This window comes from Tubulanus polymorphus, chromosome 6 (assembly GCF_964204645.1).
Source record: "Tubulanus polymorphus chromosome 6, tnTubPoly1.2, whole genome shotgun sequence".
In the NCBI taxonomy this organism is placed as follows: Eukaryota; Metazoa; Nemertea; class Palaeonemertea; order Tubulaniformes; family Tubulanidae; genus Tubulanus; species Tubulanus polymorphus.
The window spans coordinates 5,853,986-5,922,115 of NC_134030.1; the positions used below are offsets into that span (position 1 = coordinate 5,853,986).

General features: G+C 38.7%; 8 protein-coding genes across 12 annotated transcripts in view; 5 read left to right on the plus strand and 3 right to left on the minus strand.

Annotated features, from left to right (window-relative positions):
• Nucleotides 1–979: 979 nt before the first annotated feature.
• LOC141907395 (beta-1,3-galactosyltransferase 5-like) lies at nt 980–4,131 on the plus strand. Of its 2 annotated transcripts, none has more exons than XM_074797017.1 (2): nt 980–1,162; nt 2,430–4,131. In XM_074797017.1, the coding sequence occupies exon 2, from the start codon at nt 2,431–2,433 to the stop codon at nt 3,532–3,534; it is 1,104 nt and encodes a 367-aa protein (XP_074653118.1). In that variant the 5' UTR covers nt 980–1,162; nt 2,430; the 3' UTR covers nt 3,535–4,131. The 2 variants fall into 2 exon arrangements, with proteins under 2 accessions (XP_074653118.1, XP_074653119.1); XM_074797018.1 differs by lacking the exon at nt 980–1,162 and adding an exon at nt 1,507–1,629.
• Nucleotides 4,132–5,361: 1,230 nt separating this feature from the next.
• On the plus strand, nt 5,362–12,888 carry LOC141907076 (TLC domain-containing protein 5-like). Its single transcript, XM_074796647.1, has 4 exons — nt 5,362–5,391; nt 5,588–5,809; nt 6,264–6,359; nt 10,848–12,888. The coding sequence occupies exons 2-4, from the start codon at nt 5,596–5,598 to the stop codon at nt 11,375–11,377; spliced, it is 840 nt and encodes a 279-aa protein (XP_074652748.1). The 5' UTR covers nt 5,362–5,391; nt 5,588–5,595; the 3' UTR covers nt 11,378–12,888.
• A 721-nt stretch (nt 12,889–13,609) lies between these two features.
• Nucleotides 13,610–17,483, minus strand: LOC141906975 (eukaryotic translation initiation factor 3 subunit F-like). The gene is made up of 8 exons (XM_074796490.1): nt 17,334–17,483; nt 16,901–16,971; nt 15,990–16,069; nt 15,389–15,526; nt 14,963–15,054; nt 14,617–14,753; nt 14,274–14,387; nt 13,610–13,904 (listed from the first exon to the last, which is right to left on the minus strand). The coding sequence occupies exons 1-8, from the start codon at nt 17,440–17,442 to the stop codon at nt 13,827–13,829; spliced, it is 819 nt and encodes a 272-aa protein (XP_074652591.1). The 5' UTR covers nt 17,443–17,483; the 3' UTR covers nt 13,610–13,826.
• A 319-nt stretch (nt 17,484–17,802) lies between these two features.
• Nucleotides 17,803–27,296, plus strand: LOC141907134 (uncharacterized). Of its 2 annotated transcripts, XM_074796706.1 has the most exons (9): nt 17,803–18,050; nt 19,992–20,062; nt 20,159–20,284; nt 21,017–21,073; nt 21,768–22,076; nt 22,411–22,629; nt 22,746–22,895; nt 22,978–23,047; nt 23,559–27,296. In XM_074796706.1, the coding sequence occupies exons 1-9, from the start codon at nt 18,008–18,010 to the stop codon at nt 24,491–24,493; spliced, it is 1,980 nt and encodes a 659-aa protein (XP_074652807.1). In that variant the 5' UTR covers nt 17,803–18,007; the 3' UTR covers nt 24,494–27,296. The 2 variants fall into 2 exon arrangements, with proteins under 2 accessions (XP_074652807.1, XP_074652808.1); XM_074796707.1 differs by lacking the exon at nt 21,017–21,073.
• Nucleotides 27,297–32,583: 5,287 nt separating this feature from the next.
• LOC141907053 (sorbitol dehydrogenase-like) lies at nt 32,584–35,432 on the plus strand. The gene is made up of 9 exons (XM_074796604.1): nt 32,584–32,646; nt 32,760–32,793; nt 32,879–33,043; nt 33,166–33,325; nt 33,762–33,880; nt 33,966–34,031; nt 34,125–34,300; nt 34,387–34,508; nt 34,699–35,432. The coding sequence occupies exons 1-9, from the start codon at nt 32,584–32,586 to the stop codon at nt 34,856–34,858; spliced, it is 1,065 nt and encodes a 354-aa protein (XP_074652705.1). The 3' UTR covers nt 34,859–35,432.
• A 513-nt stretch (nt 35,433–35,945) lies between these two features.
• Nucleotides 35,946–43,267, plus strand: LOC141906950 (acid phosphatase type 7-like). Its single transcript, XM_074796450.1, has 9 exons — nt 35,946–36,506; nt 37,542–37,753; nt 38,078–38,155; nt 38,269–38,409; nt 38,608–38,683; nt 38,817–38,928; nt 39,034–39,234; nt 39,677–39,885; nt 40,323–43,267. Exons 1-9 carry the CDS (start codon nt 36,392–36,394, stop codon nt 40,676–40,678), a joined length of 1,500 nt encoding a protein of 499 aa, XP_074652551.1. The 5' UTR covers nt 35,946–36,391; the 3' UTR covers nt 40,679–43,267.
• Nucleotides 43,268–43,959: 692 nt separating this feature from the next.
• On the minus strand, nt 43,960–52,270 carry LOC141907371 (acid-sensing ion channel 2-like). Of its 2 annotated transcripts, none has more exons than XM_074796990.1 (9): nt 52,092–52,270; nt 46,698–46,956; nt 46,040–46,605; nt 45,492–45,651; nt 45,178–45,234; nt 44,945–45,095; nt 44,769–44,860; nt 44,254–44,436; nt 43,960–44,140 (listed from the first exon to the last, which is right to left on the minus strand). In XM_074796990.1, exons 1-9 carry the CDS (start codon nt 52,149–52,151, stop codon nt 44,106–44,108), a joined length of 1,563 nt encoding a protein of 520 aa, XP_074653091.1. In that variant the 5' UTR covers nt 52,152–52,270; the 3' UTR covers nt 43,960–44,105. The 2 variants fall into 2 exon arrangements, with proteins under 2 accessions (XP_074653091.1, XP_074653092.1); XM_074796991.1 differs by lacking the exon at nt 52,092–52,270 and adding an exon at nt 50,079–50,264.
• Nucleotides 52,271–53,971: 1,701 nt separating this feature from the next.
• LOC141906827 (macrophage mannose receptor 1-like) overlaps nt 53,972–68,130 on the minus strand; it is a 15,096-nt gene continuing 937 nt past the window's right edge. The window contains exons 2-42 of one of the 2 annotated variants that reach the window (XM_074796241.1): nt 66,855–67,009; nt 66,543–66,700; nt 66,200–66,327; nt 66,020–66,119; nt 65,609–65,741; nt 65,417–65,478; nt 65,169–65,284; nt 64,795–64,930; nt 64,638–64,726; nt 63,880–63,993; nt 63,665–63,766; nt 63,394–63,558; nt 63,012–63,103; nt 62,611–62,758; nt 62,452–62,493; nt 62,082–62,243; nt 61,866–61,991; nt 61,611–61,778; nt 61,351–61,533; nt 61,116–61,261; nt 60,910–61,035; nt 60,568–60,686; nt 60,278–60,438; nt 59,987–60,183; nt 59,706–59,839; nt 58,709–58,761; nt 58,362–58,529; nt 58,228–58,272; nt 57,908–58,098; nt 57,764–57,831; nt 57,576–57,673; nt 56,814–56,948; nt 56,607–56,723; nt 56,227–56,387; nt 56,049–56,148; nt 55,661–55,911; nt 55,408–55,579; nt 55,025–55,279; nt 54,731–54,910; nt 54,520–54,636; nt 53,972–54,427 (exon numbers count right to left, since the gene is read on the minus strand). In XM_074796241.1, the coding sequence (XP_074652342.1) occupies nt 54,171–54,427; nt 54,520–54,636; nt 54,731–54,910; nt 55,025–55,279; nt 55,408–55,579; nt 55,661–55,911; nt 56,049–56,148; nt 56,227–56,387; nt 56,607–56,723; nt 56,814–56,948; nt 57,576–57,673; nt 57,764–57,831; nt 57,908–58,098; nt 58,228–58,272; nt 58,362–58,529; nt 58,709–58,761; nt 59,706–59,839; nt 59,987–60,183; nt 60,278–60,438; nt 60,568–60,686; nt 60,910–61,035; nt 61,116–61,261; nt 61,351–61,533; nt 61,611–61,778; nt 61,866–61,991; nt 62,082–62,243; nt 62,452–62,493; nt 62,611–62,758; nt 63,012–63,103; nt 63,394–63,558; nt 63,665–63,766; nt 63,880–63,993; nt 64,638–64,726; nt 64,795–64,930; nt 65,169–65,284; nt 65,417–65,478; nt 65,609–65,741; nt 66,020–66,119; nt 66,200–66,327; nt 66,543–66,700; nt 66,855–67,009 (5,630 nt within the window). In that variant the 3' untranslated portion in view covers nt 53,972–54,170. Of the gene's footprint in view, nt 54,428–54,519; nt 54,637–54,730; nt 54,911–55,024; nt 55,280–55,407; nt 55,580–55,660; nt 55,912–56,048; nt 56,149–56,226; nt 56,388–56,606; nt 56,724–56,813; nt 56,949–57,575; nt 57,674–57,763; nt 57,832–57,907; nt 58,099–58,227; nt 58,273–58,361; nt 58,530–58,708; nt 58,762–59,705; nt 59,840–59,986; nt 60,184–60,277; nt 60,439–60,567; nt 60,687–60,909; nt 61,036–61,115; nt 61,262–61,350; nt 61,534–61,610; nt 61,779–61,865; nt 61,992–62,081; nt 62,253–62,451; nt 62,494–62,610; nt 62,759–63,011; nt 63,104–63,393; nt 63,559–63,664; nt 63,767–63,879; nt 63,994–64,637; nt 64,727–64,794; nt 64,931–65,168; nt 65,285–65,416; nt 65,479–65,608; nt 65,742–66,019; nt 66,120–66,199; nt 66,328–66,542; nt 66,701–66,854; nt 67,010–68,130 lie in introns of both variants that reach the window. The other variant, XM_074796240.1, reaches the window with a different exon arrangement.

Below are 68,130 nucleotides of genomic sequence, written 5' to 3' on the forward strand. Positions count from 1 at the left end.
CGGGTTTTTTACCAGTTCTCCGCCTGTTCCTAAGACACGGTAGTTATGTTAGAAATCATTTGGACTTCTCAAACAATGAAGTTTAAAGGTATCGCTCAATGAGGGGGTATCTTCAAATTTCACATAACGATCAAACGAACCCAATCAAACAGCTGACGCAGCTTGATGAGCGCATATAATGCAGGACTCACCAGGACTGAATCCACAGATTGCGATCATTATCACAGGGAAGCATATTAGGACAGGCATCGGTTGGTATAAGTTATAATAACATACATACGCTCTGAAATTTTTTGAGGCGGAAATAATCATCGTTTACAGATACTGCTTGGCCGGCGGTACCGGGGCGGCAGGGGCGCCTTGTCCCGATCATCCTCCCTCTGCAGGGACTCGAACCTGATGGCATCGCTACACTCAGCCACGGCACGAACCCCTGCATCAGTAGACCGGGTGCGCAGGTACATGCGCAGCTTTCCGAACGAAAACTGGCGGCACCAATCAGATTGCTCGTTGTATAATCGTTGAGGCAAATTTCAACGAAGAACTATAAATGGAATAACCCCGGCTAAAATAAAACGGGATTTCTGATTGGCTTAAAATCACATCATCTGAGCGCACACGGTCGATTACGGCAGGGTTTCGTGCCGTGGCAATCTCGATGCCATCAGGTTCGAATCCCTGCCGGGGGAGGATGTGTCCCGATATGAGGGGATTTGTTATCGCATGCCAGGATGTCATCAAAACGCATATCCTGGTTTTAAACATTTCAGATGCTTTTTCAAAAAGAGGACCCCACGATCCCCGCAAGATCTCACTGCGATCTGGGCGCTCGCAAATACATCCTCACTGCAGTAGTTGCCGGGCCAATGTGTTTCTCCTTCCGACGGCCCTGCGTACAGACACAGATATAGGTCTACGTCCTTATCTAACCACTCTTATCTATTCTAACACGGACCTACTAAAGATAACGCATGATTGCGAAGGATACGAAGTCTACACTGTATGCGTAGTACATTTCGTAGTTGTTGGTATGTAGAGCCGCTTTGTTTTAGTATGACCTGGTTTCCTCTGACGCGCACACACAGCACTGCTGATGAAAATACTTTCTGTACATAACAAGGACGATTAGATAATGATAATTGCTCTATTTCTGAATTCATAGGTATGTTAGATTTCTATATATATTTCTTATTACTTGTGTTTGTTTTTGATGCTCTCCTCAATTTGAATGTCTACGTCTATGAAACCCTTGTTACGCAATACGTGATTGAGTTGGTGTAGATCTTTCGAATGTACGTGTTCTGATGACTGAAATATCAGCGAGGGAAGGCGGTGCGAGAGCAGACGTGTTGAATTTTAACTCGGTGTATATGTACGGAGTAACAGCTTGCTAAAACAACGTCCGAGTTATCCCTTGAATTCCTGTCAGGATATAATTACTGGTACTCTGGTGTCTCAAATACGAAAATCGGCTTATCCGCACTTAGATTTCGTTAGGTTTATTTACTTAGAACCGGTAGAGAAGTGACTGTATTAACCGGACCGATCGTTATGTTTAGGGACTGTGATACGTATATACATTATTGTACATGTATATAGCAAGGAGTACAGACATATCGGAAAGAAAAGGTACGAGATTTATTGACTACAAGAAACTGGGAAACTAAAAAACTTGCATGGCGTTGCGGGAGCTCCTCATTTTCACTGCTCAATTAATTCAAACCACACGCTACACCACTAGGCCTATACAACCCGTATCGTTTATTTATGTATACGTACATGTATAACGTTTCGAATTGAATTTCCATACATTTGTCAGACACTGAAATAGCGACTTGTGCGTTACGTTTTATCCGGTATGTAAATTGGTTCACATGGGTAGTGTCTTTTTTATGTTGAATATGTGTCCACAATGAGATTTATTGTGGTTTATAAGCCGTGATGACAAGGAGATCCGGCGCGGACCTGACCGGAGGCGAAATATGGCCCTGCTCGATTATTAGAGAGCGCGTTTGCACACTCGTATGATTACGGACGGTTTGAAAATTCATCGTTTTCTATCAACTATTTACCTAAATAACAAATGCACTACGATATTTATGATAAATATCGTAGTGCATTTGTATTTTAGTTTAATAGTTGACTTCTATAGACATTCCTTCGCCGCTGATATATATTTCATTTACCAAAATGTCCGCAGTACCAACCATCATAACATCACGTTAAAGCACATCCTCCCCTAGTTACATGTTAGTAACCTAATCGTTCGTGGTAAGCTTTTATAATCGGATGTGCTTAATCCGATCGTGAAACTAAACCACAGACAGGTTACTGACTAGATGCCATCAGGTTCGAATCCCTGCTGGGGTAGGATGGATAAAGCAATTAGAGTTTTAACTTCGGCTACTACTTATTTTGTGTTTTTGCAGGATGTCGTGTGTAGCTGCCTGTTCGTCACGACGGATATTTGTGAAATGTTTTGCAGTTTTAATCGCCGTGCACGTAGCTGCGTACATTATCTACGTAAACTATCCAAACATAGCCAACACCGGAGCGATATACAGCGGCAAAATTTACAAACACTTTTTCGTGAATGTGGCACATAATTCTACATTTAGTGTGACGAATCAGAGTAGGCCTACAGAGAGTGACGCTCGTATTAAACATGTCATACCATATCTTCGACAAGTAAACGCTTCTCGTCGAATCAAGCGACGTTTTGAGTTTTCTTCACGTTGCGGTGGTGTTTGCGACGATAAAGTCGGTTTAGTTGTTATTGTTACAACTTCGGTAACGAACGTCGAGCGAAGGGAAGCGATACGGAATACTTGGGCTTCCACTGCCGTACTTAACAGCAATTCCGTCCCGGTGCGTTTCTGCTTTATCGTCGGCACGGTATCCGACGAAAAACCGATGAAAGCGCTTCGAACTGAAAGCCAGTCGCATGGAGACATAATCCAAGCTAATTTCGTCGATACATATCGCAATCTGACTATGAAATCGTTAGCTCTTCTTGAATGGGTCGACCGATTTTGTCCGGCCGTGAAATTCGTCTTGAAATCGGACGACGATACGCTCGTCAATGTTTCGCTTTTGCTACGTGAAATCAACAAGGTTCGGGCTAGTTCGTTCTTCTTTTGTCGTGTGCATTCAGGTGCTCCCGTTGTTCGCAACAAAAACGACAAATGGTTCGTATCCCTTGCTGAATATCGCGGCATCCACTACCCAACGTATTGCTCTGGAAGTGCCTATTCGCTCACAGGAGATATCGTCCGTGATTTACTCGAGAAATCGCTGGAAAGTCCGCTGTTTTGGTTAGAGGATGTATACATATCTGGCATCTTGCCACGAAAGATCAACGTCAACCATGTGTCTACCAGTTTGATGCATTTTTGGCGCGAGGACCCTGAGCCATGTTCGTTGCGTCACCAAATCGTCTCTCATCGGATTACTGCGCAAGAACTCATCAAAGTATGGAAGCAAATACATGATCCCCAACTAAGTTGCCCCATACAAAAAACACAACCTGCATAGAGAATCGAGCGTTCTTAATCCGTGGGAACATTTGCTATGTTAGTTATCCAAGTTAAACTCGAGAGCAGTTTAACTTCAATTCTGGAGTCAAATAACGATCATTTGAGTTAAATGGCTTTTTAATTCCTGGGATTCCGTCATGCGACATTCCGCCAAAAATGCACAGTCCTAAGTATGGCCATGGATGATGGACTCGAGAACGCGAGCGAGTTTTAAAAAGACTCCATTGTATGGCGCAACGGTGGACTGTATCCGTACTCTGAACATGTTTTCTTGTTATTGAGAACCCTTATCTGATCTGAGAATTGAAGAGATTTCCATTGTCATGCCTCTCGAGATGAAGAGGGCATTTTAATTGACTTGGTGGATTTACGATCAGTATGCTGAAAAATCTCTCCAAAAATGGATTTATACTTCATTTGTTTATACTTCTGTATCAGCTTGTATTAGAAACACACGTAATGTATTGTTATTAAATGAATGCGCCATTTATTTCCAGTGTTTATAATGATGATATAATGGGAATTATATAACCATATTATGTATATATTTGCTATAAAATGAGTATAGTTTCAATTCTATACACGAGCAAGCGAAACGAAAATAAAAAATAAACCGTCATCGTTATTTCTGAACTAAAAGTGGGAATCGACGCTCATCATCTTTGGGTCAAAAAAGCTGTAATCCTCTTTCAATGTAAATGACAACAGACTGAATCTTCTATGGCGCCATGGCGTCAGAGACGCGTAATCCATTATGGTTAAGTTCATCCATCCAAGCCATCCAACTAGACCCGTAACGGACTACGCGACAGGGGAGAGAGGGAATACTTCAATGCTGATTGGAAGTATTACCGCTCCCTCGTACTACGATTGAAATTTAGTTTTTGGCAATAACTTCTGACAGAGGACGTTCGAAATGCCATAGATCACCACCGTGGCCTGGTGAAAAAATCCGTTGACCCCAATACCATTTGTACTACCCCTTAGTCCAGCGGGCTCATCACTTTCCATCCATTCATCCGTCCGTTATTCTGTCTGTAGACGGAATCCAGTTATTTCGGGAAGCTTTGACGCTTGGGTTGTCTTGGTGGGTTTATGCAGGAGTTTCACGCTATTGATTACCGGTACATTAATTCGCCAGGGGTAAGGAATATTGAATTGTCAAGGATCTCTTCACCAAGTGAGTATGGCCTAATAGGCCCTAAATATGTTTGCGCCAGACTTCGTCCGCAGAGAGAGTCTCACGAAGGGAGCACACAGAAATTTGTCACTGCGATAAACATTTCATTCACACTCGAAAAACATAATGTACAAAGTAATCTTAAAATATAACAAAAGAAAATCTGTCTGCAATGATTGATGCGCTTATTGTACAATATATTAAATTGAATTTAGTATGCGCTATAGTGTTGAATTGAATTGTTCTGGATCGGGGCTGTGTTCTGATGACATGGTATTAATTGGAAGAAAAATTCAATTATATTGTATTCAAATAGCTAAATTCCTTCATCAAATATATACTAGTAATTTTTCTTTTATAAGCGAGACAAATACGAATGAAACTGACTAAAAAGAGAAAATAAAGTACAAAAAATTCATTTATCAGCTAAACCTATTATCTTCTTATCTTCCCAACCCAGTACCGTACAGTGCTGCCATCTCGGACTAGAAATGGCTTCCTCATCCTCGACTTCGGTACTATTAAAATATTGTTAAAAATCGACTCTCTCTAGGGACTTCGGACCCAAATTAGATAAAGAATTAAGATGTAAGTAAACCACAAAACAAGCACTGGTATTTGGCAGGAGGCACACGGCGTAGTTTATCGATGTCAACCCCCAAGAAATTGCTATCAGTATCAATATTATTCTGTCTGCTCTGCCCTGGTTCTACTTTCTTCTATCTATCATTATCAATCATTCGAATCAATGCATGCAACGAACGTTGACGGAGTCGGGATTTATCCCCCCTCCCTCCAAGAGCCCAAACAACATGCCGACGCCAATGGCAATTAATCTTTCTAAACTAAGAATATCTATTCTCGTTTTCAGTCAGTAAAATGCGGGTGAATGCCACCAGTACGGAAGCTGTGTGCGGAGTTGGTTGTTATTTGTTCGTATGGAGCGTATTTTACAAGATTCTGCGTTACGTCAGTCCGCAGCGTTCACGAGAATGGCACTGTCGAACTATCACGATGATTCATGCTATTGTCGTTGTCTGTTTGTCAGCGTGGTGCGCTTTTGTACAAGGTCCCTGGCCATTTACCGATCCTGGTAGGTTCAATGGAATACATATATATATATAAAAAAGATCGATGAAAGTATGACAATTTTCCTTGAAAACCTGCAGCCATTTTGGTTTCAACAGCGCCAGTTTTTAGGGCTGCAGATGTTAAGAGTAATACCATGACTTAAGGACTAATGCTACTGTATTAGAGTGTATGTCTATTTCAACTTGTTTCAACAGACATATTATCTGTGGTATTGCTCAATAGTCAGTGTTGTTAGCCCCTTTGGGACTTCAGGCATCACAGCTGGATGTTGCATTCACCTTTCCCCCTCTGTCCATCCAAATATTTTAGGAAGTTTTGAAGAGGCTTCAATGTCTTAATATTTTAGTTTAAATGTATGTCTCTACCCTAGACAGCCCAACAACTGGCCCGATCAGAATCAATTGATCATTTTTGTTCGCCGCAATCAGCACCTGTTTTTTGTTGCTCTATTACAGGTGGCCCAAACACTCCGCTACAAGAACTGACAATTATGATTTGTCTCGGTTACTTTTTGTTTGATTTTGCCTGGTGTTTGCTCAATGGTACTGAAGGTAGGTAGAGAGGGTATATATACCACGCTCCCATGAAGTGGTATATATCATATATATATCATAGATCGCACTCAATCAAATAGATGACCTCTGCACCAAAATTTTCTGTAGACAGGATTCATTTAAACTGCAGGGGTTGCTCAAAATAATATGTCCCTCTCAAGCTTCACATTAAAAAAATTAAGGCTATGAACATTCTAGCAATTTCAGGAATTAAAAAATGCCTTCGACGCTTGGTGGATGCAGTGCAAAGTATTTCCGCTTTTATTAATTCTGACCCCCCCTTTAAAAAATTCTAGTGAAGCCACTGATGATATCTCCTTTTACTTCCTTCCATTTGATTTTCAAATCTTCAATGGGGAAGTTCATTAAAAATGAACTAATTTAGAAAAATGAAGACCTACCAGTACTGTTCATTGCCATTTGGTGGGATTGCTGGTTTCGCGGGTTCCCCATTTAAAATGTGCTTATTAGGACTCCAGAGTCGGTAGTTAACTCACAACTTAAGAACTCGTACGTTCCACTGACTGATGGGTTTCGTGAAAAAGTAAGTTTAGAATGGTTCTTGTTGTTCTCATTCAACTCAAATAAGCTAATATCAAGCAAAAATAACCCAAACATGAGTTCGAAGCTTTTTTGTGGAACTCGTTTCTGAGCTCTATCAAAAAATGATTATCTGCATTTGATGAATCCTGACCTGTCGGTAGAATATCGATCTTTACCTTCTTCTACACAACCCTTTTCTCCATTGTGTGTGTGTGTCATCGTGTCAATGTGAAAAATTTGCTCATATCATATCTGTTTGTAGGTATAGTGATGCTGTGTCACCATATTGTTAGCATAATCGGCCTGGTCAGTGGTGTATCACTGGGCATCGGAGCCACAGAGCTAACAGCCGCCATTATGGCGTTGGAATGCACGAATCCTTTGCTTCAAATCCGGTGGTTTCTACGGGAAAGCGGGTGCAAAGCGAGCTTTAGCGCTAAAATCGTAGACGTTTTTTTCGTCATATCATTCGGCCTGATGCGCATCGTTTTCGGTACATATTTCATGTACTGTTACCTGCGACACCCGCGTCCCATCCTGGTCGGGCGCGTCGGGCTCAGCGTGTTGTACGTAATCAGCTGGATTTTCTGGTTGCAGATATTGCGATTTAGCTTTCGACGGGTAACCGTAGGTTACGGAGGCCGCAACGTCGACGACACTAAAACCAACGGAATGGCTTCACAGCGCAACAATAATAGTTCAACTTCGGGCCGCGTGGTGGCGGATGATTCGAAAAGTTTATAATCGATACAGCGAAGCGAACTTAATCCCGTTCACTTCTGGATTATACTCGCGCGGATTAAGCTGGTTTGGCTGTATTATTTTCCCTTCACAGTGTTCTCCACACCAGGTTTTAGAGGGGCGCCTAGATCCCTTACAGCCTCCCCTTATAAAATATCCGATGCTCGTACCAGAAGATCGCACCAAAATCAAGCTTAAGTTTCTGTATTTTTTTGGGGGGGACCGAATAAAGTCTTGCTACTTCAGCAGTTACGATGTCATACCCTTTAAAATTCCAGCGTATGGGGAACACTGCTTCGGATTATTTCTAATCGTTGTAGTTCTGGAACCGGTTCCATTATTGTCGATTTCGAATTTTACTCAAATTTCAATAAGTCTTCAATTGAATACTGACTTTTAACTCCTTTTTGGAGAGACAACGATGGAATTTGGTCCGGTCTTTCTTTCTCTGATGAGTTACAATTGATTTTATTTTTACATTCCCTGTATCACTTTTATGTTCAATACTTATAATTTCTCATACAATCGATCCCTATGAAATCTTGATGTCTAATGATTGCTTGCGAATGACCTTGATTTGGTATTCCATTACTTTCTGGTGTAGATGAATCATTTAAGTGTTAATGCCGTATGCTACACCTTACTCGGTGGTAGAAAACAATCTCGTGAACCAGAGTTCAATAGCAGTTTTTTGAGTTGACGACTTGGCACCGAGCGTAGATCAGTATACTGTATAAACTAGATTGTTGCACTATGGCCTAGTGCGTGTTGTACTTAACATATTTTAGAAATTGCTTTTTACCTAATATTGGTTTTTTGTACACATGTATGGAGTACTTTATTTTGAACTTATTAAGTTATTTGATTAAATGGAAGATAAATTATTTGCAGAGTATTCAAAATATTCTGGAACACCGCAGAGTAAAACTAATCATTTCTTAGCATTTGATTGACAACTCCAAGAGACATTTTATACGCTATTCCATCACTAATTGGTCATCCATTTTTGTCATATATAAAGTAATTGTACACAGTAAATCAACGAAATGTACACCGCATCAATGATCATATTTTTGGTCAAGCTCACAACCTTTTTCCGTCCTATCAACAAACATATGTATAAACATTTTTCTATTTTGTTACTAAACACTATTTTCTCGGTAATGAATTCTTTTTGATGAAGTTCGAATCTATACCAAAAAATGTGATGAATATGTGCTAAACTTAAAATGTGCTGAGAAGATGTAGAAGTGTAGGTCGATACAGTTGAACCTCCTTATGATGAACCTCAGTGGACTAAAAGCTACGTTTGTTAGGTTGAAAAAAGAAAAGATACTAGCTTCTGGTCACATGATGAGGTTCCGCTTCTATTCTCTATGAATTATTGAAACAAAATTTTAATTTATACACCAATGATTATGATGTGGTTGGGGGTTATTGATTATTGTAACACTTATGATTATTCTCAATAATTTTTCAAGATTTTAATTATGTACTGGTATCAACAGATAACATGTGCTTGTAGTTTTGTTAATATGGTGGAACTTGCTTAACTCGGATCATTCAGGCCAATGAAAGTTCATCAACTGTGATCTTTAGGTTATCCATACATCAATTAATTGACGAATTGATACCCGAAAGTGCTAGAGATGATTTCAAAATCTTAAAGAATTCCATCTCAGTGTGTTGAATAACAGGCATACCTGCTATAGTTACTTGTTAATATTTCACTATGTTTGACAGGCGCTTCCATCTTTCAATAGAAACGAATTTCTTCTTCAATACACCGCGATGCAGTGTACTAGCAAAGTCCATCGCCGATGTATACACTGCACTGCGGTGTAGACGCACTGAAAGGGTTAAACTGATCCGAATTAAGCAGGTTTGACAATATCCATAGACGTAGCCAACTCACTCGCTTTTTAACTTACAATTCATCACGCTTTTGTATTGTATATCTGTTTCTAGGCACTCTGATGTTATTTCACCACGTGATGAGCATTATTGGGCTGTCGACCATACTATCGATCGGTACAAGCGCCGCCGAAGTGACCATCTGCATTCTAGCATCAGAAATAACTAATCCGTTCCTTCAAATTCGCTGGTTTTTACGCGAATGCGGACTGAAAGCTTCACTCGGCGCAAAAATCAACGACGTCGTTTTCGTGCTGTTGTTCGGCCAGTTTCGAATCGCGTTCGGCTCGTATTTCATGTATTACTATCTGAAAGACCCTCGTCCGATTCAATTCGTGCGTTTCGGGCTCGGTATGCTCTACGTCGTTAGCTGGCTGTTCTGGATTCAAATCGTGAATTTTTCGTATCGAAAAATTACTCGCGGTTACAACGACGACTATTCGTCTAGATCTCGCGACGATGTGAACTCTAAAACCCTTTGATCTCGGTGAATGGGGTACCGGCGATGCTACTGATTCCCAACAGAATCCGCTGGATTTTTTCTTGAACTCGAATCAAAATCTAATGATATTTTCTCAAATTCTATGTACATGTATTATGTACAGAATCATGCCTCTGTGATCTCTAAAAGAACTCATGAGATCTAAGGTAATCTGCATAGATGCGTGATTTGACGGATTTTTTTTTTGAAAGAATGGAAATTGGGATCAACGTTTGTCGTTAGTTTAAAATGAACCGATCTTGATTGAGTACCTCTGATATCTTTGAGGTACCATGCGACTAGATAACTAGCGTGCCAGTGTACCCCGTTTTCTGTAAACCCCGGTGTCTACCTGTACTAATGCAATGCAATCGCGTGCTAATTTATTTTGAGGTGCTGACCAATGTAATTTCACTAATCGAACGGAATATCAAATAGATGACTGCCTCATAAATCTCCATATCATCCAACAACTCCTGGATGTCATGAAGAGATTTGTGATGGAAGGTCTATATTTTTATTTTCTGATCAGGATTTAAGTCATCAGTTATGGTTTCGTTCTTTTAGTATGCGTGGTAGGAAGCAAGGGCATATTTTTCAGTAGTAATCCATTTATCCCTGTCGTCAGTCTTCACGGATTCCTTAATGAATTTATTTGCTTTATTAACAAACTCTCTTTTAAAGTTTAGATTTTTACTTGCACTAGTGAAATAACCAGGCAGCAATGGTTTCACCACAAATTTTGGTGTATTCGGTCAAAGTTGAACATTAAGTGATGCACTGTTTTTGTTTTATGTTTGTTTTAGGTGCGTTGATGTTGGTTCATCACGTCATGAGCATCGTCGGTCTGTCTGTGATCCTCGGTCGCGGTTATTCCGGTACGGAGCTGACCGCTTCGATTTTCGGCTCGGAATTTACGAATCCGTTGTTACAGACGCGCTGGTTTCTACGGCAGTCCGGCCGCCGGGACTCGTTAACGGCGCGCGTCGTCGATGTCGCGTTCATGACGTTGTTCGGCTTCCTGCGCATCGGAATCGGATCAAATTTGCTATACTGCTATTTAACACACCCGCGTCCGGACTGGATCGGTCGCTCGGGCGGTATCAGTTTATACGTTGTTAGTTGGAAGTTTTGGTTGCACATCTTACGTTACGCGTTTCGGAAACATTTCACCAAAAACATGAAACTACCCCCGACGAGGGTGGCGGCGGCTGACACGTGCTCCTATTCGGAGAACGGATGTGCCAATAATTCTTTGCATCAAAAACCTTTCGAATCACCTGTCCATGACACTCGAAAGCGTAACATCGCATCTGGAGATGCTGATCGAAATTAAATCCAAAAGTGCACAGTACAAGTGTATATATATTATACATATATTATATTTCTATTTTTGGTACCTCTGTATATGGATATACTCTGTAACTCAAAGATACAGTTTATGTTCAGACCAAAAAATCAAAATGTATGACCGATATCTGCTTCATGGTTGTGCAATATTAACTTAATCGTTTTATTTACTGCGTTTAGAATCCGCCTCGTTGCCCGCCGAGATTATATATATGCCTTTGCTTCTGTGGCCATACTGCTAGTGATGAAAGGGCTTCAGTCGCCGCCTAGGCCTCATCCTACTATACAAGTGCTTTCAATCGGGTTGTATGTGTCGTTTATTGCAAGCACAATTTATTGTAATGCACAGTCAAACCCACTTAATCTGGATCAGTTAAATCTGGATTTTGATCCATTCCGGACATTATTTATGGTCCACCTGTAGATGGGATTCCTCATAAGCCACACTCTGACTTAACCTGTTCCAAATGTTGACCCATTTAGAATGGTCTAACTTGTGAATGCGCCTATAGACTGGATTGATTTCATCGGTTCCAACAGATTAAAAGGGTTTGTACATCGATTCATAAAAACCTGGCCCCTCAGTCTTGATTTTCTTTCAATTGCACAAGTCCTAGTAACACATTTTGTATAAAATCATGAGTTTATACGAAGATGTTACCCCAAATGATTTTATTTTGGTCGCTTTTCAGCTTTTTTATCCTTTTCTAACATTATAACATTTTGCACGACAGTACATGCACTCTCTGCACTAACCAGATCTCATTGAGTTTTCCTGACTTGTGTTATAACCCAATTGCATTGGGCATTCCTTCATTGGTAAATATAAGGTCAGATGATAGTTTTCAAGGTAACGTAGTCAAATATTACTTGGGCAAAGTGGAGTTTACTATTTCTGTTTACACCTCTACTGTACTGTTTGCTTCATCTGCTTTTTAAACAGTTTTCGACGTATTTTAGTTTATACTCTATTATTGAATTTAATTTGTGTAAGGTTTTTTTTGAGTTGTTTATGAGATGTTGATTGTTAACTGTATTCCTATGCATCGAGGGAGTGAATGACACATTCGAAAACTGAACGACGATGAATGCTCTGAATCGGCCAACAGAGCTGTAAAATTCCTCCCTAAATTAGCAACCAGTAACCTGATGTGCGGGTACTTTTCTCCCAACGGAGTCACAGTATTTGTCTTAAATCTGCTGTGTAAATAAGATAGATTCATCTAAGCTTTGTTATAGATCTCAACTGAAGATTAAATTATTATCAATTATCTGCACTGTATGTAGAGGATGGTTTTCACGCTTTTAAATAGTTGACAGATTTGAGTTGCAAACTCTGGCAAACCAACAACTGTAAAATTGGTCTTGTTGATTGAGCTTTATTATACATTTTATAATTAGGAATATGTGGAACCACAAATTTCCAAATGTTTGTCAACTTTTCTATACAAATATATAGTAGAAACTTGTGTCCTTTTGTAAAGAAAAATCTAATCAAGGTGAAAAGTAATGATAAGATTTGTTATTTGAATCAAAAGAATTTGTTGTTGTTTTGTTGAATTTCACTATCGAGGAAATTGACTAAACAAACATGCTACAAAGTATTCCCTACGATGACCATTAATGAGGATATACAGTGAACCCTGATATACCGCCCCCAGGTTTTCTCAATGTACATCTCTATACAAATACATACATAGTAAAACACCCCCCGATATACCGCCAAAATCGTTCTGCGCCGATGTGGGCAGTCTTTCGGGGCTGACTAGGTGTTAGTCAGTAACCTGACTGTGGTTTAGTTTCACGATCGGATATTTTCACAAACCACATAAGTTGGTATAAGCCCATCCGATTATAAAAAGCTTACCACCAACGATTAGGTAACTAACTAGGTGTAAGGTCAAACAGCCTCATGGAAAGATTTCATTTTCATTGTGAGATTTACTGTATTCACATAAGAGTTTTCATCAAATGGTTAAAACATGCTACTCCGTAGTGTCGCTGGTCCCCTGAACTACGGTTTTGTTTGGCGTTTCTTGGATTGCAAGTGTACAGCCACGACATCCATCTTCTTTATGAATCTGACATGTAATTCTACTGAAAGCTGGGAAAATGTGGTAGAACACTGTGCATCACGAGATAGCAACTCAAAATAGTGAATCACGCGATAAAAGCGAATATGTTAAAATTCTGACGACAACAAAAACTGACAGCTATGTACATTTTAATAACCATTTATTTTTCCGATCTATAAAACGATAATTTTTCATAACACTAGACACCTTGTAGTAGGTATTTATCAATTGGTCCATGATGCGCGTTATTCCAGAACTATGTAATATAACTGTATATATATAAGATGGCTGCTCCCCGGTGGTCGTATTGGTGATCTGTATACGATACAGATTAATGTTCACACGGTTCAGTTTTGAAGATTAGACAATTCCCAATTTCTCGTTCAACGCGAGTTGAGTTTTCGTTAAATTCGATAAATACACGACCATTAGTAAATCCTGTAAATAAAAAGAATTAAGAGAAATAAATAGATCATACTACAATATTTTACAGTCCTCTTCAATTCAGGGCCGTTTACAGATCAGGAATTACAGATCTATATTTCCCTGCTGAGAAAATCTGGGAATTCTAAACTTTTCTTGAAAATCAGAGAAGTCGAGAAAATTGAATTTCTGGAGCTAAGTTGTTCCTGCTATGGTGAATTGGAATGGCACAAGGAACTTCTTGATAATAAACAATCAACACTGAGGATGTCGTATCATATCTAATCCGGGATTTTGGTCAACTCAATAGTCAGGGAAATACTAGGGATCGTTGCATTCCCTGATCTTTAAAAACCCGTTCAATTATCGTCTCCACATACAAACCTTCAAATTAGCGTTTAACATTTCCTCCATTTCTTCCGGTTTCAGTTGTGGTATACTCGTTACCATATCCATCATAGTTCGACCGACTGTGTTATCAGCGGGGATTTTACCAGACTGAAATACAAGTGATACAACCACGTTAATTAATCGGATTTGACAAACTACGGTTTCAATCTTCACAACCTTCACGCTGGATGTAAAGACTATTGAGGACTTTTTGCTGCTCTGTCTGTATGCAGTCCAATGCAAACAATTTCAAAAAGGGTAATCATTCAACACATGGGCACCTACGAAAGTTTTTTTTGAAGACCTATCAATTAGCAAGTCAGCATTGTAAACGTACCAGCACATCATCAATATACGCCAATGCGGCGTCTAACATTGCCTGTAGTCTATTACACGAAGCGGCCACCTGCTGCAGATCTGAATAAAGCGTAACCATCCTTTTCGGATTGTGTTTTCCTTGTTGAATCCAATCAACTGAAAACGAAGAATACTCAAATGAAAGCCAAAAAATAACCGACTATCACCAGTCGACCTACAATTTGTTTCCAATTCGTCGTGATAACAACCTATCCCACCTGCCCCAGAACTCATGTATCTAGGTAGACTAAATATCTGGATCAAATCAAAACGCGGATTAAGCAGGGTCTACTGTGTAACATACGACACAGTTATGTAATACATACCACCGACACGCTCTGGTTCATAGCACACAACTTTGAAAGGTATCGGGGTGAACATCGTACCACACGTTTTACCAGGAACGCCCATATTCGAACTGCAAAGATCGAAATGTTTTTTTTTCAAAAATTGTAATGATTGATGTGTAAAAAATGTCCATAGTAAACGATACTGTTACTTAGTGTCACTCAATATATATATATATCAATCTCGCAAGTGGCACCGGTCGAACATTTTATCAGATTATACAAAATCAGTCACTCAGTCTATACTGTTGTTTCTACGTAGATAGACTTATCTCATTCACCTGATAAAGCTACTATTCATCAGTAGTGAAAGCATGCGCGTCTAATACACAAGCTTGTAGCGAATCTATAAAAAATCTAGCGAATTTCAGAGAGAATCTATCCTGCTGATATTTGACAACGTACCTCACGAATGATTTGATGTTCATGTGGCCACCTTTCAACGCCGTATCGATCGTCATATGAATCGGCGTTTTACATTCTCTTGAATAGTACTCGTGTATGAGTACAGAATGCTCGGTCACTTCAGTACCAGTCGAGTACCTGTAAAATAAATACCGTTCATCGTTCAAAGACAAGTCTTCAATTCGTACATTAAACTCACCCAGCAAATTCAAAGAGAGAAAGGAAGAGGAAAGAGAGAAAGACACGGTTCCCACAGTTATACGAATTCAGAAATTTTTCATGGGTGATTTTTCAATTTTCCCAAATAGAAATGAACACATATCGTCATGCTACAGTCAACATTTTAGTGGTGACTGGCTGATTAAGGTGATTTTCAAGGGAAGTCGCTGAAGAAATTTGCCCTTGGCAGATGCAATATGTAAAATGTAATGAATTTCCCAAATATTTCACTCATTTGAAGAAAATTTTTTGAAATTCCCAAATATTTCCAAACCGGGAATTAATATTTCAAAATTCCCAAGTTTTTCCAAATTTCCCTGTAATGTGGGAACCATGAAGAGAGTGAAAGAATATGCTGGAAATTTATTCTTAAGTCTCTTACCAGCCAACTATGACCTCTAATGGATTTACTCGTCGATGTAATTCAAACATATTTCGAGCAAATTCAATATCAACAGCAACCTGAAAATAAAATCAGTTTTTTTTCAAGTTCTAAATGTTTAGCTCAGGAGAGTAGGAGGGAAAGGGGTATAATCAGTTTTCATCAAGTTCTAAAAGTTCAGCTCAAGGCCTAGTTTCACAAAAAGGATTAAGGCCTAAATCGACTTAAGATAAACTGGTCCCAGTTTCACAAAAAGGTTAAACTCTTTAATCGATTTAATTTCTTCATTAATTCAGTTTTTCTAAATCGTTTTATGCCTTTTTGTGAAACTAATGTCTATTTATTAATTGATGAGACCTGTTTTTCTGGGATATTTTGCTTACTTTTTGGGGTACATACCTCATTTATGTCTTAACAGAATGCCAAAAATCGCGGACAACAACTGAATACCCGATATATTTCCAGTTCTGTACCAATTAGATGGATTGGCAAAAAGACTCCTTAAGTCCAGTTGAATGAGAGAGAAAATCCTCCATTTTGTCAAATTTCTTGGATTTGAACATTGTTACCATGCCTACGCCACCCTGATTTAGTTGTTGAGACCCCACAAGAAAAATAACTTCATTTCGTAGGCATGGTGACAATGTAAAAATTCAAGAAATTTCACAAAATGGAGGATTTTCTCTCTCATTCAACTGGACTTAAGGAGTCTTTTTGCCAATCCATCTAATTGGTACAGAACTGGAAATATATCGGATATTCAGTTGTTGTCCGCGATTTTTGGCATTCTGTTAAGACATAAATGAGGTATGTACCCCAAAAATTAAGCAAAATATCCAAGAAAAACAGGTCTCATCCATTAATAAATAGACATTAGGCCCAGGAAAGTATGTCAGGAAATGGGTTTTTACCTCATCGTCAGATTCATTATGCGGAACAGTAAAACAGTTTGTAACTTCCACGGATCCTTTATCATAGGTACCTGCAACAAATTAATTCAGCCATAGTTAGTTAATCCCAGCCAAAAGTCTATCCTGATTCCTATACACTTACAGCTTTTTTGAAAAGACGTTGTCGTTGGGCGCCATTATTACTCAATTAAGGATTAAGTAGGAAATACCTAGCTGTTAGTGTTAGGTCACTAAATGATTGGCTTAATATGACCCCTGCCCAAACCACAGTGACACTAAATGTGTACAGATTGAGTCATGACATACCATGGCATACGTCAAAATAAAATTGTATTTTAATTGCATTGAAAACCCGTCGTGCCCATCTGGAAGTGAATTAAATGGTATCGCGCGCGACCGATCATAAACTTGAGTTACTAGAACGATTAAATACCTAACAAAGTTCCTATTACGCGTCGGGCATCTTCGTTCCGTCGCTCGAATGAGTCTACAATACTGAATAAAACCACGGGATGAACCCGGCACACCAGGGAGGACGCCATGTTTGTTCCAGAGAATCGAGCGAGACGTAATCTCCGGGGAATTCAATTTCTAGAGCCCAGTTCGTTTGTTTCACAGAAAACCCCCAAAAATATAGATTTAGAGGGAAATATGAAAAGAAAATTTTGAGGCGTTATGATGTGACCCCAACTCCGGACTAAAACGCGAAATTGTAGAGAGTACGGGCTCCCGCCGAATATCTCCGATGATTGCCGAATGTGCTTGGATTGATAATCTCCACTTGGCTATGGTTCTAAGCACAAGGTTAACTCATTCGGTACATTGGGAGACTAAAACACGAAAGTCTCGGAGAGTATGACTTTCCCGAACGTCTCCGACGATTGCCGAACATTTGAGTGGACGCGAACCTAATTCGGTGTGAATCACAAAGGGACCGCCGTCTCTCAACCTATTGCCGATAGACTATCGCCTTGATGTTGCGGATTACAGTGCGAGAACATCGTACAAATCATCAGGAAGCGATTACGCAACGACTGCATGGCGTTAACTAATTAATTTCCGCGAATCGGCGGAAAATAATTGATCGGATTTTATGCATTATTCAAAATGGCGTCGTCGAATCCGGCTACGTCCTCAAATGAAAAGACAGGTAATATAAATATAAAGGAATTTTTACATATTCATATAAATACCTTTGCATAATGTATGTTATAATGTTATAGACTATGTACTATGTCGTGATTTGTTTTGATAAGTGTTAATCTCTGCTGAATCAAGTTTTGCGAGGAAAGATTAACAATTTTAGTAGATTGGAAATTGAAGCATGCATATTGCAAATGCAATGGCCAATAATGCACCATCTCTTCCCGCCCATGACAAGGCGACACTAGACAGTGGCTGGTGTTAACTATTAGTTTACTCAAGCATGATTTAATTGTAAAAAAGAGCAATTGTTGTGCCGTGGCCCAATTGTGTTGTCTTGTAACTACCTGGTTGCCCTGAAAGTCATTTTCACTCTGCGGGCTGGCTAGAAATAAAAATGCATTCAGCTGCCTTTATTATGCTGCGCTACTGTCTACTGGACCTGTGGTTCTACGCTTCCCTATTCTGAAGTGTGAATTATCCTCGATGCATTGAACCTTTATTTCTCTTGTCATATACATTGCTATATTTTAATATTGGTAACTGTTTTGTTGGGGGTTTATTAAAAAAGTGAAAGTATGTAATTTCGTGCTAGCAATAGCTCTTACCTGTACTCTTTTGATTTTGGATTTCTTCTTTCTTTTTTCTTAAGTTCTTTCACTATTTAAACTACCACTCGCCCCTTCCACTTTTTTCATTGTTCCAAGTTCAATTGCAGTGAATTCCAATATAGTATCCTAACAACTATTGAACTTTAGTGATTTTAGTTTAAAAGATTTTCATTTAGTAATAATAGTACTATTAGTTAACATAAAGATTACGGCTAATTGCCAGAATAAGGTAATTAATGTTAATGATTCCTTTATAACCAAATAGTTGAAATCAATTGTAGTTTTTTCTAAACTTATTTATCAATAAAAAGGGGAATTGGTTCAATTTTTCTCGAAATCCGCTTATTTTTCCAGCGTTATTAGATGTTTCCCGGAACTGCTACTTATTTTATAAATGACGTTATAAAGTTCCAGTCCTGAATCATCAGCCGTGCTACTGCTGTATTTTATAGTTTTTTTATATTCGATGCAGACGTCGTCTATATATACTGACTGGTCTGTGTAACTGATATTTATTCATGAAGCTCGATTTGCTTGCAAATGAGCCAGCCTTATATAGACGGGCGTACATGCGCCGTGCATTATTGTTGAATGCAAATCAAGCCGCGCTTCGGCTATGAATAGTGTGCATATCATGAATACTGTATAATGGTGTGGTTGTTTAGTAGTGGCTCGAGACGAGATCCATTCGAACGCGAATCGATAATTCCTGGCGACTTGGCAGGTGGTGACACCGTTGCCGCAGTCTCCGCAGCGTTTCTGACTTTTTTTAAACCAATGAATCAGACAAAAACATCGTTTCGAACTAGCAGGTTTGATCGCCATTTATTATGTCGCGTATGCACGATTTGGCAGATGTGCAGTATTTAAAACAGGCTGCGCAAAAACGGGATGTCATTTCCAACCGCAAGCTTAATGATAAAAAAAATGAAGAAAGCCGTCAATTCCCACTGAGAAATAAAGCTTCAATATTGTAGGATTAGTATCAAATAGGAAGGTTGTATAGCCTTTCTATTTCAATCTATCAATTGAAATTCCATCTAATCTTTGAACGAAGTTGAAGAAATTACTTTGTGCTGTTTCAAAAATTGTAATGATTAATTTGTAAAAAAAATTTCCATAGTAAGCGATAGTGTTAATTAGTGTCACTCTGAGAGTGACACTAATTTACACTATCGTTTTCAGAGTCCGCCTATACTGTTGTTTCTACACAGACTTATGATGAAGCTAATATTAGTAGTGAAGGCATGTGCGTCTAATAAACACGTTAACCTAATAAAGTACTATCCATCGTCTCAATGTATTCATAGTAAACTAATAAGTTGATCGTATTTCAGGGATTGGTAATCAGGCTGCTATCGTTTCCAGTAAAAATCAACCACAAGCGCAATTTATTCCTTTAAATCTTGTAAGTAAAAAAATCAATGTCACCTAATGGTTGTATTTGACTTATATCTCTATAGAGAATGGAGTTAATTGACGATTTTATTTTCTTTTTGAACAGGTGGCCCAAGCACCCGGAGTTGGTACGGCCCAAACAACTTTAGCCCAGCCGGCTTTCGCGCAACCGCAGGTTCTGTTCACCGGAATACAACCGGGTCTGATCGTTCAAAATCAGTTCGGTCAACAGGTAAATATCACTTCATCATGGCAGACGTTAAAAAAATTACCGCTTTCCAAGCATTAGTAAAGCAGGTCTCCAGGAGTGGTCAAATAGTGGTCTAGGAATATTCTACTATTTTCTATCGTTTTCGGTGCCTCAATCTACTATGCAAACAATAACATTTCCGATTCTGGAGTGGTTTACACCCTAACGAATATAACTAACGTCACGTATGATTATTATCAAAATCACGATATTTCATGGAAGTTTAGTTTTATGAATTCGTATCTCGTTATCCGAAGAATTTACGCATTTTGGAACTCGATCAAAATGTGAATTGAAGATTCGAGAATTAAAAGATTTGGTGTCATTGAACGCAAGACTAGTCTTTCATGAACTGCTCTCTTAGTAACATTGATTAGATTTACGAGCACGTGTACACTGAATAATGGAACAATAGGCTACAATTGAATCCATTGCTTCAATCGCTATCTGAACCTAAATAAGAGGAGTAATCCATGAAAATGTATTTTTTTTCGAGTTTATTTGTCATGCGAATTGATTTCGTCTTGAATATTGTATAAGCATGAGCATGCTGCCAATTGAGTCTTATGATCATTTTTTTCAATCGAGTATTTCGAATGTATCTCGATTCATTTTTAATCGTTTAAAAAAAGAAAGAAGGATATCGCTGCATTGTTAAATGTATTGAAACTTACTAAATGCACGACACTTATTGCACACGTTTGATAATAAAAGGTTGCTGGCTACAGCGTCCCGTACAAGCAACAGTCGCCTGGCATTGATAATAATACCGTGAGTCGTCTCTAAACCTATATTCGTTTACGTTAGCTTTACTTTCTTTCATCAACTTTATCGGGTTCATCTCGCGTCCCTCTGAAGGGTTCATATATTTCTAAACCGATGTTTCGTGAATTCTGAGACGTCGGTTTAGAACGTTGATGATATTGTTTTAATCAATCTCAGTCACTTCTCTATTATCCTCATTATACTATGCTATGCACTCGGGTAAAAGCGCACTGGGGACACTGATTGTGTGGAGCCGGTTAAGGATTCAGTTACCTGTCATTTTGTTTGAAATGAATTTTGAAGAAAGCTTTGCCTGTAAGCACCGAAATGTTGGGTCAGAAAATTAAAATATTTTACGTCATGTTTTTTTTTTCCTTACCGTAATTTAAATTCAATATTGCCATTTATTCTTTTGATAATCCTTCTTTAAAATTGCATTAAATCAAGGAAAGGTGAAGGGTTTATGTTTTCTCTAGACCGCTTTCATTTATGAATACTATGCTTTTTACGTCACTAATCGCTTATATTTATGCTACACGTGTGCCCTGCTGTGTCTTGGGGAGTTTGAATAACTGGGCATGTCATCATTTTGACTCTATTGGGAAAGGAAATACTGATTCATTCTTAAGATTAGTATCCATTGAACCACTGAGCTGTTTTGTAAGTTTAAGGTAACAAATTTTTTTGCATCGAATTACAGGTGTCATTGGCAGGTTTGCAACTGACGGCACAGGATCTTCAACATATAACGCAACAATTGCAGCAGCAACAACTTCAGTTGCAACTGCAACAGTTCCAGCAACAACAACAGCAGCAGCAACAACCGATATTGCAGCAGCAGCAGCAACAACAAACAACGGCCGCTCAGTCTCAACAACAGCAACAACAACATGTTATTACAACTGGTCAACAATCTACGACAACATCTACTACTGTTCAACAACCTCATCAGCAGTTATTGATGGTATCAGCTCCTACACAGCAACCTATAGCTCCTGCTCCTACACCAGTGAGTACAGTCAACCACCGATATACCGCCCACATCGGTGCAGAACAATTTTGGCGGTATAGAGAGTATGACGCCATATTGGGGGTGTTTTATTATGTATTTGTATAGAGATGTACATTGCGAAAACCTGGCGGTAGGCAGGGGTGGCAGTTTATGGGAGGGTGGTATATCGGGGGTTCACTGTATGTCCAAACTGGACGCATCTTCCCTTGACAGGGATTTAAACCTAATGGCATTATAAAAGCGCTGCTAGCTAATCGCATGATATCTTGCAGAAGTTGGTGTTTCTTTTTCCTGCTCGGACAAATCTTCATGATCAAATTGTTTTTTACAGGTCAGTCAGCAGGGAATGACTGTAGCACCAGCTGGCAGTACGTTACAGCAGCAGTCACTAGCATCTAACGTACAAACCGGGGTACAACAAGGTCTGGTCGGCCAGTCACCTGTAGCAACCATTCAGCCACAGTTCGTATTGGTGAATTCTTCCGGCCAGTTACAAAACGTTGCAAACAGCGTTCAGCTGCAGCAGCCTCAACTTCTCATCCAAAATCAGGTAAATATTTCCATTTTACCTTGTAGTTTACCGTAAGGCATACCGTAATCAGATTTGTTCAATCAACCAAATGTAAGTGTAGGCTGTTCATTTCAATGTGTTTTTGTTTGAATTAGGCTCAGTTGTTGCAGAATTTAGCCCAGCCACAGCAAGCACAGACAATAGCAGCTCCTACATTGAACACGCAGCAGTCTATTAGCAGTGTAACACCGGCTATCACTTCACAACAGATAAATACATCGCAGTCACCTCTTCAGTTACCTCCCGTAAGTCACTCGAATTTTCTCTTGTTTGTCACGTTCATGTACCTTCGTCTCCTGAAGACCTGTACCTAATTTACGATTGCAGGAAGAGAATATCGACCTCGAAGAGTTGGAACAATTTGCGAAAACTTTCAAGCGCCGCAGAATTGAATTAGGTGAGTTACGCGCCGAGCATACGGCCCACTGGAACTTAGTTTAAACGTCCCTGAAGTGGTTGAGACATGAAATAGCTAAATTGTAGATCATGGGACACTGCTGGTGACAGGTCACATTGTAAGAAAACTGAACTGTTAACAATTGATATTATAAGACTGGCCCTTTGTTTCTTGTCATCATGGCAACTGAGCACTGTTTTGCCAAGGCAACAGTTTTTAGCTGTTTCTCACAATGATCCATATTGTGAAAATGTTAATGGGAAAAATCCAGGTTTAAATGAAAAAAAATGTGAAAAACTATAATGAAAATTTTACTGAAATGATGATAGTAGTCGAATAAGACAATCCGTGAAAATTGATTGAAATAAAACCACAACTTTTCGACTATTGACTAACAGCCATCATAAGTTGGAATGACCAGAAACATAAGAAACAAAACATGATAACTCACAGGGGGTAAAAAACAGTTCAGCTATGTGTCGCAACTTGACAGTTATGTTGATAATTTCAGGTTTCACTCAAGGTGACGTGGGTCTCGCGATGGGTCGTCTCTATCACAATGACTTCAGTCAAACGACGATCAGTCGATTCGAGGCGTTGAATCTCAGCTTCAAAAACATGTGCAAACTCAAACCATTACTTCATAAATGGCTCGAGGACGCCGACACGATGAGTCAGAATCCAGCTGACACGATGATCGGATCGTCAGCCGCTGGCACCGGACTCGGATCCGACGCAATCGGCCGGCGGCGGAAAAAACGCACGAGCATCGACGCGACGATACGCGTCGCGCTGGAGAAAGCGTTCCAACAGAACTCGAAACCGACGTCGGAGGAGATCACGATGATCGCCGACGGTATTCACATGGAGAAAGAGGTCGTGCGCGTGTGGTTCTGCAACCGGCGTCAGAAACAAAAACGTATCAATCCGCCGGCGTCGTTGGCGTCCGATATCACGAACGTGATGCGTTTGATGTCACCGATCAGCGAGCAGCAGTCCGGTAACGACGTCGTTACGACGGCTAACACGACTACTGCCGCACTGCAGTCATCGTTAGCGACCGTAACGAATGCGTTATCGTTAGGTATGCCGCTGTTAACGACAGCGGCGGCCGTATCGGGCACTGATGCCTTGCGAACGGTCGTTCAAACTTCGGCGGCCATCTCGCCGGAGAATCTATCGATGGCGGCTGCGACTCCCAGTGCGTCGATGGCGCAGCAGCTGTCGATGGCGGCCGCGGCAGCAGCAGCCGCTGCGTCGAATCAGCAACAGGCTTCGTTGGATTCGTACCACGCGAACCCGCATTTAGCGTTGAACATGATGGCGGCGTCGACCGGAGACGCGGTTGAGACGAACTCGTCGCATCCCAGTCAGAGCTCGACTCCTCACAGTATGCCCGGTACGCCGACTTACAATGTACAGGAACTTCAAGATCATGCCGGATAAACCGAGGAGCGTTTATTCGGTAAACCGGGTTGCTTTCATTTTAACGCATATTTCCATGCAGTATATTGTAAGTCGGATTGAAAATGTTTTCCACCGATGGTAACCACTGAACTAATGAGTGTGCTGTTAGTTACACTGTGCTGGTTGAGGCAGATTTCGATTGAATGTATGCTGGTTTAAGAATGTCAATGCTAGATTTCAAACTCTATTCCGCTTACTTCTACCTGGCTTATGCTATTCCGGTATAGGTAGAGCATATATTCTAGCCGGAAGTGTAGCCCAAAATTGGTCGACACCAATCTAGACCTGCCTTAGATTTAGAACCAATCTTGGCCTGAGCTCTTCTATAGAATGTCTATAGCCCGCCTAACAAGGCGAGAGCAGTCTTGAGACTTCTCGCGACCGGGTCCTGGAGATAACCAGATCATTGTGAACACTTTTTCTTTCAAGACAAATGAAAACGTAATTCTTTCATTTGTGAAAAAAAGCAAACCATGTAATATCCGATTTATAAAAAGGAACAAGAGTAGAAAATCATGCAAAGTAATATGAGATGAATCTGGGCTAGTTTAATAAGAGCATTTTATACCAGGGTTGCATTTGATTTGATTGGAATTAAATTGTTTTTATATATCGCGTATTGGTAAAATTGATTCGCAGTCTTGAGTTAATGTTATTCCACGGACGTTCATCAAGTATTAAAAAGCCAGCGCTTGTTTATAGTTTTGTAGAGTAATGTAAATGAATTTTGAATTGTATGTGTATATTTCTATCAGGGTATGATTACTGTTGAAATGTGCTAGCGCAGCCTGCAACCAACCCCCCCTTACCTTAAATTGTCCCTACAACATTGTCCAGATGTCCAGCTATTTGAAAGCTTGGTCATGGAATTGCTTTTACGTCTTATTTTTGAATTTTAAATCCACTTCTGAGGGGGTCAGTCCAGGCTGTTGATTGATTTATTCCTGCATGGTCTAATCCAGCCATATATTTTGTTTGTGCTTTAAGACGCTATATACGTTTTGTTATGCGTGTCAAATTCACTCCTCATCAGAAACTGGTAATCATTCTCTATATGTGTGCATCTTACTCAGTATTTTCTCATCCCCAATCATGCATTCATTGTATTGTGCAATCGATAGGGGTATACACTGAACTTTTACCTATAATAACATGTCTATTACGATAGTTAGATTTATCGTCGTAATCTTTATCCAGTGAATGCATTTACCATTGAAGGCGTAGAGCGAATCTATCCGCCATGACTCGTGTTTGACGCGTAGTGTAACTTTGTTCACATTCCTGATGAGTGTCCTGTTCTTATTCATTGATTCAATTTCATTCACCAAAAAATGTGAAACGTGAGTCGCGTGTGAGCGTGCTTTGTTCTCGGCGCGGGCCAGATTTGACTCGAGACTGGTCCAGACCAGTTTGACCCGGTCAAATCGTCTCAATTGTGTGATTGCGGTTAATTTTTACTCGTCATTAGTTAGTTGGTCATTGATTCTGTTTTCTATGTACAATATGCATGATGCAGTTCAAGTCCTCCTGATGCCAATTATAAAAAAAATGAAACATGGTACTGGTATTTCAGATGAATATCCTGTCATGTATGTGTTGGCAATTGTGTGCACTGAATGGTGTTATGATATCCAACCGCGCTTAAACCGTATCGAAGATGCTTGTAAATTTTTTGTGTTGTTCGTCATTAATTTGTAAAGGAAATAAAAGCAAAAATTCTGTGCTGTGCAATGAAATTGCGGACTGATTCATCAAATAATCATTTAAGATACTTTTGTGCCATATAGCTGTGTGCGTTAAGGCCTGTCTATAGTGTGAATACAAGATTGTACCGTTTAATAAAAAGTGACATGAATTCGAGAAGGTTAAGATGAAGGAAAAAAGAATGAAAATCAGACCAATCGCACAGCATTGTAACTGTCTCAAAAACATATCAAATTCCACTAAAACAGTTTCCATAACAAGTATTTTGTATGAGATTTGTGAAAGTGAGTTATTTTCTTACATGTCGGGGGTTGATTTGAACCAACTGTGATGCAGCGATGATGTAGAGTCATCAAGCCATTTTAAATCATGTTAATGTCATGATGAATTCAGTTTCTTTTAACCTAGATATAGGCTTTTTCCTCAAGCATAAATAGCAGGGGCGAGTTTGAAGTGAAAAATCTATGTAAAAAAAAAGAAATGTGAAATTTTATATAATTATGATTGCAGAAAATTTTGATCTTTACCGTGAGAAAAGTATACTCGAATTTAATTGTAGAAGAAATTGGAGCGCTGAAATCCATTGCCACTAGCGAACCTTGCAGAATCCTCGCTTGCCACAGTAGCAGCGTTGCCAGTATCCCATTCTATTATAAGCTTATGTTATCTAATTGATTCATTAATTGTCTGATTGTAATAATGCTTGATTTATGGACTATGCACTATACAATGTGTGATTGAAATTAAAATCAGTCTTCCACAGTCTCATATTATTCAGTTGGGACGTCTGCCCCCGAATTAGAGCATCCTGGCTATTTGATTAGTTTGTTACTGCTTCTATGATGATATATCGAACATTCATTGATTATTTTCTATGGTATGGTATGAAAAATAAATATTTTTTATTTATAGAAAATCTACTTCTGTCGAGTACATGGTTTTATGTCGCTTTCTTACTTTCTTGGTTATCTCAGTAGATTCGTATGTGGATTACATGGAGAATTCATTTATCATACTATAACTGACGGAGGTTGCCTAAATGCCGGCATCAAATTTGGCATACATGTCGCACTTTTTCATTTTTCTGAGAGTTAGTATTTTGTACCTCAGTGACGCCGCTGCATAGTCAGCGATTTTGAATTCTACCCATTTATTTGCATGCGTATTTGCTAATAGTCTTAGTAGTTAATCAAAACATGTTATTTGCTTTCATTGTTGTACTATCACGACTCATTATGCTGGAATTGAATTTTGAAGAAATTTAGGCCACTTTCAATGTTTTACAAAACATCGGTTAAAGTGAATTCTTAACAATGTTGCATAGCACACTAGAAGTTGAACACAATGGAATAATTTCTACATTCAATACAGCTTTTAACTGTACTGCATCACACAGTGATTCATTGGCGCTGCCAAATATTCACTCGTGATAACGCCAATATGTGCGCCAAACGTTAAATGAGATTTTCATCTGTGATTCTATTTTCTATATTGAGATGTTGGTGATCATCATCGATCCAAATTGCATAGTTTTTCGTAGTCCGGCCCGCAGCAATTGTTGTCAGGTTATGATTGTCTAGTGCTGCCGCTATAAATTACATAAGCGGTGCACATATGAACTAACTTGATGCTACAATATTCTTACTGTGGCGTGCGACTAATATGTTAGTTCGCGTATTCGCCGTCAACGATATGTACCTGTTCTTGTTCTTGTTCTAGTAGTTCCGGCCTATATGATGTCACCATCAGACCAACCAATGAGTTTGTACGTAATAACACTCATTGTAGTAAGGGGTAGTAGTAACTAAGGGGAATCTTAAGAGAGGATACCCGATAACTATAGGGTTCCCATAATAAAATAGAGTTGATTAAAGTATATAACATTAAGAGGTTTAAAATCTAGCCAGTAGCGTTTTCACTCTCATATCAATCGGCACGGGTATAGAAATACCTCAGCATCATGGTCTTGAAGACTTAGTGATCTGGTTTTGTGGAGTTGGTACACCACCTGTCTTGTAATCTTTTCGACCAGGGGACATCTATCAATATCCAGATACGCATGTGGAGTCAGTATGAGTCTGGCACTTTCAGATTTCAACCGTTGATCGGGCATTTTGATTCATTTTTAATCCTGTCCAGATAGGGTCGGCGCTTGGATTGAAGGGCCAAGCAAACCACCAGGAAGTGATTTAGGGTCTTGGGTTCAGTGTAGCATAAAGGGCATTTTTCTTTGCGATTTTTTCCCGCATATTTCAGACCGGATATAAGGGACCAGGAGCCGGACCTTGATAGTCGCTCGTTTTCCATCTCACCTTGACACTAGCAGAATCTCCAGTCAGGACTTCCAGAATCGGTGGAAGATCATATTTATCAAGGATCATGGCTTCCTGATTTGTCCATGTTTTTGCAGCAGACGTTTTGGCTGCATACTGTCTGGTGATAATTTGATACTCTATTGACGCCGGGTTACGGGCTACAGAGCCAAGGAATGTCAGCATCTTGATGTGAATTTGGGCAGTAATTGGTACCACACCGGCAAGCAGGTAAACAGCAACAGTAGCCGTACTATCAGGCAGATACTGGATGCTGCGTAGAGCCTTCCTATAGTAAACTTCCAACAATTCATTTTCTCTTTCTGTTATTATCATGGCTTCCAGTCCATATGTTAGCACGGACTACATATACTTCCAGTAATTTCAGGGCTACTTCCGGTCCAACTCCATTTAGTCCATGCATACCAGCACCCATCAGTGCATACGAAGTGAGTCGTGCTTTTTTTATCCTATCCTCTATTGTTGCTTCTGCTTTATTATCACATGTCCTTTCAAGCCCGAGATACTTTTCTTGAGTTGTTTGTGAAACTACGGTATTAATTTAATAACATGCACTCCTAACTCAAGGTTACCATTTTTTGGTTCATCACCGTGACTTTTGTCTTCGTTTCACTAACCGCTGTCTATTTGCATCATTCACGGCAATTCCTATGAGGGTCTTCGATCCGAGTGTTGGTTTCGCCAGTATCGCCGTATCATCCATCTTCACCCGTCAAGGGATTCGAACCCACTACGCTAAAGCTGTTCGCCGAACCCCTTGACCTCACGAGTCGCTGGAGTCGTTACTAGCCGACCAGAATCCGGTCGTACCAATCACAGCGCTTGTAACAAACGACTTCACGCTTCTATTGGTTTTCCCGTTAAATGGACCAATCAACGAACGTTTTACTGAACAAGGAAGTATTTCGCAAATCGAGGCCAGGGGGCTGGTGGAAGCGAGTTCGGGTGTGATACCGGACCCCTGGCAAGCGAGGATGCGTATCATCCGCTACAGTAGGAGCTCCCGTATCAATGGTGCCAATTCTGTAAGAGTCAGGATGCGTGCCAATTGAACGTATCATGATGTCTGATTTTGCCTTGAAGCATATCGTGCTAGTAATGCCACCCTGCCGTATTCCTTGTGCCTCAGATATGGATCTTGAAAGGATGGACCCATATTTTTGACTCTGGTTCTAACATCACTGTACATATCTTGGTACATAAGCCATAGTTTACCCTGTATTCCACTGTTATGGAGGGCAACTAACATGCTGTCATGGTCAACCGTGTCGAAGGCCTTTTGTGTATCCATGAAAATGACGTCCAGCGCCTGTTTAATATCATTTGCATCCGCAATAGTCTCTGTGTTGATGAGGGCTCCATGCGATGGAGACTTATTTGCGGTGAAACCAAACTGCAGATTACATGGTTAGGGACCAATATTTCATCAGAAAGCCTTGCAATTTCATTTTCTATAACTTTCCCAATAGTAGAAGAGACAGTTATTCTCCTTTTGTTGTCCGGGTTATCTGGAGTCTTGCCTGGCTTTTGAACAGGTGTTATGACGCCTTGCTTGAACTGTTGTGGCAACTCGCCTCGCTCGAACACTCTTTCAGCTATAATCAGGAGTAGATCAGTTGCACATTTGGTGCATTTTTCAGGTGCTCTGCTGATAGACCATACTCATCTGCTGCCGCATCATTTTTCATAGACTTGATATGCTTCAACATCCAAGCTGGGTCCCATATAGGGGCCTTTTGCGGCTTTACACATTTTTCAATTAAGAGCTTTTGGATTATCATAGACTTTTTATAGTTCTCATCGAAAAATTCATCAGGCTTTGGTGTGGCCAACTCTTCAAAGTAGGAGGCCCAACATTCTACCTCAGGGTCGTTATCACTTGAAAATCTTACATTTTGATTACTGAGACCTGGTTTACGCTGCTTTACAATAAGTTTGTAGAACAATTGCTTATCATTTGTACAAGCTGTCAGGATATCATCATATTGGTTTTGTCTTTTCTCATAGGCAAGTTTCCGCTGAGCTGATCTTAGTTCGGCTCTTGCACGACGTTTCTCTAGGAACAGAGTATGATTTTCCATATCTTCCTTTCTAGCATGCGTCAATTTACTCCGCTTCATCAGGGGTCGTAGTGTATGGCTATTCCAAGGGCGCTTCCTCTTTATTTTGCTCCGCACTCGAGGTTTTCCTCCTGCTTCCATTGCCGAGCTTACCAGGATCTGGCAAATATGACTAACTAGAATCTGAGTATGAGTTTCCTCTACGGCTTGCTGGGATAGCATGATATCCACCTTTTCTTTTATTTTTTTCTTATATTTATCAATGTTTACCTTCTTCCAGTTACATCTCGGGGTATAGCATATTGTTCCACCACATCCCTCCTCCGTGTATAATCATTATTCTGCATCCTATGTTCAACATAGATTGTCACCGGGTCATGAGGACCAGTATTTAGGGGGTTCCTTCTATCCAGGGTAGCTTTCACGGCTATATCATTGTCACCACTTCTCATCAGGAACATGTCAATAGTTGAGGTTATACTTCCCACAAAGTGATGGTACGTACATTGGTCCGATGCCATCATAAAAGGGGACAATTATGCCCATTTTAACAACAGCTTTCCGTAGCTTTGTGTCATTACTAGTTGGTTTCGCTCGTTCCAAACTAAAATTTATATCGCCTCCCCATAATATTCTCGTTTCGGCATATTTTTGAAACAACTCGTGTACCTCATCTAGTACCTCATCATATGAAGCCTGGGTGTCCCTAGTACCTTCCGTCGGCATATATGTGTTGATGACAGTGATATCATTTTTACTTCCACTGATCCGTACTCTGCAGCTACTCTTGTACTGCCATCCACCAGTGGCGTTTCGCAGATCACTCCTCCATATTATGGCTACACCCGCTCGCTGTCTCTGGTTCTGCAGTTAGATTAGTTAGTTACCTAATCGTTGGTGGTAAGCTTTTATAATCGGATGGGCTTATACCAACGTTAGGGATGACAAGGGCCAAAACACGGTTGAAAAAAGTAACACTTCAAAAATATACTTTCTATCCACTTCAGTCCACAATTAATGGCTTATTTCACAAACTTACACAGGTACCTTTCGAAATAATCCAATTTTATGCATGTTTCGAGTGATTAATCAACATTATTTTGAGAAATTAATTAATTTCTCCACAAATTTCGCCATTGGCCGCCATTTCTCTGTATTGCACATGTGGCATGATAAGACAAGGGGACCTACAAGGATTTATATAAAACTTTCAAGACGAAACGACAATTTTTATTTTTGATGGTTTTCCAACCTATATTTCAAATCTTCGTGTTTTCCTTAATTAATATTTAAATAATAAATTCTGGTAAAAGAAAAATGTGAATAAGTGTTGATTTCTTAATATTTTTCAATTTCGTCGTTTCGCTTTGTTAGTTTGTGCTGTTGTCCTTGCCTCAGTCCACAGGTGCCAGCACCTCCAGTAATTTTTAAAATGGCAGCTGTTGACTCTACGGAAATTTACACTCACTTTACGGCCGATTTGCACATGGATTAAGATCGTCAGGTGAGGTGTTATAGGTATCAGACAAACTACGAATCTGTTGTGCGTCGATTACAACAAAAATTAGACGGATATCTTAAGAGACAATGAAATGCCAGGCAAATTACTCGTCAGTCAAATTGGCTGACGAAGATTTCATACAAAAATGACCTTCCCATTCCTGACTGTGGTTTGTGAAAATATCCGATTGTGAAACTAAACCACAGACAGGTTACTGACTACAGTTAGATGGGATTCGGTCATTATCATCATAACATTTTATCAGTACATCATATCCCGGGAGTAAGTGCGGTAAATTTCCTGTCTCGTAGCGGTGAAGCCAATGTTCTTGATAAGCATGACATCATTTTGTTTTAGTTGACCTTGGAGTAATCATTGAACGATTCAATGATTACTCCAAGAGTTGACCTAGCAGATAGACCAGTACAGTGGCAGCACTGGCGTACACGGTAGGTCATGTGACAAGACAAAATGGCAGCGCTCGGGGATGAAAACATAACTGTGATTTTGCAGGAAAAATTGAAAATAATTCTGGTATCTATTGATTTTACACTCTCTACAACACACTCTAATGAAAGAATAACATATTTCTTTGAGCAGCCACATTCAAGTAGGCTACTAAATCTTTCTTTTTCTGAATGTTTCAGGAAGACAAACCAATCCCAAAACCTGGAAATAATGGTAAGCCTTCGCAATAGTGTTAATGAATAATAAATGTGTTCAAATCAATTAGGATGTTGCTTTTATTTTTAATATCTATTTGCAGAAGTTCAAATTGAAATGCACAGTGTTGGTATTTGTGGATCGGATGTTCATTACTGGCAAAAAGGTTCAATCGGTGAATTCATATTAAAATCACCTATGCAACTGGGTCACGAGTCAAGTGGTGTCATCTCTGAAATCGGGGCTAATGTAAAGCACTTGAAAATCGGTAAGGTCAAAAATGGTTTGTAGAACACTGGATGATCTTTACCCCTTTAACTGCCCCCATTAATTCAGTTGTTATTTTACTATTCATCGCAATTGATTTATGGATTAATTCCTTTTTGAAAGGAGATAGAGTTGCCCTTGAACCTACTGTACCGTGTGGAAGTTGTAGTTTCTGTCGAATTGGGAGGTATAACCTGTGTCCCGATGTTGAGTGTCATTCCACTCCTCCCTGTGATGGTAGTTTAGCTCGATACATTGTGTATAGGGCTGACTATTGCTACAAGTAAGCTTTATTGAAAACATCACGATTTACAAATAGTTAACTCAGGGTGGCCACTGACCTGGTAATCTGGAGAAGTCAGTGAATTTTCTTTTCTTTAAAAAAAGTCAGGGAATAGTCAGAGATTTCTGTAGAAAAGCTAAAAGTCGGGAAAATTTGTTGAGATTGCTATGTCGTTCATAAAATCAGACAGTTTCCGTCTAATGTCTTACATATTTGACTGTGTTAATTACCGCGTAAATGGAATCTTAACAGATTGAGTCAGGGAAAACAATGTACACGTCAGGGAAATGTCAGGGAAATAGTGGCCACCCTTTAACTGTTTATAAAATGTAAAATACACAACTAGCAAAAATTTAGAAGTGACCATATATAGGTATTCTAAACTATGACAATGTGATATATTATTATACCAAATGTTGAGCTATTTTCATTTCAGGATTCCAGACAACATGAGTTTTGAAGAGGGTGCACTTTGTGAACCATTGTCAGTTGGAATTTATGCTTGTAGACGTGGTAATGTTGCATTAGGTCACAAAGTTCTCGTCACTGGAGCAGGTATATCTAAAATTCATATCTCTTCACTTTCCTGTTCAAATTAGATTTGACGATCTGCTGACTGTGTTGACTCGGTGATTTTCAGGTCCAATTGGTTTGGTCTCCATGCTGACGGCAAAAGCAATGGGAGCGAGTGAAGTCTGCATAACTGGTATTTGAATGGCCTTTTACAATCATTTTCCCAAAATCGTTTTGCTCAAATTAGCTGATGTACGTGATAAATATGTACTCTTTTCTATTTTAGACATATCTGCTGAACGTTTAGAGTTTGCAAAGAAGATTGGGGCTGATCACACACTTCTGATCGATACTAAAGATGTCGATGTTCTTTCTAAGAAAGTGCAGACAGCTTTTGGTGCCAAACCTGATGTGACGATTGAATGCTCAGGAGCCCAGTCTAGCGTAGAACTTGGCATATATGTTAGCATTAATTATATTATCATGTACCATGGCTTAATTAGCCCTTGTAGAAATTAGGAGAGTTTGAGTTTTTTTTTTTTTTTCAGTCAACTGTGAATGGTGGTTGTATTGTTTTGGTCGGTATGGGACCCGATAAAGTGACTATACCTCTGCTTTATGCAGCCTGTCATGAGATCGATATCAAAGGAACTTTCCGTTATTCAAACACGTAAGTCATCATTGACCATTGAAAAAATGTATTGTGTTAGTTCAAACTATTTTTTATTTCAAGCAATTAAGGTAATTCAATTTGATAGTTAAGTATTATATCGATGAGGGGCTTAATTAGCCCTTGCGTCAAATTGAAATGGTGTTGAATAACCAGTACTAATAAAAGGGTTTCTTTGCTTTTTTCAAAGTTGGCCAACAGCTATCAGAATGATATCATCAGGATCTGTTAATGTCAAACCTCTCGTTACACATCGCTTCCCGATTGAAGATGCACTCGTTGCATTTGAGACAGCGAGATCAGGGGCAGGCGGCGCTATTAAAGTCATTATTGACTGTTTTAAGAATTAAAACATTATTTCAACATGTACATTCCTCAACGTATACCAAACGTAATTCAAAAAATTGTATCGTGTCTAGCTGTTTGAAGCATAATTAAGTAAGGAACAATAAAAATGATGATGATATTTTAAAAATTCATAGATATGAATCAAAATCATAATATTCCGATCTTTGAGATACAGCAGAAAGCAGGTTTTGAATTAACAGTTTTATGAATTATTGTGAATAGTTTATTTATGTAAATATGATTCAAAAAATTGGTTTAACTCTGTATGAAAATTAGATGTGTCTTGCATTCCAGTTTTGCAAAAAAAAGAAATCAAAAGAAATACATTTCTTGCTACTACATGTAAAAAATCTAATGTACTTTTGGCGGGTTAAGGACCAAATACTTTTTACATAAAATACACATATCTTATCATCGTTTGCCGCAAGACCTTTGATAAAGTGATCAAATTTTATTTCGGGGAATATTTTCTTGACACTCTAAAACAAGATGATATGAATGTAATCATATGGTGCTAGTTTATTTTCCGATGGGGTTTCTAATGTTGCTCGAATATTTATATTTATTTAGAAATAGATGCATGGTTTAAAACAAATTAAGGTTTCTTATTTGAGAGCCCTTTGTGGGATTAGTTATCGGTAAATTTTTTTCGCGTGGATCAGGATCACAATCGACGGCGAAGAGTTTTTACGTGACTTCTTTATTTGAAATCGTCATCTGTGTGTGCACTCAGCAGGCGACCAGTCGGCTACGGAAAGCTGGGGTCCAAAATAACTACCTATAAAATACTTTTTACTTATAGGTTAAAAAGATATCAAATCGAATCTTTGAGCTCCGCAGTCGTGACAAGACCCTGTCATCGAAAATAGTAGCCCCATAAAGCCGATATCTAGCAGCGGGAACATCGCTCCCTGAGAACTACACCGATACGTGCTGCCCCTATGTATAACATTGGCGGTAGATATGCGAACTAATTCATTACTCGCATGCCACAGGAAGATAAACTAGCCGTGGCATGTTTGTTTTTGGGGTCACCTATTCGGTCGGTAAATAGCACGGTTTTCAATGTAAATGTGGACCCGGAAGTAAACCAGAAGCTCTGTCAAGAAAAAAATATTTTTCATATTTTTGGAGCAATTAAACCTAGCTTTACGCCTCCCTCATACTTCTTTTTCTGAAGTCTTCTCAAGATAATGACGGCGATAGAGCAGCAGATTGAATGAAATTACCTGAAATAGGCTATCCTAATCGAAATGAATCGATTTTTCCGTCCTTGAAATTAAGAATCCCTATTTGACAAGCGAATTCTCATTTCACGTAGAAGCATCGGCTTATTCGGCGATTTGATTGATAAGAATTAGTGACCTGTGATCAAACCATTTATCATTCACGATAATGATCTAGAAAAACCAAATGAATAATTATGGTCGTTTTTCATCGGACCTCGTTTTGGGAAGCTGTGCCTGTATGTAGTTAATAGTGACATCTTTGTTGACTAGAAATCTCTAATCTTGAACGCTTTTACAAAGTTAAAGATGGTTTATCACGTTGATATTGTTGTTGGAGTGTCTATGATTTTAATTTCATTAATGCATCGAACGTCTTCATTCCAAATGCAGCCGGCGTCCGCTGACGGTTTCATATCACCAGGTAGCTTATATTTTCTTTGTTTCACTTAGGCCTATATTCGGTGTCGGGTCAAAACGTCCTCATGTCAAAACGTCCTCGCCTACCCGGTCAAAATGTCCTCGCTTTTGTCGGTCAAAACGTCCTCACTTTCGTCAGTCAAAACGTCCTCACTCACGCCAGAATAACTTTATCATACAATAAATTCCGTCAATGCATATAGTTATTAATACTGTTAAATCTGAGTTATAAGCCAAATATATGACCTTTAATGTATATTGGCATATGAGGCAGTCGATCAATATTTACAAAAACAGAAAATAAAAGTATTTAAAACATAAGACAAACGTTATTTACAACATACTAATTACATACTATTGGAGGAGGGGTCTAAATACATCTAAATAAAGTTCAGATTTTTTAAAACATCAAGGTTCCTAAAGGTGACTTTCGTGAGGTGCTGCCCTCTCCCCACTGCTGTTGATTGAGCTGCTGAGTGTGGAGAGGATATAGGCCCCTAATACAGTCAAGGACGTTTTGACCATGGACGGTTTGACATGAGGACGTTTTGACCGTAATTCCTATATTCAGTTGGTATTTTGTTATTTAAAAAAACCTTGTCGAAACTTCATAGCCCCCGCCCCTATGTCCTAAACCTACCCCTCCATTAGCTATCTCCATCTTTCCGTATCATAACCTTACTAAATCTTAGTCTACGAACTCTAAGCCCAATCAGACAGGTTTTGGCTTTAGATAGCATCAGGTTCACATCCATGCCAAGGGAAGATGTGTATATATTTACCCCTTTGTAAACTAATGATTCTCATTCACGTGATGAAGCTACTATGTAGTAGCAAAAGCTTGTGCATCTAATAATCTAGTTAACCTATAAAATATTATCCATCTGGTATTTATTCTACACCAGGTTGCCACGGCCCCTCTACGAATGAACAAATGATTGTAAAGCTTAGCCAAAACTTTCATTTGCTCAATTATGAATTAGTTGTTATCTCTAGAATCCGATGAATTAACTTTCTCTTCATTGTATTCATCGTTTAGGTTTTCATAGATCTTCAGCGCCTGAAGGTCTACACCAGAGTCCTGGATCAGATCCGTACACCGAGCGGGTTATAATGTGGACCTGTGCGACTGAAGAATGTCTCTCAAACATGACTGTGAAATCATTCCAACATTGGTGGACTGTGCAACCTACAACACGACGACTATCAATGAGCTCGCAATTGAAATGGGTTCAAAGAGTTGCTCTCAAGGTTATTATCATTGAGGCCTATCTATATGCTCATTAGTACAGAATTCGACACTAAAAATAAATTGGAGTCCAATTCGTTTCCTCGAGTGAGTAGCTTATTCAACGTTTTGACTAAATCCAAATGGTCTATAGATAATCAGTATTCCTCATGATGACTTTATTAGTATATACATGTAGTTGAAACGTTGAATGCTTCCAGTATCTCGAGGTAATGTTTTTATATTATCATTCCAACACGAACAGTGTTTGATCGATGGTTATGATTTCATTGTTTCAGCTTGTTCTTTAGACCTTCAGGTTTTGAATATTCGGAATTTACTTGTAGGATCTTCTGAAAAGCGATGAATATCAGTATACTGTAGCGGATCATAGCTTTACGTTCTATACTTGGTCGAATGCTCGGGTAAGCTGCAGGCTGAAAATCAACCATTTTCAATAGGCCTACATAGTTCATTATTTTACTCTAACAGTATCTATCTCAAAACTCTTCAAGGTGTTTCTACTGATTTCTTGTAGTCATTAGAGTTTCTGCTGTATGGTAGTATCGAGGACAGTATGGGTGACCAGTCTCCCGCCCATCGACAGCTCATGTATGAATTATCAATGGGAAAGTATGCAGCCGTAATCAATCTGGGCAGTTTAACGTGTCAAAAACAGGTTTGTGCATTCGATTTGGACATTATTTCTTACAGGCTTTAGACTCCACCTAACTGGGTATAGGGCTCAGGACTCCTCATAGATACATGAATCTGCAATAGGGAGGTTTGAATTGGAAGGAGTCATTAACTTTCTTATGGATCTCCAGCATTGTATTTTACACGTATTATTTCTGACGTTAGTTTATCAACTTTTCAGTCAATTCATCAGTTTCTCAGCAACTTACAGAGTTTAGCTTCACAAGTTCCGTATCTAACTACCCCGGGTAAAGGAGGTACGTAGTGATATGGTTTTTCATTGTGAAAACCTTGACAATTTTACCCTGTTTGACGATACGAATTCCTATCCATATTCAGAATGAATTACCTTGTTTTCATTGATCTCTTTTTTTTTCTGTAAATGTTTAGAGTTGGACGACAAGTTTAATCTTTATACACAGTTATTTTCAATGCCAAATGTTGATTGGCCGATGAGACAATTATGGTACAGTTTCAATGTTCGATATGCGCATATAATTAGGTACTTATGATATTAATATTATATATTGAAGAGCAGAGCATCATTTTTCGATAGGCAGAAATGAGGTCGATGAATACATCTTCGTTTCTGTGATATTTATTTCAGTTTTTCGACGGAGGTTTATTTCACTAAGAATCTAACGTTAGTTCAAGAACAACTGCGATGGCTCGAAGAAGATCTGATCGAGGCGAATTCGCAGAAGAATCGTCAGTTGCGCAAGTACCCGTGGATTATAGCGTTTTCTCATCGTGCGTTGTACTGTTCCGGCGATCAAGAATGCATTCATTTCTCAATGAGATTCAAAGAGTACGTTTAACAAAAGAGAATAAAAACAGAAAACTTCATGCCCAATACCTGAAAGAATGGTTAAGCGAGTGAAATATTTTAATTTCTTATCATGCAGAACTTGCAGACTATCAATCTGCTATCTGTTCCCACTGGCTCTGACATTTTGCTAGTCACGTTGCTCGTATGAACCATCCAATTACTAATCACAATTATCATCCAATTACTGATTAATATGTTAGATAATGGGTGAGGTTTTCATTGAACCCCATTTTTATAGACATTTTCCTCAATATGCATCGGAAATCAGATCATCCAGACCTCGCCGTCAAAAAATCATTCTGAGGACAGCGGGTATAACACGCAACAGACAACACTGTCCTGCACTAATTCGTATGAACTAATCGATAAACTGTAACGCGATTTCATCGTTAAATGTCTTTTATTGGGTGTGTTTTTTCAGTTTAGAGAATTTGTTTCACCGGTACGGCGTTGACCTGGTGATAACGACGCAGGATAACTTCTACGAGCGTACGTTCCCGGTGTTTCTCGGTAACGCTATATACGGCTCATACGTTCATCCGACCGCTCCGATATACGTGAACACGGCGGCATTCACGTGTAATACTCATCACATCAGAAATATGCCGTACGTTCACAAACCGAAACAAGGTACGGTAAATAACCATTGATGAAGTACTCCGTTCGTTTTGTACGTTGGAGATCTTGATGAATCTAATTTCATTTCATAGCTCGACGGGGTAGCCACTGTCATGGAAAACCCGGAAAAATCAGGGAATCAGAAAAATCTAGAAAAAATCAGGGAAATTCTGCCGAAAACCGGGAAAACTGAGGGAATCAGATAAATCTAGAAATAATCAGGGAAACCTCAAATTTTACCAAAAACCTGGAAAACTCAGGGAATTTGGATAATGCCATTGACCATGTGTTTCAGTATGTGATTCAATGAAAATTAATGTATTGTAACATTTTAAACCTAGAAATTTCTCTGATTCACGCAGGGGGGTTTTGTAAATGGGCAGAAAGTGGCCACCCTGTGAAGGATCAATTCTTGAAATGTTCTGATAACCGGATGTATAATGTTTCAGCACCCGAGTGGTGTGCGAAGAAGATCTATACGCACATGAAGTCAACGTACGGTCGATTTCGTATTCACAACGCAACTCACTTGCGATGGCAAGAGATGAGCGCCGAGGATCACACGAGCATCGACGCGTTCTGGTTGGTGCAGTATTACCACGGACCGTTCAACATTCCACGCGGTAACCACCCGGTCATCGTCGGCGTGTTCGTCACGTTCGCCGTCGTTCTGCTCGTGGTCGGGGTCGGGTTCGTCGGACGTAGACGAATACGAGATTGTCTCGAGAAGAAACGCGCGTTGAAACACGTGTCGTATATATCACTACAGGAACGATCTACAGCTGAGATGACTACTGTTACATAGAAATAGAAACATGTACGCGTTTGTAGATGAACATGTGCATGTCTACAGGCTGACATGCAGGTTTACGTGTACGTGTCTATAGGTTATCATATGCGTGTCTATGAGTTAACATGTGCATGTTTGAAGGTGGTCAAAGAAATGTCCATAGGATTACATGTATGTGTCTGCAGGTTTACATGTGCTTGTCTGTAGGTTATTATGTATGGGTAAACATGTGCGTGTTTAACCAGGGGCGGAGCCAGGAATTTTGCACGGGGGAGCCAAAAATTTCGAGGCCTAGTTGTATACACTTACTTGGAACATGAACACGAGCGCTGTACACGCAAAGTCCTTAAGTGGTTTGGGGACTCCCAAGTACCCGGTGAATTTTGAGCTGAGTATCCAGAGTGATTCTAGAACAAAATTACTGGCATGATTTGCCACTTTATGTGTAACTTTCTTAGGCCAGGTTGTGAAAATGCTATCTTGGCAAAAAATAGGAGGGCCCGGGCGGCTTTAGGCCCTCTTTGGATACGCCCCTGCTTACATGTACATGTCTGCAGGTTAACATGTATGTTAAAACGTTCATGTTTATTACATGTTTACATCACCGGGAATGACTACTGTCCTTTTGAATGAAATATATCTATGTCTGTAATTAGTTGTTGCATAGCGAACAAAAATGTTTTAAACATGTTAATGTATTCTCTCATGCTAGAAACATGTACACATGTACACTTAGTACATGTTTAAATCAACCTAGATGACTACTATCACTTCGAACAAAAAATATCTCTATGTCTGTATTAGTTTTTGTACATGTCTGTAGGTAAAGGTGTGTATGTTCAAAAAGAGCACCGAGACTAACGATGTAGAAACCTTCTCCAAAACTTTTGTAGAACTGAAAACAAAAAGCATTTTTCTAGTGATACGTGTTGTGTGTGTATATGAGGACCTTAAGTATCGATATCGCCTTTTAACCTTCCAGATATATATGTAAATACCGTATAGGTAAACTAGTAGCAAGGTTGTGTTCTGAAAATGGTTGTGAAGACAGTATCCGGCGGCAGGCTTTGCACTTTGTGATAATCTAAAAATGTCACACATGTAAATACTATAGCTTACAGTATGATGGAATATATGCTTTTTTACTTCACTAAGGCAGCACTTTCCTCGATGTACAATTTTATACGCCCCCCTGTAATACGTGTTTGTCTGTTACTTACTGAAACCTCAACCCCACTAAGAAAAAATGTACTGGTAATATTCAATAATGAACTGTCCACGCTCATGTTATATAGAAATCATCGTGATATCAAACCGAGTTTTACTAACGAAGTTCAAGTATTTTATCGAGTCGAATAACGATGTATTTACATGTATAGTAGTACTGCGTTCGAATTGTATTTGTTTCTCGAAAAAGGCAGCAATAATAGTACATAGAAATCCCGGTTTGACGTTTCTCATCATTCCTGATTGCCGTATTAAAACGATATGCATAATTTTGTGATGTCTTTAGACTTAGCTGTTTTAGCATTTTTTTATTTTTTCATACACACCAATAGTCAATTCACACGCGGAGCCCATTAAGTCAAATATTCTATTTCGGTTCCCGTATTTCTACGAAATATTCTGTATAGATTTACAATTACCGATATTGAAATTATCCGTGTATTCAAAGAACAATATTATGGTGAAAATTGCCCGCCCCGACCAAAAAACTTGATTTTCGTAGCGATTTTGAAACGATGTCTTGATTAAGTATTATATTTGACGTGTGAATGTGCATTTATGATAATTTATGTAGAATCATCTACGTGTGCTTTCATTTTATGGAAAATAGTCGTCACTTTTTAACGTATAAAAATTCGCATTTGAATCTATGTATATTACATGACGTATTATGTCGCAATATGCGCGCTTCGTTCTGGGGGGCCGGTTTTAGAAACCAGTTTCAATTTCAACCTAGGATTGACTTCATTTTAACAAATTGGTGCTGAATCAGACTTAGGATTTGGGTTGAATCTACGAGCAATCATCTCAACGTCTCGTAGGTTAAATCGAAACTGGGTCCCTTAACGCTCATTTTCGAACGTGTTTTACTTAGCCGGTGCTGATTTAAAGCTAAAAGCTTCAGTTTGTTGTCGCGTAATCAAAAAAGCTATTCGTTTTTCCAATGATTTATTTTTGTTTTAAGCACGATTCGTTGCGCTCGTGCCACCGCCGCAAATCACCAGGTACTACATCCTCCCTCGGGATCACTAGACTGATTCATACCATCAGGTTCGAATCCAGACCCTACTTCTCATTCCGTGTTGATGCTTCCTGGTTACTGAAAGCCTCGCTTGGTCATCACATTGTTCAGGAATCGAGCGAGTGGTTTTGGATGCGCTCTGTAATTTTCACGGGCCTTATCCGTGTGAACGATCGCGACTCATCCATTTCAATTATCCACTTGCTTTCTGGCGGCTAATACGCGCACTTGCATTTCTTACGAGTCGAATTTTTATTTGTATATCTGTGATGTCGTTTTAATTACGTCTTGTAATGAGTTTATGCATTTTGTAAATGGTTGATCTCCGTGAAAATTGTTCGTCGATGTAATTTTAGTCGGAAATAAAATGTTTATTTCAAACAATTATAGTTCGTTCTCACTACAGGATCGCCTCGTACTGAGTGAATCTCCTCTCTGATCATATCGGCGTCAGAAGTCATAACCATCGATGAAACGCTCTTTGTCCGAGTTGTGACGATACAAGAGAAGTCATCTTCAGGAATTAAGGAAACTATTCTGACTTCACCTTTCGTTATATCTGTTTGGGATTCGTCTGAAGTCATTTGGTAGACGTGGACATAAGCACCAATCGTGTGAAATCCTCCAACCCCCCACCCCATAATATTGACTGTCTGCATATAAAGTACATTAGAATAGACTTATGTTTAAGTCATCTCCCTATTTCTGAGCGCATTTGATGATACATGTACATAAGAGTGTGCAATCCTATCAATCTCTTCTTTCACGTCCACATTTGGTTTTTTTGTATTTTTGCATCCTCGCTTGCCAGGGTTCGGTAGCCTCCACCGAAGCTGGTAAGCGAGGATGTTGTTTATTGTCAGACGTCTTACGGTCGATGTCGACTACTTGTTTCGAAACGAATTCAGTTGAAAAGACGACCCAAATTTATGTGAGGCACTTTTAACTCAAAGCAACTCGTCTTTGAAAATGAAAATGGTGATATATATACATAATATAGAATAAAATCTGAAACGTTATTTTCTTTTCATTTGGTTGTGAGTTAGCCAATAAAAAGAAAGAATTCTCGTATGCGTATGTCTCTCTCGTGGATGTAAAAGTTTTCCCAGACAGGATTCTAATCCGATTATGATCGCAAAAGTTCATACGATAAAATTATTGTTTTCACGCCACAGTCCTTAGCTGAACATCTCCTTAAACGGATGAAACGTACTCAGTCGTTACGTAACCTGAAGGGAAAAAGCAAGATCTTTTGCATTTTTGAGTAGAAAGGAATACCTAGCACAGCTGGGGTATCGGAGGTTAGTCCATAATACCACAACTGTATTAATTGTTTACTTACCGTTACTATCTGTGACTTGAACCAGCAACGAGCGATTCATGGGGATCTTGTTTCGATTATAATCGCGACCGTATCGCAGTCGACGTAGCAAGATACCGATCTCATCGAACAAATATTCCAAGAAATGAGCTATAGTCAGTACACTGGCTCCTACAAACAAACCGAATTGACCACCAATGTCTCCTACAAACGACGAAAAAAATCCATTATCATAAACTTTCTGCCGAAAGAATACCACGCACGTCCACGGACTATTTAGTCACTAATGACCACTGATAATCCCTGCATCCTAAATATCGCAAAATATTATGATCTCTCTTAGGCTAAATATAATTGATACCATTGTTTCACCGTTTGCTGAGCTTAAAAATTCTAAATAACTTTTTTTTAAATCATCATCATCAGGCTAGCCATAACAGACCCGGCAGCTACAGAAATGAACTGATTACACATTTTATTTTACACGGAGAAACAAGGTATCATTTTTAGCCTAAAATCAATGTATACAAACTTACCGAATAAACTTTCACTCGGATAAACCACGAATTGTTCAACAGTTTCGAAATTCAAAGACTCGAAGAATACGTTTAGACCCACAATATTTTTACTACAGAAATAGAAGTTGAAAACAAAGATTTCAGATATAGTGAACTGTTTTGAATACCTTTGAAAACTTATCTTTATCAATTACCTTAGTACATCGGGTCTCGCTATATTGGGTTTTGATTCCATCATTTTCTCTATTGTTTCATTTCTAATGCGTAATGAAGATGCCACCATATCAAAATTATCGTACTTACAAGGCGACTTGCATATACAACCGTTTCCCTCCATAATCCTCTCTGTGAGAAAGAACTAGTGATGCTTCACATTCAGCAGATTCTGAATAAGTATTATTTGAACTGGAGTTTAGACTTGACTTACCTAGCTCAGGCTCTACACAAAATTCTATTTTATCCATATCACATATTTTTGCATCACCTTAGAAATGAGACGAAATAACGAAATATATTGAATTTCAAATTAATCCGTGATTTTTAGCGCTTAACCAGACATTAGGTCACCAAGGAAAAAAGTATATATAGGTTATCAGACGGACAATGATGATATCATAATCCTCATATGATAATAACTAAAATGTAAGCATTTGAAATGTAAGTTTTTGCGTTTTTACTATCATTTAAATGTAAGCAGTTGTGTGTAAGTCTGGTTTGATCATATACGGATCATGTATGTACCTAGTGGTGGTTGATCCATGTGTCGACATTTACATTTGTCTATAATAAGTTGAGTTTGACACTCGATACGGCAGCCAGCGGCGCTGTAGTGTTTGAAATACTTCGTATCGGTCATCTCGTCGGTGACACAATCTCCATAGGGCGCGGGAAGACTCGTTATCTGAAAAAATCACTTTTATTAAACGCCTGTCATCTATATAGTGCAACGTTTTATTTTACATGCTTGATACATATATTCTCATATCGAAAATACGGAAATTTTATCGTTCGACGGCGATATTTGCGCTGTTGAGTCTATAGAGAATAGTTATTCGTGCAGTGGTCGATGCTCGAGATGTCCAGTAATTACTTACTGCCTCTTATGATGACATGGGAAAAATTCCGAGTGCGGTCGCGTACATGGGAGAAGAAAGGGCTTCAGGGTGAAGTACCCAATTTTACAAAGAGGGACATATTTCTAATTTTCTAGCCTTCGTGTTCGAATTCTATTCTTCCTAATTTCTCACTAATGTCGTCAGCAGATTTCCATGTTTGTCTCTATACGTTACCTCGTTTTTCCGAACGGCGATGAAGTAATTACTCTCAGGTTCGAGCCCGTATCCCAGTTCTTCCATCAACGGGGGTTCTGTCTGTGAATGCAGCAATATTTTCAGCCCCGCATTCGTCACTCTATCCGTGTGCAGATAATCGTATTCTTCGATGTTCAGGTACAATCTAAGTCCGTTTCCGCGTCCAGGTTTCGTCGAGTGAAGAAGCTCCCCGACCGATGGACCTTCGTTAAATGTATAGCAATTTCCGTAATCTGTGATAATATGCGAAAAATTCTGTGGACCGCATGTGAATTCCCGCCATTTACATGTGAGTAACATGTCCTCGATTTGATGGCCAGTTCGTTTAGTAAACTCGGCAACATCGAACGGCCCATCGGGTTTATAATTTGGCCAGTCTATGGAGGCGACCCTTTTCTGGAAGGATTCAGGGTAATGTTTCGCGTGTTCCAATTCCCAGTTTTTGGTGAAGATACCGTAAGCTCGACCGGCATGGTAAAGATCATTGTCTGTCAGTGGGGACAGTCTGACACTATTTACATTGCATATAGTGATCGCGGGAAAAGCTGAAATTACAAAGCGTGACATGTATATACACATTGCTTGACCTTTTTTATGATGGAATGTTTCTATAGTCATTGCCATAATGATTACGTACCTATTTTGGGAACATACGTTACATCAACTTTTGTGCTGTGTGGATAGGAAGCAAAATACAATATTCGGTTGATGAGGATATTAACGAAGTAACCCATACAACACCAGACCATAATGAACCAGATAACTCGTCTGGCTTTGCTGACATCGCGATGAATGAACTCTTTAAAACCATGGAAGGTCGTCTCGTCTGACCAGTGTTCCAGGCGATCCATGAATGTCGGGTCCTTCTCATCATTGCCCTGTCGATTAGCGTCACTCTACGTAAACAAATAAAACATTAAAATATTCCAAACTCCTCCGATATGTTTGTGTCCTATACACTTAAGATATATTTTCGTCACTCGTACACCTATAAAACGGCAATATAATCACAGTTTGCAAATGAAAATCGTATGCATCGACGAAAAGAGTGTCGGTGACGATACGACCCTCGGGAACAGGGTCTATTTTCCTATTATTATGTATAGATTGTGCGATAGTTGGAAGCGGTTTCTACTCGTGTTACCGCTACCAGTGGACCTCGTAAAATACACGATTTGACACGTGCGAATATAAAGTTTTGATACGATGTACTTCTGCAATGGATGACGCGTGCAAGAAATAAAACTTCGATTACTTCGGTTAACAATTTTGGCTAGCGATGAATCATTAGCATTCATTACATTCATATATAAAGATTAGTAGAAGATTATTGAAAAATTAGTGCTTTGAGAATTTGACTGTTTTGATTTCTTGGAGTACGGATACTTTTAAGAAAAAAGTGGGAGGGAGAAGAAAAAAATTAGAAAAAAAATTTCCAGTAGGCGTTTCTAAATGGGAAGGAACAGGAAAAAAATAAAGATAATTTCATTTTTTATTATCTTAGTATTTTCAGTATAAAATCTCGGAAGCACTGCAGAAAAAAAATAAAATGGAGCGAAAATTGTGATTGATTTGATACAAATGATTGGAGAAATGAAAAATAAACTAACCGTTTTTGCAAATCACGTGACCGAAAATTAATATGAACAAAACCTTTACAAGTAACTAGATTGAAAATCAAGATGGACTTTAGAACATAACAAATTGTTTTTTATTTAAAAATCCTGATGAAAACACGAAGGACTAAAACGTATTTTTAATTTGATGGTTTTTGTATAATTTTGGGAGGCGGATCCGTACTCCAAGTGATTAAGGCGTATTAGAATTTCAGATTGAGTGTGTAGTTTTGGGAGGCCCGGCGTTAGACAATAGTTTTCAAGCTCAATGTCTAATGCTGGAATAGTTACTATACAAATCGTAATTTATTATTGGATGCTCGTATGAATGAATTTAGTATGATTTGAATAATTATATTCCGCTAACACGATGCACAAAACATTTCAATTCGATTTGTAGGGTGGATCGTAAATTTTTAATCGACATATGCATGATAATCGAAAAATGAAATTGTAAAATTACGTCAAAGTCGTTCAATTCAATGAATTACCAATACGAAATGTTCCCGAACCGACACATCTTTTTACGATACACTCATGCTTGCGCATTTCGAAACTCCAACCAAGACAGAAAAATTTTTTTCCAAGCTAAGAAAATGTCAGTGTCGATTCTAAAAAAATCACTGATTGGTGAGATTTTCGTTGGTCCTCATTCAATATATGCGCATACTTAAAAACTTACTTCGTTCGAGGCTAAATTGTAGGAAAAATAGCAACATTTTCCTCCGTTTTCACCCCCAATGTGCCAGAAGTTTTTAAATTGCTCTTCTTTGCATTTTCCAAAAATCCGATCCCGACGCTCGACTAAAAACTACGCACCTTTTGCGTATGCACCTTACAAAAAAGTTACTTTGTGAAAATCGACCCCCTCCAGTTATGACTGGCTACGGGCTTGAAAAGGACATGCTTGTTATCAAGTTGCTGTTATTCTTTTAACTTAAACGATGTAAGCATGTATGTACGTATGTATTTCATATTTGAACGTGTGTAGGCATACTCAATGGAATAGAAATCAATTCGTATAATTACATATAAACGAAGATCGTTTAAACTTCAAAATGTAGAACTGAGGCGGAATTTTTTGGGCCAAATTTCCCGTCGTGCAGCTGCCTATTGTGGAGAAGGGCTCTTAGCCAGCTGCTGAGTGAACAAGAGCCCGCGTATACGTATTACATAGGAAAGTCATATTGTCATCTGGTGACGTTCTATCCGTGTAAAAAGGCGAACGTTAAGTTGCTCTCGCTCTTGACCGCCGTGTACATGATCGAACGACGAAATGACTTTTTCGTGATGCTTTAGAGGCCCTTGAGTGGGATGACCAGTATTAATGCTATCTACCCAGAAAACCGATGGAAGTATAGAAATATATATCGCATTTCAAAGTGCTATTTTATTATTCTACTTCGTAAAGAGGTACACACGTAAGAAAAAATAACTCATGGATAATGTATTATGTTTTTCAAACGATGTGTCCGTTTGATAAAGAGATCATTGATGAATCTAACTAAATATTGTGACCACGTGTTACCGCGAACAATGTAGTTTACAGTCATATACTGAGCCAAATCATATCCATAGCATTGAAATGAAACTTGAAGCGATTTTATGAACGGTATCAACTGTTACTGCAAGCGAACATTTGGATAGTAAATTCCACCGTGTATACATATATGTCATTGTTTATGTGGTATTTAGCTAATAGTTGGTTAAGATCATTCAATCATTTTTGTGTTATATTAGCTCGTTTCCTGCGCTTATTGCAATATTTATTTGTTCTACCGCGAATTAATGCATCTATAATGAATTTGAAACCAATAGACCCATGCTCGGTAATCAATGATTGTCATTATTCGTCGGCACAGATCTATCTAATGAGCAGTAATTATATGAACAAAAAATGATTAAATTTCCCGGATCTTTACTATCGAACAGATGTAAACAGATACTGGAACGCATATGTTGTGACATAGGACGCATCTGTGGAGTAGCTTCGCTATATCATATATAATGTAGCAACGAAGAGTGGGAAAAATGGTTGAATTCACAATACGAAATCTTTTTACAATTCAACCATTCATTATCTATGTAGCTGCGCTAATAAATATGTGACTATCGTAAATAGATATCATTCACAAATGATTTCAACTGGATCTTTTTCTACCGCTTTATCTATTTGAAAGTAACAAGCCAACTTTCGAATATCAAATTCTTTCTAGTCTTGATTTAAATCCATATATAAGTATAAGTGTAATGAACAAATCCATCTATTATGATTATTGATTAGTCGATAAACCATTAGTTTCACTCTTTACTGAATCTACATGATTCTCTGATACAAATCTTATTGTTATCGACAACAGGATCGTAAATGCGAGCGAAATAGAAAAAAAAATTTGAAATACCTGAAAACAATTCCAAATCGATTGGCGATTCGAAGCCATATTATTTCCACTAGCGGCGTGTTTATGTTTTATGCGATGGGGCTCTCGGTTAGCCTTTAGTGCGAATGTTGCAAGTGCGCTAAAGTGTGACCAGAATAATCATTCGACATCGCTGCCGCGTGTTACACAACTGTTTCACGGTACGGAGACTCGTCATCTGTACCTCCCAGTGTCCGTCCGTATACGTAGCACACCGACACTACATACGGGTTTTTCAGCACACATTAACTACACGATCACATACGGTTATCGTATATAACAAATGATGCATTTTTTCAAAGTTCCGTTCTCAATTTTTTACCTTCTATAGATGACCGGTCACGGAACTAAGCTTTATTCTGCTTTCAGGTGACCCGTTAAACAGCCCGCAGAACGCCAGACAGTTGCCGGATTATGGCGTCAGGTTTTCGATTCGACAAAACATATTTTTGATACTCTATGATCTTTCGATGACGAATTGAAAACATGCTCCAATCTAATTTGAATAATGGAATTAATGTAAATTCAACTGGAAATGATAATCTCCTCTGGAGGTATAAATCTCAGAATTTAGCACAAATCATAAATATGCGATTTCATTTTTCATATGATGCTGTGATATGGTAAAGCGGCCTGATTTCATATCATAAACCCAACTAGAAATGCAGCAGTCATAAACGTCAATATTCGGTCATTGCAGGTATCAGAAAAAAATCTCAGATAACATGAGGTCGTCAAAAAGCCCCTTGATTCATAGAAAACTCATGCAATGACAAACGATAATTAATCATTGATATCAGCATGCATATAGTAATAGTCCAACTGTTTCCATTTTTGAATCTCGCCTAAAATCTTTTACGTTTTGAAACGCTTTTATTTGTAAGACAGTGAGTCTTTATATTTTAGAAAATAGCGCTATTTTATATAGAAATAAAATTCATTATCATTTCTATCGCTATGTACCAGGCATGATATTAGCATTGACGAATTTCTGAAAATGATTTTCATCTCGCGGAATTGTCTGACATGTTTATATTTCCTCACACGAGATTTAAGGGATATGCTGATTCTGGAATATACCAATCGTTTATATCTTTAGGGATTCTACTAGACAATCCTTCTGAAATCCTTGATAATCTTATGGTAGTATTATTTGAACTGTTTTTATCATTCACGATTGTGGAATGAACATAACTAATTATCAAAGAGGGTTCGTCATATATATCCGTGGTCCTATAAATCAAAACTTCACCCCCGTTATATCCGATATGAATTAGATTAGTCGAATTTTGAAATAATTCATATGCTTATTTTCTAACGTTTAATATTCACCTGCATAACGTTTGGTTAGCTTATTTCCACACGTATCCGTGAATTGAGAAAAAAATCGCACAGTTGACACAGGCGTGTTACACCGATTCACCAGCGGGCAAAAGAACACTCTCGCTCATTCGATTATAGTGGTTATATATGTATATGAAATAATTAATTGATCGAACATCATCGACAGCAAAAGTTTAAACAATGGCGAAAAAAATAATCACGTATTAAAATGTCACCAGGTGTGGCATCAAATTCGATGCATATCATACAGGGACATAGGATGACATGATACATCGCCAAGCATGAATATTGTATATAATTTTTTCAACGCGAGGCAGATTTTCCGATTAGCATGGAGGTATCTTCTTTTAGAATTAGGTCCCTGCAGTAGCGTGGCCATCAGTAGCCGAATGAAAATGCGGGTAATACAATGGTTGTCAAAAGATTTGCTAGTTTTTAGTGCTGGATTCTCATTTCTGATTGTATTCAGGAACATCCATCCAAAAATGCACGGTATACATAGATGTGATTGTAGAAAGGAGAAAATCTTTTAAACCTTATTCAAATATTTAACGCAAATACCATAGTAAGTATCATGAGGTTTATATGGCTTGCATAACGGGCGAATAACTAACAGGAAGTTTTTCTTTATCAATACGCTTGAAGACTTACCACTCTAATGCTGTCATCCCTCACAATTTTCATTCGTGAAAGGTTGCTTTGGCCGTACATTCAGTCAGTTCAGCGGTCGTTATCTGTTTGCAACTATTTACAACGAAGTGTATTTCAGTCGTCTCTTCGCATTCGTGTCGTTACGATACGTACACGGATCCCGGTATGGATGCAATAAAAACTACCTCAGTTCGACATGTTGATCATTTCAATGATTATACCATTAATGTGGCGTGTATCGGGCAATTTTATATTCCTTGAAACCCGGGAATCAAGCTGTCGTTTTAAATCCAAAAATGTATACACGTATATGCCTGTAACGATACGCGTGTAAACCGAAACAACGGCATAACACTATTTGAAATTATCCGTATTTTTTCTCTGATCTTGAATTCTAAAAAGTAGACGTCATTGACGTAACGGATAAGTGTTCTAAATCAAGACAGTTTAGGCTTGCGGTTATCAAAACTGATGGCTCAAAAAGCGAATTCATTGTTTCTAAACCGTCCCTTCGCTAAAAATCCTCCACCCGATATTCAGTTGAATAACGTTTCGCTTTTTTCGCAGTCGAATTTGCTTTTACTGATTCATTTTCCAAACAGTGAAACTATCGGCATATCCTCAACACTAACGAGTTCGAATTCTTAAGATTGACCGCAAAATTGACTTTTTAAGTAATAAGTCGCAAACATTTACATAGATATAAGCCGGCAGCCATCGGAAATTATCATTTTCGGATCAAAATCATGACGAGACATTTTTTTCTACTGCGGTGAAATATAAACCAACAACAGCAGCCATTCGTTTTTAAAACGAGAAGTCATTTGATTCGAAATAAGGGTGCACAAATTGACGTATTACGGAGCGAAATGGGTCTGACGGGAACGTAGACTGGATGAACGACTACGCTGTTTTGCTGGAAGTCACTGTAATAAGTCCATCCATCAAAACATAACCGACCGCACAGTGCTCTCTCAACATGTCAATTCAAACCAATATAAGCACCGTAAATTGCCCTAACATTAGTCGATCTTTACTCCGGCTAATAGGTATAATAGGTCAAATGGTGTTTGCGACGATCTCGAATATGTCAAAGATGTTTTCACGTTATTTATACACTGATCAAGTAAGGATCTCTTTATGTATATATAGCAAATAAATTTTACGCGCAGTAGGCCCACTACGTCTTTAAAGGTGACAAGCACATTCTCACAGGAAGACGCCAAGAATTCAGATACAAGCAACTATAGGGGAACTCTCACGTCGGTTCAACGGGCTAAAAATTCGTCCAATTCGCCGTGAGAAAGTCATTCATGGGAGAATATTGATATAAAACAAAAAATTGATGATTGTCGAAGTAAGAATTGGAATAATTTGATAATTTTACGATGAATCTACCTAATACTCGTGACCATCACCTGGCGGATTCCAGTTGATGTAGTACAAATGTCGGTAGATGTAATTATTGAGGGTCACGTGACACGATGCGAGAAAGTAATATTTCGTAATATTTCCTATATTTAAAATATCTTTATTCACATTTAATATATTATATATACATATATAAAATATCGTTATTACGGGTACGAAACACAAATTTATTTGACGAAGAATATGGTTATTCTAACGTACGCTAACGACTGTAAAATCGTCGTGCTCAACGATTTGTTTATTTTCATAGATATATATATATATATATATATATATATATATATATATATATATATATATATATATATATATATATATATATATATATATATATATATATATATATATATATATATATATAATATATATATATATATCTATATATATATATATATATATATATATATATATATATATATATATATATATATATATACATATTTATTTATTATGATAGAATAAATCGACGAAATATCGTATTTTGTGTTTAAAAAAAATAATATATATTTTCGTAGCAGGGTGTTTATATTAACACATATCTGATACATTATTTACAACCCTATAAACGGGTTCTTTAGCAGTACATCTTTTTTGTATATACAAGTAAACTGAAGACAATAGTTTTTCGATGGTCGACCAAAAATCGAACTACGTTGTTGAATCAATGCCTGCGCTTAAATATCCTAAATTTAGCATCCCTCGGTCGTCCATAGCTGGCGGTTGTTCAACTTGCGTCAAGTCGACAGTGTCTTCCGTTCTGCTATAGAGGGCGTTGTTGAACCCCACCGCGTCCGGGCCGGCAATTTGTCGGCGCCGTAAGAAGATGACAATACCGACAATAACCGCTACTAGCATTATCATACCAACACAAATTCCGACGATCATTCCGGTTTCTTTCCTCACGTCTGTAGTAAAGAGAAATAATGTCAAGGGTGTAAACGAGTACATATCATACTAAACAGACCCTTCGACAAAGAACAAATTTGATTTTCTATACCTTGTGTTTGGCCACCGGCAACTGGTCCGTTAGTGGGCCCAACAGTGGCTCGTTTGGTGGTAGTTTTGATAGGTTTTGGCGTTGTAGCTTTCGTAACGGGGGTTGGCAGAGAAGTAACTGAAATGATACGCGTTTAGTACATTTAAAAAAAAAAGAATAGTACAAGCATACGCACGATAATGGAACAAAATATAAATGTTTAACCACGCACGTTGGATTGCCGGCTTTTGACATATGTAAAGTCGATAGGTTGTACACGATTCAGGGTACCATTGACCACTGCTCTGAGCCATAGATCCACATGCCTTGCTCGAACTCTGTGATTTATTGGGCTCGCCACTAGCCCAGTTTTTATAGTCGATTTTCGTATCATCCAGCCATGTCCAAGGCCCTATTAAAAATAATAGTGATGCCGTATAGTAAACGATGTGATAAAGCATTTCAAAACTGATCACTCGTTTCCTTAGTGGTTTACTAACTCAAAAGCTGCACCATACATACGTACCGTCTTTCTCTTTGGCCAAGCCGATCCAATAATTGTAGGACCGTTTGACTGATTTGAAAACATTCACGAAGAAATTCGTCACTTCCTGTGAATGAATGGATGCTAGTTCGGCTCCGTGATTCATTTGACACAGAAAACTAGCATACGCTATCGCCTTAGTACTCGAGTTGGAAAAATAATAACACATGTTGTTATGGTAAATCCAGGGATATTTACAGCGATCCGGGTGTACAGGTGCAACTGACGGTTTAGTGGCTGAAAATTATGAAACAGAACTTTGTGATGATGAAAAATCTACATGGTTATGAACGCACAAATCAGACTGAAAGTAAACTCTACCGAATTCATAATGACAATACGTTGATCAACGAAGCTTTTCTTACCTTCGGTCGTTTTACAAACGAATGGAAATTTCTGATTACAATCCGTTTTGTTCCATTTGCCGTTGGCCATCATTGACACGCACTTCCAGTCCGTCCTCGAAGACGGTTCGTTCGTACCCCAGTTCTTGTAGATGAACGGCCATCCGTCTATCCACCCAAGCCTATCGAGACCCTGAACGACCAATAAACATCGGTTAGTTGTTAGTCAACATTCGATGTAACGAAGCAGGTGAAATATACATGTAAATATTACCATCCTAGCGTTCAATCCGATCCAGAAGCTCGTGACGTTCATTATTTCTGATATATAATGAACGTAGGTTTGTTCGAATTGATCAGTGATCGAAACTAACTCCGCCTTCGGGGCTTCTTTATCCGAGCAATGACGATTGGCTTGTTCCCAGTTCATCTTTTGGACGATTACCTTGTAGCAACTTTGACGATAGCGGCTGTACCCGTTTTTACACGTCGATGATGTCGGTTTAGGTGTCGGTAAGCTGGGGTCTGTAATTGGAATTCATGCAATAGATTCTAGGTGAAGAAGGCCCAGATAGAGTCCAGTAATGGTGGACTCAAGTAACACGAGATCCTTGGCATTTGCCTAAGAAGAAAGGAGATTTCTATGCGTAAAAATACCATACCCTTTAGACCGGAGCATACAAATCCATTTAAATCGGTACAGGTTTTCAATCGCCAAAGCCCGGCACCCACGGGGGATGAAACCATCTCAGCACATGCATACTGAAATGTTAGTACGAGTGCAATGTATGAACAAGCCCAACGTTTCCGAAATATGGACACAAGAACTATGATTCTTACGGTATCATATTTGATTCCGCTTCTGGTTGGCTGCGATTTTTGCCAGTACGTGACCCTCGTTCGTTTATAGTTGATCCAGCTGTACGTGTACTTTTTTCGATTGTCCGACATTCCGATCCAAGCGTTCGCTGTCAAGTTAACCAGTAAGGTCGTCACCAAAGCTGCGAAAACCAAAATTAACATTGTATGATACTTTTAGAAATCAAACTAATGTAGAATACTAAAGACAGTGTTGCTCTGATTTCTGAATGAAGTTAAACGCAACTACGGCTGTTGGTGTTACGGCTATTTATTAATATCCATTATTCACGAAATGAATTACATTAGAAAACTAAGTGATGATTAACGAGATAATGTAGTTCAAGTTGATGGACACTTACATTGTTCATAATCGGATTCTATGACCATTAGATCGTATTTTGTGCCGAAGGTCCCGCATTTTTTTCTCGCATTTGCCCAAGTTTTCAGCTCAGATAAAACCTTGATACATTTATTACCTGCAATCAAAAATACCGTTCTCACATCATTTGATAACAACCCGGCAGGAAGCACCTACTCTTTTTACGTAACGAAGTTTATTCATTTACCTATGGGTACAAAGTCGGTTGGACAGTTCCCGACAATTGGTGGTTCAGTCGGTGGTAGGATGGTGGCGAAGCTGTCGTTGGTTTTTTTACAAATGAAATTTCCAGTGTACGTACAAGATGCAGTACTCCAAACACCTGCGAATTTGAAAAAGTAACAAAAATCTTATCAACCAGATGAAAGATAAGAACTAGAATCCATTTGAGATTAGAGAACGATAATCTATCTCTAGGCCTTTTTGAACACTTAAAGTACGGATCCACCCTCCGCAATTCCTCCGAAAGTTCTCAAATAATTCTGTTGTTATTTCCATCTTTGATCTAATGATTTAGATTTCTTAATTTAATGATGCAAAAATATAGTGATCTTTGTTTCTCCATTCGTTTCAATTCTATTCATCACATTTTCACTCCTTTTTCTATTTTTCCGCAGTCCAGCCAAGATTTCATGTGGAAAATAGTCGGCTTGTGATTGAATCTCATAAAGATAAATGGTATGTTCAAGTTTAATCCACGTATATAAAACATATGATATAATACAATATATGTTATCTATTCCTGTGACTCTATTGTAAATTTTGTTTACGAAATAAATATATATATATATATTACAAGTATAAGAAATTTCCATTTCAAAACTCCTGATATGGGAAAAATCTTTTTTTTCTCTATCTTGTTTATTTTCTCTTCGCCCTCCCATGTTTCTATAAAAATCCCAGGCCTTATGAGACTCGAGTGTATGGACCAGAATAGGCAAACGGTTACCTAACGTTTTGCTCATGCGGACGCATTGGCTGCTTGACGTAGAACTGGGTTGTCGTCTGTCCCAATTAGTATAAAGTAACGGCAGTTTATCACTCCATCTGAAACGGAAACAGCTCAGTTACAGCATATCTAAATTTCATTTTCTCTGACATCTCTGAAATCATATTTGTCCATAAGATAAAACATACCTTCCCGGTCCATCCCTGTACGAGAGTCCAACCCAATATTTACTGCTTCCGCTGGTTAATTTGCCAATCTACAAAGTAACGGTTGATTTAAGATTAGAAGTTCAAAAAGAAACATAATCCGGAGTAGTTTCGCCGAATACAGACCATGCCCAAAACAAAGTTCAATTCAGTCTGTGAATCGATGCTGGTTAGATGACCGCCATAACCATTACATAAATCTTCAGCCTTAGTCCAGGTGGTACGCCGGCTACTTCCATACGACGTCGTCGCATAATAGCACATACCATCGAAATGAATCCATTTTACGGATGCGTCCTTGCTGTGGCAAGTAGGAGCTATAAATTTACGAAACATATTTGTATATCTGTTTGGAAATTAGCAATTAGTTTTGTCGATACTTTGATCATCATTGATCATAAAAAAGGAAATGTATGTGATTGATTCCTCAAAATGATAAAACCTACACGTGTCACCCGTTGGCGGTACTTGTGTAACTGGCGGCTTGGTTCCTATAAAAAAAGACAGATAGCCGTCGAGATATTAATTGCAATATAGGCCTAATGACTTTGTATTTAACGACTGTGTATGATGTATTTACCAGGAGCGACACCACAGATGTAATAGCGAGATGTGTGACAGTTGATATCATTCCATTTCATACTGTTTCCGTACATTTCTAAGCATTCTTCTTGATTGTTAAAACTGTTTGGTTCACCGCTTTGCCAGTTCGTATAATCCCAACTCGAACCATCGCTCCACTGCCACGCTAAAAATTGATTCTAATATACTGCAGAAACTTGCTGTAAATTGATATATGCTGTATGTAAAGTATTGGGTCGTCTTGAATATCTGATTGATCAAAGAAGACTGACGACTTTCCCCCGAAATCCTGTTCAGCTGCATAAAAACTTGCTATAACCGAAGCAGAAGTTATCTTTTACTTACTATTATTGAATTGGGGATCTTTGGAGTTTCCTCCAATCCAATAGTTACTGCCCCTGAAAATAAGTTATTAGTTATTAGAACCCATTGTACCATTTGCTCTATGGGTACTGTTTAGTGCATTTAATTGTTAGCGTTATGGTTTGTACTCTCAGCCTAATCTATGGAAAAGCACTACACTTAACGTATTCATGAGTCACATTAAATTCCATTAAATTAAATCACATGCGATTAATGATTATGATGATACATAAACACTACATACTACTCTAGCAGGCTTTTATTCTGTTGGAAATTTGTAATTGTGCCTTAATAATTCAAAATCATTCAATCAAGATACATCAAAATATCAAAAACCGTTATATACAAAGTAGAATTCAAATTCGACATTCGACCATCTCAACGTTCAGCCCACCTGCAAATAGCTTAATTTTTTAAAATCAAAGCAGCTTCATAACTTACCAACGTAGGCCCAATGTAGAACGAGAAGGTATCTTTTTATGAAATGATGCCAGGTCCCCGCCGTATTTATTTTTGCATATTAATCGAGCTTCGTCATATGTGTAAATGGTGTTTCGTCGCCGAAATGCCTGTAGGGGGAGTAGCGTTAGTGTATTGAAGAAAAGCGAAAGCAATAGATACAAAGTCAATTCAAAATCCACTGAACTAACACCAGGCTCCGATTCCACAGACCAGACTGCTTCCACAATAGGCTTTGAGTAATTTGTAAGATTGTTTCGTTTTATGGTCATACTAGTTTAGTGCGGACTATTCTAAAAGCCTTGACTGTGGAATCGCGGATATGATGGATCCTGTACGACATGATCATGAGATTTACTAATGATATATAATCAACAGTTTGGGTTAATCGAAGAAGAATCAACGCGATTGGTTAATAAAACTGAGAGACAAATAAGCGCAGATACAGCTAAAGTTCTACCATCACCGCTGAGACTGAAGCTAAACTATAGCGCCACCTACAGTGCGAACTGATACTCACGAACTATTTGGAACAAGGTCTCGAAAAAATGTCGTAAACTGCGCATTACCGTGGAGACTGATCAGATGTCCCCCGTAGTTTGAGAAGCAAAAATTCTCTGCGTCATCCCAATTTTGCAGATCGGTAGTGAACGCCTTTGGAAACGATATTCAAACGTTGATTACGAAGGCAATTTTTATGAACGGATATAGAAATTATGTTGGAGCCGACCACATGTTTCGAGACAGCTCATCTCAGATATATTTCTATCCAGAAAAAATCGCGAAAAAATAACTACACACCTTATAACACATGCCGTCGAAATATTTCCATGCTCTTGGGCAGTTTTCTCTGGGGTGTGTTGTAGGTGCTGGCGTAGTGTAATCAGAATCCGGCGCTTCGCAAATGAACGGCGCCGTTTTGGTACACATCCTGTCAGCCCACAGGTTCTGTTTTATCGGTTCCGACTGAATGACGGCGCACATCGGCTTATTCGACCCTATATCAAATACACAGACATTCATCAGTTACGACGTATATATTGTTACCGTATTCCAAGGCTTCCTGCTACATTGATATATATATATACGTACCATCATGAGAGACGTCCCAATAGGTATGCGTTGCACGACTACCATCAGTCCACTTGTATGTATTCGACGTCCAGGAAGTGTATTTTCGGTCGTTCGTGAAACCGATCCAGTACGAAATAACATCGTCTCTGATCAATGATCCGACGAACGTATTCTCCATGCTTGCAAATAGAAAATATAGTATACTTCACAACAACTTCGCAGTGGAATTACTAAGAACAAGGACATCAATACGATTGCATTCCTCATGACGGAAAACCTATTGAATTTTTGATTTCACCGTTTCTTACCGATCTTTGATTTTTACAAGATGACCTCCGTTTTTACGACAGTAACCCTCTGCATCGTTGAAAGTGAATTTGTCCGAATTCACACCATAGCACGATTTGCCCCATTTGTGCCTGTATAACTAGAACATAAATAAGTATATACGTGTATATGGTATTTATATTTACAAAATGGCAATAAATCTTGGAAATAAAAGGACTTTTTCATTGTTTCTACTTGCATCCAATGTTTATGGCTTGATACGAGTATGAACTGATCAACGATATTCTGGCAATTGTCACTTGAAAAAACAATATACGTTTTTCGGTTCAATCAATTACAACTAAAGTTTCATATGAACTGACCATAGCTGGGCATCCTGTTAATGTCGAAGGTGTTGTTTGAATAGATACCAATTGCAATCCTGTCTGGCAAATGTATCCGACATTGGCTGAACTAGAGCTACAATCCCTCACCGAGAAATCACTGTACTAGAATACAAACGGGAAATACGGAAGAATCTCGTCTGATCTAACTATAATTTGAAAGCATCATTTATAATTTTGCTTACTTTCTTCATTACGACACAATTAGGTTCGTCCAAAATGAATTGCGGCTCGTTTGTCATCCACTCGGTGTAGCTTATATCGGAGCCATCCACCCATTGGAAATATTGAGGATCATCCTTAGCGTTAAGTCCGATCCAATATTGAGATCCTTCAGAAATATTTGATATGCTTGTTTCAAATACAGAGGTAATAACGGCTTCTAGGTATTCACTAATTCATGGCATAAATTCAATGTACCTGAACTCATGATGAGGTCTTGAATAAACGTTTTTTTGAACCGATCTTCTATCGTTAGTAGATTACCACCAGATTTCACACATTCAGCCTGTGCCGATTCCCACGTTAATGCTTTGCTGTTGATCTGGATACACTGGTTTTTCGAGTATCTGCTCCAGGCTTTCGGACAACCGAGCATATTACCTGAATAAACAAAAATAAACCAAAATTGGGATAAAATTGAATACACGAGATTCAGGTGTATTGATATTGAAACTAACCCGTCGAGGTGGTGGGAAGTGTGGGTGGTGGAACAGTCGTTTTCGGGACACTTGATGATTTCTTGCATACATATCCTAATTGACTTTCACAATCGAAGATTTTCCACTTAGAAGAAGACGGAGATATGGCTCCGCAACTGTAACCACTTGATTTAATCGAAGGCTGTCCTGAAAAATTCGTCACAAGGTTATTAGAAATTTTTAGTTGTCTGTCCAGAATTTCGTGACATTGTTTTGTAACAAACTATTTCTCACCGGTTTCATAATTAAAGTAAGCCATCGGCGACGAGTTTACCCAAGAGAATTTAAGAAATTGCTTTGAGAACGCCATGTTGTACAGCGCTGTCCACAGCCAAAGATTCGGCAGTCCCCGCATGCGCCCTAAAATTACGAAAACGTAATAATTGCTGGGATAACTTTCTTAACAAATCTACATTCTAAACAATCAGTAAAATCGGCACAAAATGTTACCAGCGATATAGATTTGTTCACTGGGATCCAAAATGGTCAGCAAATCACCACCGGCATTTAAACAATTGCGACGAGCATCGTTCCATTTGGCAGACTGTTGTATGTTGAACTGGTAGCAATATTGCTCGTGGTGTGGGGCTGTCTCCCAGCCACTGCCGCATTCTTTAGACGCTACAAAAGATCATTTTACCTGCTGCATTTTACGATTCCTCTCGTATATCAGCATACAAACTTAAAAGACATCGTGTCGTCTGTTTGCTCATATATTGCGGATCTAGACTTTTCCGTAATGTTTTAACGATATATACGTTTTTTATCCGTCAAGGTATACAATTCATGTCATATTGGAAATATAGTGATAGCGAGGTACCTGTAGTCGTAATAACTGGTGTTGGCAATACGGCAATCCTCACTGAAACAACAATATGTTATTAACATCGATATTGTTATCAACGGTTGATCAGTTCCAACAACAACCAAAAGAAGTGATCTTTCTAGAATTAGTGCTAAGAGTTTTCACTTCACTTACCAGCCGGTTTTTCACAGATGAAACCGACTTTCTCAGTACAATTCAAGTGATTCCAACGACCAATTTTACTACCGGGCCCGAATACATCAACGCAGTTCTCATCATCGGGCACATTTTGTTCATTGTCGTCCCAGTTTGTATAGACCGCCTGAAAAGTGTTTTCAGTGCAGTGATGATGTAAAATTACATGTAAAATTCATTGCCATTTTTATTTTCAGAAAAAATCAGGGAAGAAACAAGGTTTCTCTTGTCCCACTGGATAATTGTGACGCTTATATCATATAAGTTAGGGTAGTTTTGAAGGGAATGAATTCATCATTTGAAGATATGATTGTAATTCCTACACCATTTCGGAATCAAAGAATTAGATCTACTGTTAACGTAAAAGCATAATGGATTACCGCTTGTTCTTCGTAATTCCAAGTCCATATCTGATTTCCTTGATCATCTTCTATCCTATGCAAACCGATCCACATAGGAGATGGAATCTTGGCTGAAAAAAATTACCATGTTAAGTTTAAGAGCTCCATTTCGAAGCCATCAGCGCACGTCAGAAAATACACTACTCCCTTCAAAATTCAACGTGCAGGGCGCCTAACAAAAATGTTAGAGAAGATATTATTAACCATTACGTTCGTAAGATATTTTCCACTTTTTTTAGATTCAAAGAGAGTTCGAAAGGCTTTTCACGGGAACAGGAAAATAAATGCATGTTTAATTGGCACTGTGATGACACGATCGCCGGCAAACTCCACCAGATTTATTTGGATCTATTTCGGTTACCTGCAATGAAAGTCATCGTATCTTCGTTTCGAATAGTCGCCAGTCTGGATCCGCGCTTCTGACAAAAACGCTGCGCTTGTGATTGCGTTACTGATGTCGTGTTGAATAGAAAACAGGCGGCATGGTCCGGGAAAACTTCCCAGCCAGAATCGCACGAATATTCGACTGCAAGAACATTTATGCAAGACAAATATGAAACCCTAATGAGCGGCTTGCATGATAAAGTTGTGTTAAAACTTGCTCGTAACGGCTCCGAAAGATAGTCACTTACGTGGTGGTGTGGGTTTATACACAGGAGATTTGTAAGATGGAATCTGACAGACGAACGGTTGACTGACGTAACAGTCCGGTCTCAGTGACCAGCCACCATTATCTGCAGAAAAATGTAAAGGGGAAAAGAGGAATGGCGGATATTCTGAACATGGCTAGAACTAAATCAACGCAAAATCATTGAAAATTCACATCGACATGCTATATGTTACATACCGATATCCATTTGACCACAAAGGTCATTAGATACATAAGCCGGTTGTCCATCTAACCAAAACGTTGCTGCAAGGGGACTACCGTCAACCCATTGAGCCTTACCATTTACATTTGCTAAACAAGGAGGAGGTTTTTTAGCATGCATTAAGATACATACATATATACATTCATACATATATACATCAAAAAGAAGGCTATAACTTGGTATAAGTGATTTCAGGTAATGAAATGACAATCAGATAGGGGTGACATGCAGACTTGCACGATATCGGTACACACTTGATCTCAAGTGAGAGATTGATTACATGTATAAAGCAGTCAAGGATGTGTCGCTGAGATAAGAATGCCGCGATCATTGCAAATCACTTTCAATTCTCCGATGTCATAATGTTGGGTCACAAAGGAAATTGGATAACATGCATAGCACATTCACAGTCGGTTTTGCATGCAAATGCAAGATCACATAAAGATTTTATTTACGCTGAATAGACATTTGGCCACAGCCGATTGTATTTTTGTTTATGCTCATAAGCCAATTGGTGTAGGTAATGTTCGTTCCCTGAACCCATGTTAGCTCGCTGTCTGGTTCATCCTCTGGTGTATGAGAAAGAGATATCATCAACTCGATTTGTAACATTTGTAACACTTATTTTGGTCAAGATTCCTCTCAAAAATGACGTTTGGAACTGGTCAACAGGGCTCTATGTATGGATTTGTATGGTTAAGTTACCTCGAGGCCGTTAAAATGGTATACTTACTATGTATGCCCAGCCAGATATCAGTATACCTCACACTGTCCCCAATACGGTTTAGTATGTTGTTAATTATGAACTTCTGTTGGTCATTGCTGGAAATACAAATAATCATGAGACAATTGCGTCCGCGATCGTTGTTAGAATTAGAAATGATACTTACGATTTGATAATCAGATGGTCAGCGTTGCGGTCCTTGCAAAATGTATGCGCGTCCGACCAGGAGGCAAGTTCGCCTGTTGTAGCGTGCAGCATGTAGCACTGGTCTTTATAGGTTTGCCAGCCATCATCACAAGCCCCTGAAACAATAAAACATAGAATTGGTTAGTATTTAAGAACCGATTCGCCATATAGTAACAAAATATATTTCGATTATTATCTCAATATTATTTTGAAATGTATTAAAACATAGATGAATCTTGGTTGGTTTTAAGATTTGGAAGGCTATTTCTTAAAAGGTTATCCACTAGTATTTATCTGATATATGTGAAACAGGTAAATAGATAATGAAAGAAATTCAAATGGCATTTCCCCTACCTAAACTCTTCTGGCAGATGAATCTATTGAATGCCGAGCACTCTGATGTAACCCACGTCTTGTTTTCATTGCTAGCGTCACTTGTCAGATATACGCAATTCTTCGTTTTATCGGTTCTGAAAAATCATATATATATACAACAGTGCTAAATGACAGAATTCATGGGACCTATTCAGTATGATCCTCATTTACGCAGTCAGTGTCTAAACCGTATCTATAATACGTCCATGATCTATCTAAGCACATACCCTGGCTGACCATCTATCCAGTAGACGTTAGTATTATCCAATGACTCTCCTGACACCCAGACCTGTTGTAACCAATATGCGTATAAAGTAGCACATGATAGCTGCATAATGGAGGGTATCCGAAATATGGCAGAATGTGGAAAAACTTTCGCAATAAGCGTTGTATCATTTAGGGTGGTTGGTCGTCTTTACCTTTGAAGTACTTGTATAATTCAAACCAATCCAAACGTTGGAATTGCTTCCATAAACAATATCGTGAACGGCCGTTTCGTCATTGTAGTTTAATATTGACACCAGGTTTGCGTTTTCCGTTTGACATTGAGCCCTGGAAAAATAGGGATTATTTCTAATTCAATTTCTGCGGTTCAAGTTCCAGTACCAAAATCATGTATGTTATTTACATTTTCAAAACATAAGAAATTGTTTCGTTATTGCTGAAAAACAGATTTTCAATCCGTGCTTAAGTTGTTATCATACACGGTGTTTTAGCATTACGTAACTACTTTAATTTCTGTGTTAAGATATGGCCAGTTTCGTTAATTTTTTGGCACTCTGATCTGCCGAGTGATTTGGTTTTGAGAGTCGAACTCATTCATCACTTACTTTGCCGAATCCCAAGTACCCTTTGATTCCATTGAATATTTGTAGCAGCGATCGTCGTAAATCTGCCAACCGTTCGCAAAGTCGCAGTGTTTTGGGGCATCTGCAAACGAACGAAGCGTACACTGAATATACAGTTCAATGTGAAAACAGTGCAATCAATTTCAGAAAAGACGTACGTACTTTTCTTCCGCTTGCAGATGTAAGAGAAACCATTGTCACAATTGTTATCGTTCAGTTTCCCGTTTTGATCGATTTCTCCGCAATACTCGTTGTTGTTGTGATTATTGGGTTCATTCACTTGCCACATCCTGCGAAGGCATCATCAATTCAAACAATTAATCAACGATTACAATGCTCAGTTGATAGAACACGTTTTCAACCTTGGCCTTCAAGTTTTAACTTTTGGAAGGCATTAATCGATTATCATCCGAAGCATATATGCTCTGGAGATAAAAGAAAATAAGATAAGGTCTGATCATTCAGTATTCATATTATGTTATATGTAGCCATTTAGGGGATTTACCCATTTGGGTCTTTGCCGTTCTGTCCTATAATGCTCATATCAGTGGAGCCGGTTGACCAGACGAATGTTTGGCTTTTACTAGGATCATGCAGTCCCGTCCACCATCCTGCCACGTTATATTTTGTGTAATAGTTTTGTATCTGCTGCGGCAACCAATTCTAAAAAATAAGGTGTGCAAGTGATTTGGAAAACGACATTATTTCAAAGTTTATAACCCATCAAACAGCATTGTCGCACTGAACTGAAATAATATATACTTATACAACTGACGCGTGAAAATGTTTATAGATGGCGATTGATTGAATAACAGACCTTTTCAGTTGGATCTGTTATATACAAGAGATCAGCGTCTTGTTTCATACATCGTTGGCGAGCAGATTCCCAAGTGGCTACCTTCCTCCTAAACAAGTAGCAGTTGTCGCTGTTATCCAACCAACCTCGAGGGCAATCGGACGCACCCGTTATTCCTAAATATAAGAAAATATGTACATTAACTCCTATTTGTGATTTCGAATATTAGATTGAATGTAAGAATGGTCATTGTCCTTCTAACGACCATAGTTTAAATGACATGATAACGGAATTAAATGTTGCATTCCGTTTCCGCGAAATTCTTTTTAAGTTTAACAGTTGCGAATAGTGTGGCCTCATAAGATAATGTTAAGTATATCCGTTCGTCCTCAGTGGATTTTCCGTTCGTACTGTGTATGTACATGGTGATTTTATCAACGTCGTATCAGTCAAGTAGAAAGGGGCCTGGACGTGTTGAAGCTTCGGTTCATATATGCAAGCTATACGGATTTTTTGCGTAGATAAGTATCGTTACAGTACTGAATGATATGTTACTTTTTTCTTCTGCCTCAATTCACCAAGCAGGCCAGAATACCTCTATGTTCATGAAGTGAAGGACTAGTGTACAACAAGCGTGTTGGCCTCGCCCGTGACTATGGAACTGGATTAAAATAGTTTGCTTCAAAGGTTGAGAGCTAGCGAGCTTGGGCTCCAGTGCCTATCCCTCCTAGAGCGCGAGGCTCGTCGCTCATCTGTCGATTCTCGCGAGCGACTAGTGGCACGATTTCAATTACGCACACGTCGTCGTCACTCATAAACGAAACCGGGACGCGATGAACAGAAATTTAAAAAAAACACCACTGGAATGAACTAGAGAAAGATTACCGGAAATTATCTAAGCCTGTAAGAATTCCTATGCGTCATATATATGTCGCTTATAAACAGACAGAAAATATAAACAGGTCACACTGATCATTTTACTGAACACACATCATCTTTCCTAGATCCGGTATAACATATTACTGGAAAGCCAAAATAAATGACTATTCGCGCTTTTCACAAAGAAGTAAATGGTCGTAGAGCGTCGTATAGGTCACTGTCAAATTACAAACACTTCCAGGAATTGATGAAGCCTTTCTTATTAATTACTTTTAAATCAGCGTCTTACGTCCGTTGTAACGCCATCCTATTAATGTCGCTGCTCTCAATTTATACCAAAATGAATTCATTTTACAAAAAAAAAACAAGAAAATTAACAAAATAAACAAACGACACAAAGCGTCATGTAGACATTACC

What these genes read in the sequence shown, in the direction of transcription:
- LOC141907395 (XM_074797017.1), top strand. Translation starts at nt 2,431, where the DNA reads ATGTCGTGTGTAGCTGCCTGTTCGTCACGACGGATATTTGTGAAATGT.
- LOC141907053 (XM_074796604.1), top strand. Translation starts at nt 32,584, where the DNA reads ATGGCAGCGCTCGGGGATGAAAACATAACTGTGATTTTGCAGGAAAAA. An exon ending in CCCAAAACCTGGAAATAATG is followed by an intron (nt 32,794 to 32,878) that starts GTAAGCCTTCGC and finishes ATCTATTTGCAG; the next exon opens with AAGTTCAAATTGAAATGCAC. An exon ending in TGTAAAGCACTTGAAAATCG is followed by an intron (nt 33,044 to 33,165) that starts GTAAGGTCAAAA and finishes CCTTTTTGAAAG; the next exon opens with GAGATAGAGTTGCCCTTGAA.
- LOC141907371 (XM_074796990.1), bottom strand. Translation starts at nt 52,151, where the DNA reads ATGTACGGCCAAAGCAACCTTTCACGAATGAAAATTGTGAGGGATGAC. An exon ending in TCGCCGTTCGGAAAAACGAG is followed by an intron (nt 45,652 to 46,039) that starts GTAACGTATAGA and finishes TGATTTTTTCAG; the next exon opens with ATAACGAGTCTTCCCGCGCC. An exon ending in TCAAGTCACAGATAGTAACG is followed by an intron (nt 44,141 to 44,253) that starts GTAAGTAAACAA and finishes TTTTCCCTTCAG; the next exon opens with GTTACGTAACGACTGAGTAC.
- LOC141906950 (XM_074796450.1), top strand. Translation starts at nt 36,392, where the DNA reads ATGGTTTATCACGTTGATATTGTTGTTGGAGTGTCTATGATTTTAATT. An exon ending in AACTACCCCGGGTAAAGGAG is followed by an intron (nt 38,684 to 38,816) that starts GTACGTAGTGAT and finishes GTAAATGTTTAG; the next exon opens with AGTTGGACGACAAGTTTAAT. An exon ending in CGATATGCGCATATAATTAG is followed by an intron (nt 38,929 to 39,033) that starts GTACTTATGATA and finishes TATTTATTTCAG; the next exon opens with TTTTTCGACGGAGGTTTATT.
- LOC141907076 (XM_074796647.1), top strand. Translation starts at nt 5,596, where the DNA reads ATGCGGGTGAATGCCACCAGTACGGAAGCTGTGTGCGGAGTTGGTTGT. An exon ending in CTGGCCATTTACCGATCCTG is followed by an intron (nt 5,810 to 6,263) that starts GTAGGTTCAATG and finishes GCTCTATTACAG; the next exon opens with GTGGCCCAAACACTCCGCTA. An exon ending in TTTGCTCAATGGTACTGAAG is followed by an intron (nt 6,360 to 10,847) that starts GTAGGTAGAGAG and finishes TGTTTGTTTTAG; the next exon opens with GTGCGTTGATGTTGGTTCAT.
- LOC141907134 (XM_074796706.1), top strand. Translation starts at nt 18,008, where the DNA reads ATGGCGTCGTCGAATCCGGCTACGTCCTCAAATGAAAAGACAG. An exon ending in CTGGCATTGATAATAATACC is followed by an intron (nt 21,074 to 21,767) that starts GTGAGTCGTCTC and finishes ATCGAATTACAG; the next exon opens with GTGTCATTGGCAGGTTTGCA. An exon ending in TAGCTCCTGCTCCTACACCA is followed by an intron (nt 22,077 to 22,410) that starts GTGAGTACAGTC and finishes TGTTTTTTACAG; the next exon opens with GTCAGTCAGCAGGGAATGAC.
- LOC141906975 (XM_074796490.1), bottom strand. Translation starts at nt 17,442, where the DNA reads ATGGCGTCCTCCCTGGTGTGCCGGGTTCATCCCGTGGTTTTATTCAGT. An exon ending in ATAATGAATCTGACGATGAG is followed by an intron (nt 16,070 to 16,900) that starts GTAAAAACCCAT and finishes TTTTATTTTCAG; the next exon opens with GTTGCTGTTGATATTGAATT. An exon ending in TGTTAAACGCTAATTTGAAG is followed by an intron (nt 13,905 to 14,273) that starts GTTTGTATGTGG and finishes TTTTATTTACAG; the next exon opens with GATTTACTAATGGTCGTGTA.